Below are 72,089 nucleotides of genomic sequence, written 5' to 3'. Positions count from 1 at the left end.
CAGCCCCCCACCCTTATGGGTACAGGTTAAGGGGAAAATGTCTGAAATTGAAGTACATTTCTTGTTTTAATTTTTTTTTAAACAAATATGAAAATAGAAGAAGAAGCTTTTATCTTGTCACATAAACAATACAGCACAGTGAAATTATTCCTTCACATATCCCAAATTCGGGGGTTGGGGACAGAGCACAGGGTCAGCCATTACACAGCACCACTGGAGCAGAGAGGGTTAGGGGCCTTGCTCTCAAGGGCTCAACAGGGATTGAACCCCAATCCTCTGATCAACAACGGTCACTTCAAGAGTCTTCAAGAGTCATGTGATGAGAGAAAATGGTCTAGGACAGTGGTCCCCAACCCCCGGGCCGCGGACCGGTACCGGTCCGTGGACCAAATGGTACCAGGCCGCCCAAGGAACATTAAATTATTTCCATTTTATTTACTGTGGTGTATTTCTCTCGTGTTTGTGCGACTTTCCATGGACGAGAGGTTAACTGAGAGACGTCACCTAAAGCCGCACCAATACTGCACATGCGCAAAATATCATGATATCGGCCCGGGTTTAGGTGACGTCTGGAGCTGAGTGGCTGCGGCGTTGTAGCTTTGGTGGAGAGAGAAGGTGTGTATCGCTCTTCTCTCTGTTCACCGGTACTTTGTCATGTTTAACAGTGCTTGGTGTACGTGTATATTGTGTTTGCTCAAATTTAACCCACAAATTAGCAAAAATGAGCACGAAACAGACGTCGTTAGAAAGTTAGAAACTCTGCCGGTGTTCTGGATTAAAGTCGTGTCGGAATACCCTGAGATTGCCACCATAGCACTTAAATCCCTATTGCCATTTCCGACATGCTATCTGTGTGAAGCGGGGTTTTCTGCAGTGACGGCAACCGAACCAAAACAACAGAATAAACTGGACACAAGAAATACACTTCGGGTGTCATTGTCTCATATTACCCCAGATGGAACCGTCTCGTTGCAAAGAAACAAGCTCAGGGTTCTCATTGATTTAGCATTGTAGTGAGTTATAAAGGCATGTTTAAATACAATTAAATTAAAACTATTAATTTTAATTTAATTGTATAGCCGCCAACCCCCATCCCCAGCGGGCCGCGGTAAAATGATCAAACATTGACCGGTCCGCTTCGAAAAAAAGGTTAGGGACCACTGGTCTAGGACACGACTCGATTCCCTCCATCCAAACGAAATAAATAAACACGATGTCGAGGATTTTAAAGTGAGAACAGGCAACACCACCATCACTGGGGGTCGACATTATTACTTTAAAATCCTCTTCTGTTATTATGATTATATTAAAGGAGCCGAATGATGGCTGCAGGGTCGAGTTTATATCATTTTAAGGTTACAATAAGCTCTACAGTAATCCAGTGAACAGTCTGTAGAAGGCCGGTAATCTTAAGATTGTGTGCTCCACTGCAGAAGAACTGATACCGTATTGTCACGTTCTTCCTCTTTCTGAAAAAAGACTTGGTGGGGTATTGTTTTTTCTCACGTGTCCTCATTTATTCTGCTGTTTATTACAAGAAAGATGACCATATTCATCACAGCAGAGTCATAACGGCTCATTTTAATTCTGTGCTTTATGAGGTGTTTTGTCGATCAGTGAGTGAACCCCATGAGCTCCATAACAAATGTTTGGAGAATAAATATGATTTTATTTTCTACAAAAATACAATTCCATGTCCATCAATCTGACTCTCTCTCTCTTGCTCTCTCTCTGTCTCTCTCTCGCTGTCTCTCACGTGTAGGAGGGAGATGTGGAGTGTTTATCTCTCTCCTGTCCCGTCCTGTTGTGTAATCACTCGACCGTGCTGGAGGGGGAGTGTTGTCCTCGCTGCATTTTTGACCCCTGTATTGACGACACCCAGACCTCTGACCCCACGCAGACGTGTCGCGACCCCACCGGCATTGCGCGTCTCAGCGGTGCCATGTGGAGCGATCCCAGTGCACCATGCACCACCTGCAAATGCAAGGTATACACACACACTTCCTGCTTTACTACTCCAACACAAAATTTTTCACTAAGTGGTACACGTAGCCTCGTGCACTTTACAACATGCTTGTTTAAAGCATGTAAAAATTCACTCAGAATTTTAATGACTTCACCTGTCAGTGGCTTTACAAGCTCTGTATGGCTGATCGCTCTAACAAACATGCAGGATTGTACGTCTCGTTCAGGAGTTACGCCATTTTTTTACAGTAGCTTAGCAGCTAGGCTAACTTTTTTTTTTAATAAGCCACAAAAAAGCAAATACTAGGTCAATAACTATCTAACACTAGTAACAATAGTTCTGGTCAGGATAGCTGGCTCAACATAGCCATGTGGAAAAAAATACTAGAATTTATCCCAAAATGTACATCACTGATGAATGATAAGCATTTTTATCTGCTGGTGGTGGTGGTGGTGAATAACGTCTTACTCTGGACTCCTGCAGAACGGGAGAATCTGCTGCTCCGTCGATTTGGACTGCGTCCAGGACGATTAACCGCCTCAGTTTTTCATCTTTTTTTTCCCCCTCCACTCCTTGTGAACCAGACGGAGTTTCAGAAGTCTGTTTTAAAGCTCCTTTGGCACTGACATTCACACGGTGGACGACATCCTGGGTTTACAGCTTCATCTCAGCAGCATTTTACACAAAAAGACAAGTGCAACTGCAATACTGTACACATCACTGTATTCCACTAGCACCGGAAGCCGCTCCTGAGTATGAAGTAAAGCACATCTAAATGGAAACGTATACTGACTCTAAAAAAAATGTAGAATAACTTTTCTTCTTTTTCTCTATCACTCTTTTCTCCCATTAGTGTTGCCGTAATTTAGCACTCTGTTGTTGTTTTTATTGTTTCCATAATCCCTCCGTGTGTGTGTGTGTGTGTGTGTGTGTGTGTGTGTGTGTGTGTGTGTTTCACAAAGATCTTATGTACAAAGGAAGGAGTTTCTATACATACAGTAAATATATAAAGGTATATATGCCTGCTTGTAATGTGTCACAACACTGTACAACCTTTGTTTCCTCTTGGGTGGCACTTGAAAACCAATATTCCCTCCTCTTCCTCATTCACAAAGCTCCGCCCACATTTCTGTTTTCCCCCACTGATTGAGATTCTGAAGCACACGTCATTGTTGCTGAATATAAACAAGACTCTGACTTAAAAAAATATATTAACCAAGGAGAGACACATCCTCTCCATCTGTGTGTTTGTATATATATATATATATATATATATATATATGTGTGTGTGTGTGTGTATGCGTGTGTGTATGTGTGTTTGAGAGAGCCCTTTGGACCTAAACAAGCACCGGGCTATGAGGCATTTATGAGATTTGTAAAGTAGCTTGTAGATGATCTTATCTGAAATTTAAAGAAAAATATTATATTTAAAGAAAACAACATTCCCTGTGAGAGACATACTGGATGAGTTCTGAAGAGAGGAGGCAGAGGGAGGGGGCGTATTGGGGGTGGGGTAATTGGTGTGCTGTTAAATTATTTCCTTTTGTATTCCTCTATTTGTTTTCTGAAATCCTTATACAAGTGCCCAGCTACAGTAGTTAGTGATTTAGGTCTGTAGGTGATGATTAGCTGCTACAGGAGCATGTTCTCAGTGTAATACAGCCTTCTTGGTGATTTTTACCCCTTGGTATAACATTAGCTAATATTCTACATTTAATTCCTATTTCATGGAGCCCTTAACTCCATATACTGTCACCCACATAGCATGTGACCTTAGCATAAGCTGTTTCAGTGATCTGGAAAGAACTGAAATTTGTTTGTAGGCATTTTTTAGCCTGTTTGAGTAGGCTAGCTAAACATATTTATTGCGCTAGCTAGCTAGCTAATGACAAAGTAAATATTAAAGCTACCTGATTAGTGTTACACCAAAGCTGAATATTAACTAGCCAGCTAGATTTTTAGCTAGTAATCAGTGCAGTAGTTCCATGCATTGTCAGATGTGTGGAGAATAAACAAAACTTAAAAGCTCAATATCGGAATGTTCTGCTAGTCAGAAAGTCACTGAGTCAGTAGTTTAAAGGCCTCTAGTAAGAAAAACAACCCATCATGGACTGCAAGGTGCTCATTAACCCTAACAGTTCCGAGAACCATGATATAATTTTCATGATCAGGACTGAGGAACGCTGTGACCCATTTTACCCTTCGAGATTTAGAAAGTTTCTACTATTTAGCTCATTCGTTCGCTAGCAGACGGCTACGACAGAACAGATGTTTTGACACCTGCCTTGCAACTTCCATGTGTAACCCAGTGTCTATGCACACAAAAGCTCTGTAAAACACATGATGAACAAAAAACAAAGTGCAGTGATTTATTTAATGTTACCCATTTAGCACAAAACTAGCCGACTAGCTACAAGCTAGCATATAGCCTTCATTATAATGAAAGCTAGCTAATTTATAGGAAGCAAACAGAAGCTAGCTAGCATAATTTAAATTTTTACCATTTTAAATAAAAAAAAAAATGTGTGTGTGTGTGTGTGTGTGTGTGTGTGTGTGTGTGTACAATGTTCTCAGAAGACAACTGTGTGTGTATTTATTTTTGGTCGTCTTTTGTGTAATATATTTGTCCTGTATGACTCTCTGTAGCATCCCTCAGGCTTAAGAAAAGATGCTCTATTAAATCAACTGGATTATTTTATGGTTCAGTTTGTTTATATGTGTGTCCTCTTTTGTAAATATAGTAGAACGCTGTGGACTCTGTAAAGTAAAGAATCGGCATGTGGCTGTGGTCCTTCACTCTACTGTGTTTATTCCTCCTCTAGGGTGTTTCATTTTACAGTTTTGACATACAGATCAGAGGAAATCTTTACCATTAACTGGCACCGGATAACAGTTAGCATCCTGTACATAACGCTGGGCTAATGTGTATAAACTGGTGTGTGTTTGCTGAGGTGAAATATGCAAAGATGAGAGCAGTGGAGCTTTTTATCAACACACTGTTTGAAATGTCACATGCAGCTTCGGCTCATGATCTCAGTGAGCCTCTAGCTGAGAAATGTAATGCAGCTCCATCAAGAGCGAAAGTGTGGAAGAATTATTTTTACTTCTGGTCATCAGCAGCCATTTGATAGCAATGCAATTACCTTCTGGGTAAGTTTGGCTGCTCAAATCTGCAGTGACGCCAACACATTTGACTCGAGATGATCGATGATGATGATGGAGTAAGATGGCAGTGAAGATTCACCCAAGCATTATTATTATTATTATTATTATTATTATTATTATTATTATTATTATTATTAAAAACAAAGCAGAGGAATATGTGAAAGCTGAATGAACAAACTCAAAAACTGACTATTAAATAAAAAGATCCTTCTTCATACTATGAATCTGGCTTGAATAATATTTTTGCAGTGTATTTAGTGTATATTTAAGTGTATTATATTGGAAGTCTGTTACCCAATGTTTTTAATTGTTGAGACAGAAGTGTAGAGAGTTACAGTGAGAAGATGAAACCCAGCTAAAAACTGAGGACTGTTTGGTGAATTAAGGCATCACACACAAAGGATTGTGTATGTGTGTGTCTTATGATGGGTTACATGGAGGTTAAAAGAGGGCATGCCATCTAAAGGTAGTGTAAATACCCCCCACCCCACCCCACCCCTCTGTTATTGGTTTATTTGGCTTTTCTCTTTTGTAGAATTCCATGTCTCTAAACACTGCTCACAACAAGATGAAGTGAAATAGTCGTATTTTCTATGATTATATCTATATCTCCAAGCTGTAATCACACACACACACTAGCTGAGTTCTGCAGGTATTGATAGTTTTGTAAACTGATGACTCCTCTATCTCTAAACATCAGACTCGTATGAAAAATAAAGCTGAAATCAAATACAACTTGACAAGCACTTCTGACTGTGTGAAACTGTGGTGTTAAACTAATCCCCCATCAAACTGAAAGGCACTGACAGCTTTCTAACTGCTATTAAAGACAGAGTGTTTGACTTCTGATCTATTCTGATCTGTTAGTGCAAAACTGTATTAAATATCTGTGCTAGTCAGAAACACACCGTGCTCAGAAGAAAAAAGCAGCACAATCAACAATCAGCACTGCGTTCAGATCCAACTACAGCGACTCTAACAGAGTGCACGGCAGTGTGATCTCACTTTAATCTCATTAACATTCTACTAATTTACCTCCTTCTACACAGACACTTACTGCAGCATAATAAACTAATACAATATCATTCTGGTGAAATTATATGCAGAAAATTGTACTTAAAAGTACAGGGTTTCTCTCCTCTCTAATGCTCCGCCCACTCTAGTCACACTTCACCTTTCTCTCCTCTTTAATACTCCGCCCACTCTCCTCACACTTCACCTTTCTCTCCTCTCCCATGCTCCGCCCACTCTCCTCACACTTTGCTTTTCTCTCCTCTCTCATGCTCCGCCCACTCTGCTCACACTTTATCCTTCTCTCATGCTCCGCCCACTCTCCTCACACTTTATCCTTCTGTCTCATGCTCCGCCCACTCTCCTCACAGTTTATCCTTCTGTCTCATGCTCCGCCCACTCTCCTCACAGTTTATCCTTCTCTCTCATGCTCCGCCCACTCTCCTCACACTTTATTCTTCTCTCTCATGCTCCGCCCACTCTCCTCACACTTTATCCTTCTCTCTCATGCTCCGCCCACTCTCCTCACACTTTATCCTTCTCTCTCATGCTCCGCCCACTCTCCTCACACTTTATCCTTCTCTCTCATGCTCCACCCACTCTCCTCACACTTTATCCTTCTCTCTCATGCTCCGCCATATCTTCTCTCACTTCACCCTTCCTCTATTTATTTCTCCTCAAGGTTGACAAACATATTTGCTCTTTCTTTCAAATTCAAATTTTGATTCAATTTCACTGTACAAGACAATTTTTAATTCAGAACACTGTGGTCTGCTACCATCATTTCTACACAATACAAATTAGGTTTAATTAAGATTTGGCAAATTTGGCTTATCAGCTGGGCTACTTACACTGAAAAGACGATAATATTTCATTGCTTCTAAATCTCTTTTCTTATGTTTAAACCTCCTTTTCTCAGTCTAACACTTCATACTATATATTTAAAGCTCAGTTGTTCTTTGGGCTTTTCCCTGTTCAGGGTCATCACAGCAGATCATCTGGTCCACACATTTGACTTGGCACAGGTTTTTAATCCAGATGCCCTTCCCATTTAATCCAGGCTTGGAACCAGCACTGAGAGTTTGCTCTTCAGTGGCTGGGTTAATTCTCTGTCTTATCAGATCGGATCAGACCTACAAAGATCATCATACTGTACCCACGCATACCCAAACACTGTCTTGCTAGTTAGAGGCTAAATACAATTTAAAAAAATATGCTGTATTAAACTAAAATACCAAATTACTAATAACTTACTTGTATCTTCCAAAATACAATGTACTTCAAAGCCATAATACTTATATTACACTAAAACCACACACACCTGCGAGTTATACTGTGCATTTCCTCTCATTAGTACAGGATTAGCGTGCCGCAATTATCCAGTGAACTGTTATTCTGTTGTATTATTTATTTGTAATTCTTATTTAGTAACCAGAAACAAACGACAAACCAATCAAATAAATACAAAAAAAACAACGCTTACCGTGTATGCCACTTGATCTAAAACGTAAATTAGTAATTGCAGAGTAAAGCTCCTTATGGGAAATGTAGTCCTTTTGATCTCCTGGGTACTCTTCATTGTATTGATAAAGGGTGATGGAAACTTAATTTAAAATATTAGAAAGCTCATTATTATATTGGCTTTATGTATAGTGCTTAAAAGTTTAATAAAAACATGTGGTTGCTACTTTTAAAATGAGAAATATTAAATATAATATGTCAATACTAATGTTAAGGAACTATGCTAATTACACTAACAAATCTATTATATTGATAAACGGTATAGCATAATGTCCATTAGAGATACACATGTATTCAGAGTGTTTTTTAAGGTACAGAGTTTATAAGGGTAATCCCTGAATAAAGATATAATATGATGGATACACATAGCTACACTGGCTAACTAGCCATTGCTTAGATTATTTTAATACAGCTGATCACACAGAGATTAGGTGTGTGTAGATGATGGGGTCCATTATAAAAAACGTTATACCACACACATCAGCATCGGCTCCTAAGAATCCCGAGCAAAATTGAGCAAAAACGAGTCCCCACAAGGATATTGATCCCAGCGTCCTAACATGCCATGGTACTCGCAATGTATTAGAAACAAACACACACACACACAAATATTTCTGTGATGTGGTCATGTGTCCTTTTTTGATCTGATAAGATAAAGTGTAAAGAGTTTAATAAACCCCAGCTGAGGGTGGTGAGTAAAGAGTAATGAAGCATTATGTGAGTCAAAAAAGGAGATAGTGAGACACAGAGCAGACGCTGGGTGAAGGTGTCTGTCACATGCTGATAACATCCCTTTCGTCTTTTTATGAGGACAATGAGGCTCTAAAATGAATTTCACCTTCAGATAACAAATGGACAAACACACAAAGACACACACACTCACACACACAAACAAACAAAGCAACAGAAAACAAGCAAACAGTATTGATATGTTGAATATGTTGTTGTTGTTGTTGTTGTTGTCTTTTGGCTGTTGCCTGTACAGGGTCCACCACAGTGGATCATCTGGGCCACACCCTTGATTTGGCACAGGTTTTGTGCCGGATGTCCTTCCTGATGCAATCCTCCCATTTGGGACCGGTGCTGAGACTTAGCTCTTCAGTGGCTGGGTTAGCTCAAGGCTGCAACAATGAGCCAGTTGACTATTTAATGACAGTGAATAAATTTATACTGTACCTGATTAAAAACCAAACTGAATCAATAACATAATGGAGCAGACTTATACCACTGAAGTCTGTTTTCTGTTTTCAATTACAAAAAAAATGCCTCGGGTACTTTAGCATTTTGAGAAGAATCTCGTTTCCTTTTTCCCCTCAGAATTAGTGCAAAGTAGATACAGTGTCCATTTCTAAAAATGCTAAATTTATGCTATTGCTAAATGCTTGGCCATACTCAAATTGTTTCCAATGCTGATTCCAGTGCTTAGCCTTGCTCCATTGTTCCAACCTTAGAGTTGCTTGCTATGACATGAATCCAAGCCAACAAAAATCATGTTATCATGCTTTAGCTGTTTAACTTGTCCATTAATGACTGGAAAGTATAAATCCCAGGAGTTTGAAAAAAAGGGCCCTCAAGTGCTCAACTGTGTGCATGAAGGTCTAGATTTAATTAAGTCTGGCATTTGGATATTCAATCTATTCTTGTTTCAATATGGAGTCCTAAGGGATGTGATTGTGATGTCAGTAAGGCAAGCTACCATTAGGATTAAAATAAACAATCAGAGAGATAGCAGCAAATAGCTAAATAATCTGTTAAATATAGCCTTATATAGAAAGAACACAATGGTGCGCTCAGAAACACCAGCAGGACTCGAAGACCACAGAAAACAAGTGTAGTGAATTAAATAATCCTTTCCCTGGTTTCCTTTTCACCAGAGGTTGGGTATCTGTGTAAATGTCAAACCACCAGGAGAACATTTTACCAAAGTGAATCAGATGGTGTACCACAAGAGCGACCCTTCAGCTCCATTGTTCTCCTGATTTTGTTGTGCAAACACACCCATTACCTGTGAGGTCTGACACATTTACATTTGTTAGCTTAAACCAAGGCAGGCCGAACCTTTGTGTGCGACATGGAAACCTTCAGAAATGTCTGCCGTATTTATACAAAAGACACACATTTACAATATATGGATACACAAGTCTGTTTTATTTTAAAGTGTTTCAAACTTTACAGCGTTTGCAGACCCAGTGTCCATCGTCCCTGCGTTTGGTACAGGTGAATTTCTGATATGTTGCACAGGTAAACCTGCTGCAATTCCTGTTACAGCTCTCTTGCAACTGGCACTGCGTTGTCTGTACAGTCCCTGGCACAGCAACTGCAGCAGCTTCAGCAGCCTGCCTCTGTGCCAATATTTCCTTGTGCTGCATGAATCGGCAACGAAGTTCCTTAGCTAGAAGACTTAGAAACAATCTTTTTTTGCCTGTCCACCCTGTACATGCCATGTACAAAATGTAGGCATTCACCAACGCCAGGTCCAGCATATTGTAAAAAAACGCTACTGGCCACCTGCGTGTTGCTGCTCTTACGGAATACATCCGCGCCATTTGGTACAACACGTCTACACAACAACCCACAACCTTCTGATTGGTAATCCAACACCTTAACTACTAGGCTACCACCTCCCACAAATCCTCCAAAACAATGAAACCAGGTTCGAGTTGGACAAAAAGACCTGGCAAACAAACCAAACATTGCCTGGAACAGCGACCTTTGTACAAGAAAGACAAAGACCTACCTGTAGTTATCTGTAAACTTTTTTTTTGTATTTCGTCATTATTTATGTCTTTTGAGAGTCACCAACAGCTGTAACCGAATTTACTGCGCGTGTCAATACACCTGATTCTGATTCTCATTCTGTACATGAAAGAAACAGATTGAAAAGAGAGAAGTATGAAGTGATGTAAAGCATACCAGCACATCTTACAGTCTGACCTTGTACAGCTGCCTGTGGAACTGGATATCTTGTATTTAATGTTTTTTTATTGATGAGGTGACTGCTAACGAAAGCATCAGGACGAGTTCAGAAGTGTAGAGATCTATATTATCTGCTCAGATTCAGCCAAATGTTTCAAAACTCATTGGATGGCTGTACAGATGAATAATGACCTGAAGCATATTTCAATAAACAACCCAAGACCGTCATGTAATTCCTCCACTGTTCACCTGATTTGGATGTAAATATCCTCCAATTAAAGCTGAAAGTCTTCAGTTTGAGCTCATACTGTCAGGTATGACTGAGACTATTCCCTGCCTGAACACCAGAGGGACATTATGGCAGGCTTTGTATCTCTATGCCGTGTGACTTTGTTTTTGTTTTTTTGTAAGCTGTGTGTCGGCCCCGCCCTTATCCGTTCCTGCCTCTGCACACCTGTTCCTTGTGGTTCAATGACTGTCAGCCCTATTTATACCAGTTGCCTTGCATTTGCGTTTCGTGTTTCCGGTTTCCTAATGTTTCCAACTCTTTGGCATTTTCCCCCCTAAATAAACACCCTTTTACGTTATCCCTGCAATTGGTTCTGTATTTTTGTCCATGAAGACACCCCCTGTTTTCTGACACATACTCAGCTTGTGGTTTTATGTTATAAAAAGCATCCTAGTACTGACCCACTTCTGGGATGACTTTTAAAGTAGGTCATTTCAAGCTGAACAAAACCCGAGTGTTAAGTGGATTTTGGAGAAGACTGAGCATAAAAACTGGTGGAAAGCAGCAGCAGCAGCAACATGCAGTTTGACATTTTCTGACCTTTAGCTGCATTATCAGTGACTGCAGGATCAGCAGAGCCACAGCAGGACACAAACACAAAGTTGGCCTGGAATTGATTTGTAATAAAAACTGTTTTAACTGATATACTAGTCTGCGCCATATGACTGAGGAGGAGAAAACAATTTATTAATCAATTAATCACTTCATTAAACAAGAGCAAATCTAGCATGTGTTCATTTAAAGACAAGGGCCACATTGTGATGTCTAGACACCTGGTTCAGAGCTTCTCGGAAAACACCAGGTCTTGTGTGGTGTTGCCAGTACGCAGTGGTTAGAAAATACCAAAAGTGCTCCAAGGAAGAACAACCAGAGTACTGATGGCAGCATCATGGAGCCAAAACTCACTGATGTGTGTGGAGTAGAGGTCTTCATGGGTCCACTTAGGTCCGAAAACCTGAGGTCCGGCCCGAGCGGGTTCGGGTCTAAAAGTTTCACGTGTGCCACGGACACGGGTCGGGTATAATAATAGCGGCATCGAGTCTTGGGTAATTTAAAAAAATTTTAAAAAAGTTTTTACCGAACGGACCCGAGAAGACCCGAACTACTGTATCTCGTGTGTGTGCATCGACTGGAGTCCTTTCCCAACCTCTCCTCTGTTTGCCAAGACCGCTTGCGACATCGTGTTGCTGGCGGAAAGCTAATTTTCAATCAATTTTGAATCCACGTTGTATTGGTTACTTTTCTGTCTGACTGGTGCGTGCAGGGCTGCATCGGTGCGTGCAACATTCGGGTCCAGTCGGGATAAAAAAAATTGCCAACCGGTCGGGTCGGACTCGGGTCTAATTTTTTCGGGTTTGTCTCGGGTCGGGACTTTCTTTAAAAAAAAATTATGCACATCGGGTTTGGGTAAGAAGTAAACCGGGTCACTTCGGGTCGGGTACATTTCTTTAGACCTGAGAAGACCTCTAGTGTGGAGTGAAGTCTAGTCCATCTGGTCCGATCCCACAGAAGAGCTACTGCAGCACATACTGCTGAAAAAGTGAATGGTGGCTCCGATAGAAAGGGGTCACATCACACAACATCACAGCAGCGTGTCAGAATGACCATCATTTTAATTAATAGCTGGAGTAATACTAATGAATACATTAGGTTTAAGATGTATCCACAGATTTGTAGTGAACTTAAAACAACAAGTTTTCAAGTGTTTCAAAGCCTTTCAAGTGTTCCTCAAACATTCTTCTTCCATTTTTTCCCATGAGGGGTAACCACAGCGGAACATCTCTTTCCACCTAACTCTTTCCTTTGTATCCTCTGCTCTCACACCAATTAACTTAATGCCTTAACACATCCATATATCTATTCTTTAGCCTTCCTCTTGACCTCTTACCTGGCAGCTCCATCTCCAACATCCTTCTACCAATATAACCATCTCCTTCCTCTATGTCCAAACCATCCTAATCTAGTCTCTCTGACTTTGTCCCCAAAACAGACACCCTGAGCTGTCCCTCTGACATTACTGGCTGGTAGAGTTTGTTTTTTTATTATCCTCCTGCTTTATGTTCCAACCTGGAAATGATGCTGTTTCACTGGCAGCAGTGTATCAGAAAGCAGCTGCTTTTCTCACAGAAGTTGAACAATTAGCGTTATTAAATCTATGCTTTCACAAACAGTGCTTATCAGCTCCTGTAAGGTGATGAGAGTGTAATGGAAACATATGGAACATCAGCGGTGGGTCAGGTAGATCTGAAAAGAAGGAAATAGAAAAAAATGTTCCAGATCAATACAACCATCCAACACTGGAATAAAGAGACAGGAAATGATGACCTGCTGTGCTTTTCCCACACTGAGAGCCTGATTCAGACATATTCACTGAGATTGTCTCTGTACCACACACTCAACTCAGGCTACTATCATTGTATGTTTACTTGCACAATACTTAACAGATGCCCTTATCTGCAAACGACATTTATAAGACTGAGCAGGTTTAACGGTTTTGCTCACAGATCCAGCATTGACAGACAGTGCTGGGAATTGAGTTTGTGACCTTCTCATCAGTTAACCTTCTGATCAAGCTACCACTGTCCCGGTGCACAGATGTTTGCTGTTGGTTTGCTATGTTCTTCCTAGCATATGGCTGGGGCTTATATTTATTATTGCAATGTCTTACTTAATCTTAATGTTTTGTCAGTCAGCTGTATGGTCTGGTTTTTGTCAGCAGTCAGGTCTGTGCTGAACTCAGAGTTTTTGATGACCCATTAGTTCCTCAGGAGCTCTCGGTGGCACTATTATAAACTGCTATAGAAATGACATTATTTACATTTACACTATTTACTGGGTTCCCTTCTGAGCTTGGTTCCTCTGAAGATTTCTTCCTCATATCATCTCGGGGAGTTTTTCCTTGCTGCCATCCACCTCCAGCTTGCTCATTAGGGATATGGTAATATAGATATATAGTATTTTAAATATAAGTTCATATTTTTAAATTCATTTGAAACTTTAATGGTGCGTATATATACATTTATTTATATTTATCCTTATTTTTTCTTTTTCTTAGTATTACATATTTCTTTCTTTTTTCTCTCTCTCTCTCTCTCTTCTGTTTCCATAATTCTGTAAAGCTGCTTTGAGACAATGGGAATTGTTATACTGTAGAAAATCCAGTTAGTTCTTGCCACCAACAGAAAGTTTGACCATATTCCACCATTTTTTATGTATGTGACAATGACTACAGTTAAATATGCTATAAAAATAAAATTATACTAAATTAAATTGAATTTATTGGCCTTCCTTTAGTTACCTCATAATCTTGACCTGACCTGGATTGACAATAAAGCTTACCCTATAAAGCTATATAGCCTCACACCTCCAAATTTGGGGAGGAATTTCCATCTCTATTCCTTAGAGATCTCTCTATGCATTGAGTTTACATGTTTTCTCTGTGCTTCGGTTGATTCCTCAAGGTACACCGGTCTCCTCTCCCATTCCATAGTGTCCCTCACCTGAGGTCCCTGGGACTGGCTCTACATTCCCTGTGACCCTATGTCAGATACTCAGAACATAATATGGATGGATATCTGTCTGAAATTGTAAATAGACATTAGCAAGATGTTGTTTGATAGTTACTGTGCTTTTATTCATGAAACAAAACAATTTTTCGAAAACTATGGCTTTATGGTTATATAAAATTATGACTGCAGCTCAAGTCCCACTTACCCAACTGCTGTTTGCAAATTGTCCTTTTCCACAAACATCATAAACAATTGCAGTGCCAGCATCAAATAAATGAACCTTATTAGTGTTTTTATGGAGCTAGAGAACGGTGGTGGTAGCATTATGATAGACCACAGAAGTGTAGCCAGAGTGGAATTTGGGGAATCTGATGCTGAAGCACTGGTGGTAGATGTTTATACTGCCATTGCACAATTTATCAGGTGACAATGGCAAGAGCACAAGAGCACTGCATTGTTCTGCCTGCAACAATGCAGAAGAAAACATACCTTTATTTACTTTTCAAGAGCTCAGTAACTGAATGTGGATGCAGAGCCAATGGTAGGGAATTAGGGCAGCATGCATGCTACCTTCAGCAGTGGTAAGGTATTGTAAGTGCATGTTGAAGTCATGCAAGACGGTATTTTAACAGCCAGCCATTTCTAATCCATGTTTGAAATATATATTAAATATTTTTAATTACATTTCTGACATATGGGTTTTCCCTATCCAAGATATGAGCCTCAGGTTGCATGAGTGAAAATAGGGAGAATTACAAAGACGTCTGCTGAGTGGACAGCCTTTACTAGAACCTTAGGCAAAACCATGAAGAGTTTGGCAAGGAATTAAGCCCAGAGACCATTACACATGGAAAGCAAGCAACCATTACACATTCCCTCACTTTCTACTGCACTTTTTTACTAGTGCTGAAAAGACCTGGTGACCTGTGTTCCTGATATGATGTTTCACAGCTGAAGTAGGAATAAGCACACTAATTACTAAAGAGGAGATGCTCCTTTCTTAATTAGAGGTTCAAACAGCTGCTCCTTAGAGACGCTCAATCGTCAAACGCTATAATTAGAACAATAGGAAACCGAAGCATGGAATACAGGTAAAGAGAAATAAATCAGAAGCACAGAAACCCACTTTGAAAGGAACACATTTACTGGTGAGCGAGTCTTTATAAAGGACACAACCTTTCTCAATAATTCATGAGCCAGACAAAAACGGCTTAACAGGACAAATTAATGAGTGTGTGTTCAGCATGTTGCAATGTGCTGTATGGTAATCACATAGGGTCACCTGGGGTCATGTTCTAGAGAAAAACAGGGGAGATAAGAAGGTTGGTATTTACACTCACTGGTCATTTAATTAGATAGGTACAAAGCTGAACAGACAGGTACAAAACAGGAGGGATATAATTAGTGAAGCCAGACCAGGGTTCAAGTAAAGGATTCATTGGGTAAACTGCTGAAATAAACTGGATAATAAACCACATCACAGCAGATGTACACACACATACAGTAATATACTACGTACACAGCAGATTATTTCACCAGTACAGTTTGGGCAACTCCTGATAATGATCATGTTTATTTCAATTTATAATCTACAGGGTTTTCCAAGCAGCAGCTTCATTTAGGATATAATTTATACCTTATGGAAACAGCATCACTCCACTTTTGAAATAAGATTTATTATTTTATCAACGGAAACAATGCAACATGAGACAACAACAAAACAGACTGATGCAAAAATTTGTGCACTCCAAAGGAATTATCACACCGATATTTAGTAGAGGCTCCTTTTGCTAAAATAACGGTGTGTAGATGCGTCTTACAGCCAGATGTTTCCGGTTTAGTCAGGTTTGATGGCTAGCGAGCGTAAACCGCTTTCTTTAAATCAGTCCATAGATTTTTTATTATGTTTGTAATATAACTTTATCTGGTTTCTTGTCTTATAGGTAGCAGGAAGTCTTTGAAACTGTGATATTTGTTATATTCTTCTTCCTAATGACTTGGGAATGGGTCTTTTACAGAAAGGGAATAATATTGTCTCATTTGTTTTGGAACATCATCGACCGCTAGTTTTGGAGTAAAGGGTTTGGTATAGCAATGGTTGCATCAGGCTGGAGAGAGAACAAACAGAAAACACATTGGTTATGGGCTCAGCTGCAATGACAGTGCTTTACAATCAGTGTCTGCAAAATAGTCAATTAGATGAAGGTCAATTAAATTTATCAGCTGCAGTAGCTTGCAAAAGTATTCAACCCTCCAGGCATATTGTCTTAATAAGGACACAAATGGCTTTTAATTGGTCTTCACCTGTGAACTATTAAAAGAAATCCCATGCCACAACTCCCAGTTACTGAACAAAGACCACCTCCTTGAATTGTCATTGAAGAGACTGCTGAAGGCAAGGAGGGAAAATGAAGACTAAGAAGGATCCAGTTATGGTAAAGATACTGTATGGTAATAAAACTTCATAGCCTCGGAAATGTGCACAGAAACAAGGCAGAAACTGGTCCAAGTCAAGTCAAGACGCTTTTACTGTCATTTCAGCCATATGTAGCTGTTGCAGTACAGAGTGACATGAGACAACGTTTCTCCAGGACCTTGGTGTTATATAAAACAAAGACAGGGCTAAGGTCTTAGTAAGTAAGTCCTAGATACATAAAGTGCAAATGTGCAACCTGGTGCAAACAGTGCTGGATAAAACAGAAAAGACAGTGAAGACAAAAGAGACAAAAAATTACAAGACAATACACAAAAACGGTGCCGACCAGTGAACAGTGTTATAGCAGCCGGTCCCTGAGATAATGTAAAGAAATGTGCAAAACAGCAATGACTGAAATGTGAGACAGTGTGTGTAAAGGGCAAAAATGTGTGCAAAAACAGCATGTAAACAGGTTGATGGATGTATATTAAAAGTGTGTGTATTTGGTGTAGGTCTGTGCAATCCATACAGTTGATGTGCGTGTGTGTGTGTGTGTTGTGCTCAGAACAGTTCAGTTTCAGTTATTAACTGGTGAGGGAAGACACAGTAAGGCTAACAGTCAACAGGGTAAAGGGAGTAAAGGTGCACCAGTTAACTGTGTCTAGATCTCTAGAACTCCTTAAAAACATTTTATTCCAGATCCAAATTGATAGGAATGATGCAAACACTACAAAGCCAACACCAACCAATCAACCAGCCAATCAACACTATCTCTACAGTGACATATGGTGGTGGCAAAATCATGCTCTGGAGACAATGCTTTGGGAATCAGGTCAACATTAAGGGAAGACGGGATGGAGCACAATACAGGGGGGTATTACAATAGAATCAGTCTGATAAAAGACACTAATCCATGGGAGAAACGTCACCTTTCAGCAGGAATATGTCCCAAACACAACACAAAGAAGTGCAGGCTTTGGTTAAAAACAAATCCAGAATTAAATCTTACGAGACAACTAACAGCTGGTAGTTCAGCTGAAGATCATCATACCCAGTGCATTTAGATTTCAAGAGCATAAACATCTGGCTACAACTGTGTGTGTAAGTGTCATTTGTAATCCAGGCAAACATGATTTTGTCTCAATGCTTCTTCTATCAAGATGGAGAAAGGCTTCACATTGTACACCTCCTCACTTGCGTGCACACACACACACACACACACACACATACACACACACACATACACACACACAGAGCTTGAAAGATAAGAACATAACTCTTTTATACAGAACTCATATAAATACCCTACATACACAGTAGCAAAGATATCTAAAGGACATGCTGCAGTTTCATTCAACTGACGAACATAAACAATTGCGCTGGACATGGAAGGGTTGCAACACAGAAATACTTCAAGAGCAGTGAAAGAAAGTAGTCTATTTATTTGGAGCGGAATTATGGGATGCCACATTTGCAAAGAATTTGTGACTCTTTCTTCTTTATTTCTATGGTTGCGGTAATAAATTTGTTTTTTTTTAATACTTTAAGATGCTTCTCTTTGCTATGAATTGTGTCAACCAAGCCCAGCCCTTACCCCCACCCCCCAACAAACAGCTGCCCACTGCTTATGCACCACAACTGACTCCTACATTTGCCCTTACCTAGCTATGCTAAGCTAACAATAACAACAACAGCAATATCACTGACTACACACATTACACAAGGCTAATGGTGAAATTATGAACTAAATATCAGAATAAAATTCCAAAATTAACTTAACAGTTGTGACTAATAACAAGTCTTAGTCATCTTAGACATCTGTAGTTCAAAGCATCATTGTTCACTTCGTGTTTTCTGCTGTGCATCTTGTTCGAAGCTTTCTTCCAAATGTATTTTGCCCTGCTCAGCTCTGTGGTGTTCATCATTCAACACAGGAAACTTTTTTGCTTCTCAACAGATGAAGGGAGGAACAAAAAAAAAGCACAAACCATGTCATCGTGATCGATTTTTCCACTGATGAAGGGCAGAGAGAAAGGCTAACTCAAACACAAGGCTTCAAAGAGCGCTACTCCTCACATTGGGGGGGTGTGTGTGTGTGTGTGTGTGTGTGTGTGAGTGTGAGAGAGAGTAGTCTACTACTACTACAAAAAAATATAATAATAATAATGTGTAAGTGTTTGTTGCCTTTTTGGACTCCTTTATCATTTGTAATGTTGCTCCTATTTAAAACAGTTCGGCTCAAGCCCAGACATTTTTAGGGTCATGATTGAGGACCGTCCAGAGACATCAAAAATACCCTCGCTAATGTTTTTTTTTATTGGTTGTTGCGTTAAATATTACCCAGATAGTGTTATTTTCTGATTGGCTATTGTGGAGCCTCTTTTTGTGATTGACTGATAAGAACTGACTAAGGCTCGACTAAGAACTGAGACACGCTTGATTCCTGCCCGGTTCCATAGAGGCAGCGGTGTGGACTGATACATTTTGGGCGCTGCGGCATATTAAATATATGATAAATAGTCAAAGTTTTTCTGCATGAGAAATACTGTACAATGTGTGGCGGGAGAGCGTGAGAAAAGACCCAAATGCGTGACTGTCACTCTCAATGCCTGACACTTGAAAGCCCTGGGATTATATATAATTTTTAGTGTTATATGTATTATATTTTGGAGTATATTTCTTTAGTAGTAGCTAATGAAGTCACAGCAACTTAAAACTAAAGTCCTCAATGTTGCTGTCTTGGAAAAGCAGGACACTATGTTCAGAGACAGTGAAGGTCAGTGATGGAAACCTGAACATGTAAATGTTGAATTTGAAGCTAATCAGTTGAGGTCTTCATATATATACCTTTACTCAGCAGGATGAGGACGAACGTCTTTCTTTTCTTTTTTATATGAATAGCAATCTGTCTCTGTAAACACTTGTTGTAAGGATTTACAAATCTCAAACAAATCTAATGGTATGATCTACTGGGAGGAATCCGGCTCAAACATAAAAAAACATTAAACTTCATCTGAGTAACACCAGTTTTTTTAAAGGTTCAACTAGTGCTGTAATGTTGCCTCAATATTTGAAAGTTTTTGAAGTTTTATATAACACAGTTTGTCTGTGCTAAACCCAGGGGCCATATCTCTGATCTGACGCTAACACTACTAAACAAACTCAAATTTAGTGTAATGTATCTGATCAGTGATTTAAAAAGAAAGAAGAATAGGTCTTGTCTTTGTTCAGAGAATTAAATTGCAAGTCGAAAGATTTATTTATTTACAAATTTATACAAATTTATTCAAAATTATATTCCTGTCTTGTCCTAGTCTAAAATTTAGCGATCTAATTAAGAGTCTGAGAGAACTGACCATGTAGACCTTTGTATTGTCTTTAATTATTTCTCTTTCGTTAGTCTTCTTCTAGATGTATTAGGATAATTAGGATTAGGATTATCGCTAGCTGGTGATTACTAGTTTACACAGAGCAGAGTTTTATGACGACAGATAGTGAGGTGCACAGAAAAAAACAGGCGTGAAATATGAAACAGATGCAAAATTCCAGGCCTTTATAGGAACCTTTTCCCAGTATGATTGCCACTGGTGTTATCTCATTGCAAGATTTTATCAACATTATTAATAAGCATAATGAAACAATAAAGAACTGAAATTCTGCATTAATAACTAAATAGAAATATATAGATGGTACAATTAATGATCTCCCTCTCTCTCTCGCGCTCTCTCTCACACACACACACACACACACACACACACACAAGAGGATTCTTCATATGATTCACTCACAATTCACTTTTCTACTCAACTCACCCGGGATCATTTATAAGATTGTCAGATTTATAAGATAAATTGCGATCGATTCCTCACAGAAAGCTGTTAAGAGGCTTCAGAAAGCTTAAACATCTCTACACAAGAGATGACTGGACTAGTTTTAAATGTGCTTTTTCTGTCTTTATGAATCTCAAAGTTAGATTAAATGGAAAAACATACATTGTTGGAAAATTGTGTATTTTTGTGGGAAAAGAAAATGTCAAGGATAAACAAACGGGTGACTCAAAGAATTGAATGTTAATTATAATAAATAATACAGATGAGATTTATTCTTACAGCTTCATACAATCTTTTCAAACAGAATCATTTCATCATGTATCTAAAAAAAAAAAGAACTGTTACTTTGATGTCTTCTTTCTTTCCTCTTATTCCTGTTTTTCTTCATTCTTTTCTGATATACTAGTTTTTGCTACACATGCACTTGCTCTGTACCTGAAGCACATAATGAGTCCCAACCGCAAAGTGCTGTGTTTTGTGATAAACCGTGTGAGTCTTCGGGGAAGACGCACACAATAATCATGAATAAAATACAAGAATCCTGCTATTTCACCATCAGCAACAGGATGTATTTAATGCTAAAGCTATCCACGTGTTTTAAGGCAGATAAGCTATCAGACTGCTGTAGCCTGAGGATGAACATCCCAGGTTTAACCTCAGTAAAACTTTTCAGTATGGTGGAATAAACGAGTCTTATATCGTTTGTCTAACTAGAACTTCATCTAGTTTAAAAACTTTTCAGTAACCACTTTATCCTGGTCAGGATCGTGGTCTAGTCTGGAGTCTGATTCACACCCAGGAGCTATTTAGTCTAGCCAGTCTACTTACATGCATGTTTTTGGACTTTTTGAGGAAACTGGAAAACCTGAGGGGGACACAGTGGCTTAGTGGTTAGCACGGTTGCCTCATGCCTCCAGGGTTGGAGGTTCGATTGTAATGTTCTGAGTTTTGTATTCCAGCAAACTTTAGTGTCTTTTATTTTGAAAGAGATTTCATTTGAATGTATTTAATTATTTTTGTAATTTTATGTTTTTCTTATGAATCCATATAATTTTAATTTTTTTATATAGCACAAGGAAAGAAAACAATGTACTTTGTAAAAAGTTAGTTTACATTGGTGTGACGTCACTTAGAGGCGCTGTTACGTCTGACTCTCAGTTCTACATGTGACTGAAGAGAGTCAGGTTGGTTTTGTTGCATCTCTGTACAACGAGTAATACAAATATAAAAATAGTTAAAAATATTAGTTGATATTAAAGTTAGAAGTGTTAGAAAGATGGATTGAGTTTATATTTTTGATTTTCTATGAGAAGTTAGATGCATTTCAAGTTTTAGAAATGAACGGCCTTAATTTGTTTGTTTAATGTTGCCGCCCGCATGGAAATTTAGAGTGCGAGGTTTTTCCTTTTAATATTCGTTTTAAATTACAAAGTTTTGGTGGATTGTGTCTGTAGATATGTTATGTTGTTTATTTTACTTTAATTGGGTGTTTTGTAAATTTTATTTAAGTCGTGTATTTTGTATATTTAGCCAACTGAGACCCAGAATTTAAGTATGCAGTTACTGTGTTAATGGAGGACAGGGATTAATCTGTTTGTCTCACATCCTTCAGACAGACTGTTGGTGAGAGGATGTGTGTGTGATCCCGTGTCTTTTGTTTAATAAACTGCAGGTATGTAAACCACAAACCACTATACGATCACATAATTGAGTGAAATTGGCTAAATAAGTGATTGACTTTTGTGATTGACTTTTAAATAAGTGATTGAAGAGAATTGGCTGATAAGTGTGTTTCATGTATAATGTAAAGGAAAAGTGTACATGTTGAGTTAATTTTATTTTCTATAATTTTTATGTATATTTGTGTAAGAAATGTAAGAGACTATCAGATGGACTTTATTCAGGACTCTCAGTTCTACATGTGACTGAAGAGAGTCAGACAGACTGTTGGTGAGAGGATGTGTGTGTGATCCCGTGTCTTTTGTTTAATAAACTGCAGACGTGATTCACCAAAGAGCCTGGAGTTGGTGTGTCATTTGTGGTGCTGGGTGATTCCCACCTCCACCTTGTGTGTGTGGAGTTCGCATGTTCTCCCCGTGCCTCGGGGGTTTCCTCGGGGTACTCCGGTTTCCTCCCCCGGTCCAAAGACATGCATGGTAGGTTGATTAGCATCCCTGGAAAATTGTCCGTTGTGTGTGTGTGTGAGTGAATGAGTGTGTGTGTGCCCTGCGATGGGTTGGCACTCCGTCCAGGGTGTATCCTGCCTCGATGCCCGATGACGCCTGAGATAGGCTCCCCGTGACCCAAGAAGTTTGGATAAGCGGTAGAGAATGAATGAATGAATGAATGGAAAACCTGAAGCAAACTCAAACATGAGAAAAATATGAAACATCACACAAGCTCAGGATCAAACCCCTGGAGCAGTGATGTGGCAGTGATACCCACCAGCTTATAATATTTAAATGATTGATTTTAAAATTATTTTCTTTTATTTTGATGCATTATCTATACATTTACATAGTTATGTATAATTTAATTAGTACTTAAAACAGCGCTGGTTAAAGTGATAAATGACCTGCTCAGGGTTGCACTGAGAACAGACTTTAAATGTTAAGTCATTTCTCTACACACGAAGAAGTAAAGTTTGATGTTCTTCTTGGGTATGTTTTAGGACCAAAGCTTGTTGCTACTTCGGATTCATAATCATTGTAGCTGATGACACACAGTCAGATGTCTCAGCCAAACCGATAGATTTGAGTATTAAAAATACTAGAAACTGGATGTTGAATTACATGCTCATTCAGCATCATACAGCACGTGTGGATCAGTGAGGGGTAAAATCCTTGCTCAAGTGCCAATCAGTGGGTTCTTAGTAGCACTGGAATTGAACTGTGAACTGGTTTGAATTCACAATCTGCTGATTGGTAGCCCAGAGCTTTAACCATTAAGCCACCACTACTCCCAAAAAACCTCCTGTTCTTCAGACATCTGGAGATTTCTAAGACGAGTCTTTCTACAGACATGTAACCTGTCTGATTATGTCGCATCTCAGTGGACTCATAATGTACAGCAGAGAAAGATGTTGGTGTGATTCTTAAGACTGGTTTCTAATTTCAAACTCAAGCAGATAACTAATTAGTCATTGTTGTATGTTTAAAGAGCTTTTCTCTTAAGAATAGATCCAGATTTTGTTGTTCTTGAGGATACAGGAGTTTGAATAAGCTGTTATATATCATATACAGTAATCCCTCGCCACTTCGCGGTTCAAGTTTTGCGGTTCAATTGTCGCGGCCTCAGTGCATTGGTGATTTTTTAAAGATTATTCATCGAAAAATAAAAATAAAAACGGATTCCAAGGATGCCAGACAAAGAGAGAAACTCTCTGAGGCTTTGTACATACCCACGTGCACTCAGACAAGGCACGTGATTGGCTCCCGGCGTGAGATCTGAGCTGATTGGCTGCGATCATCGCATCCTCTCCCAGCTTCTTCCCTTCTTGTACTGTATCTCGCCACTCTCGTTCACGCTGTCAACTGTCTCGCGTATTGTGTTTTCGTTAAGCTCTTACAATGCTACTGTCATTGGTGAGTGTAGAACACCATAATACGTATCGTATGAGAGAGAGAGAGAGAGAGAATGTATGGTTTTATAATTAAAAAGATTAGTAAAATAAAGTAAAATATATGTGAGTGAGTGAATGTATAATATTAAAGTTTTAGAATTAAATAGATTTAAGTAAAATATATATATATAAAGTATAAATGTACATATTTTAAACATTCTGGTACCCACACACGCATATATACGGAAATTCCTGGGGGGAAACTCCTACTTTGCAGATTTTCACCTATCGCGATGGGTTCCGGTCACCATTAACCGCGATAAATGAGGGATCACTGTTTAATGATCTATTGCACAGAAGCCTCATAACACAGACTTTTAACTCACTTTTTTTGCAGATGAGTTCTAGGTGATTACTCACTTCCCTTGATCTCATTTACATTCATGTAACAATAATTTCATGATTGCTTTTCAATCATTTCTCTCCATCTCTGCTGCGTTGCTGTATATTTCACCCCATGATGGCTTGAATATAGAGTGTTGTGTGAGTGAGGAATGTGTGGTTCAGGTTATAAATAAAGTAAATGGGTGAGATTTAATTTTCTACCCGATCGGCTCGAAATTGAAAAGTGGCTTTATTTAGTCATGCTTTGGTATACATGCATTTTTATGGTGACATTTTATCTGCATCTGATGTAATGTGACTGTGACAGCTGATGAATACTCCTCCCATTAGCAGCATTATCTATAACAATATTTAATCATTTTAATAGCTTTTTAATAGCTTCACTTCTGCACTGATGATCTGGTTGATGAACTCAGTCAACATATTATATATACTTCCTATGGTGTGACTTTGTTAGACAGCTAAACGTAACTTAAAGGATCAGCCTCTTATTGTGATTAGAAAACTTTTAGCTTGCAAACTCAACTAAATGGATATTTCTCTGTGTTACTGGTGTGCTTTGGCTAGTAACTAAGCCACAATAAAGATCTTGTGACAAGAAAACCTTTAAACTGAGAGTGTTAAGTGTTGAAAATCTCTTCATTTTATAACCCCACCTTAGCATGCTGATCATTACTGTGCTAAGTGAAGATAGACATACTGTAGGTATACAGCTGTACTGCTGTAAAATCTAAAATGGTGGCTTGGGGTAACAGGACAACATTGCTGTATGTAGTGAACAAAGAACATATGGCGGATTCCTGCTGTGACCCATCAGTGCCAAGCAAGGTGACATTGGATGTGTGTGTGTGTGTGTGTGTGTGTGTGTGTGTTTGTGTGTAGCATCAATCAATACCAAGGTGTCCAGAGAGCAATCCCGTGAGACCTAAAAACCAGGACATCTCTGCAGTGTTGTCTCCAACTCTACATTATAATGAGAACTCTCTCCACTTCCTTCCATCCATCCATCCATCCATCCAGAGGTTTTCATGCACTATCCATCCATCCATTTCTGAACACAGGATCATGGAGCATTGGAGTCTATCTCAGAGGAGTCAGGACAGAAGGTCCCCATAGACCCAACCGATCACAGGACATGAACACATTATTTACTGTCCAGTGTCACCCTGTCCAGGATGAGGTTCCCTACTTCCTCTCAAGGTTTCTTCCTCATATAATCTCAGGGAGTTTTACCTGTCACCGTCGCCTCCGGCTTGCTCATTAGGGATAGATGTTAGGGATAAATAGTAACTTAATTTTAAACTTTACATTTTTTTTATTCAGTTTCTACACTTCTGTAAAGCTGCTTTGAGACAATGTGAATAGTTCAAATCACTATGAAAATAAATTGAATTGAACACACACACACACACACACACACACACATCTATTCACACACTACAGACAGCATAGAGATACCACTCAGCCTGTAGCACATGCCTTTGGACCGAGGAGGAAACTAAAGAACCCAGAGGCGCATGGAGAACTTGCAAACATTTTATCCTCCTATGAAATCTCTCAAAAAAATAGCAAAACGAGTAGTCATCTTTTCCCCAATTAAAATGACAGATGAGCCAAATGACATGTGAACCTACCATAGGTTGACAACTGACAACCTGGAAGCCCCTCCCACTTCCCCTCGATCTCACCTTGTAATCTCTCGCCTCAATATTCCTCCTTAAATGTGTTTTAATGTGGCGTCCTCACTTTCTGTCAAGGTTAATGGAGAATGCGTTGAGTACATTAATATCAAATAAAACCTAGAACTGTTCACGTGCTTGACACTGTTGATTTAACATTAATACCATTAATACTCAGCTTACATTAATAATTTTGCTAGTTAATTATGGGGTCTCTCAAGGATCTTGGACCCCTGCTCTTCTCGATATACATGCTTCAATTAGGGAACATTATTAGAAGACATGGGATTAATTTCCACTGTTATGTTGATGACACACAGTTATATATCTCATCAAAACCATATGAAATAGCTGAATTAGTCCATAATTAACTCAGTGCCTTAGAGAGATAAAAGATTGGATGAGCTGAAATTTTCTGTTATTAAACTCCGATTAGACAGAAATACTACTTATAGGTCCAAAAACCAGTACACAGAAACACTCACAAGTTAACTTTCATTTAAAGAGATGTACTGTTACTAGTAGCTCAACAGTGAAAGACCTCGGTGTTATATTAGACAGCAACTTGTCTTTTGAAAATCATATCACCCATACTACAAAAACAGCCTTCTTCCACCTTAGAAATATTGCCAAGCTGAGAAACATCCTGTCTGTCTCTGATGCTGAGAAGCTAGTTCATGCCTTCATGACCTCTAGACTGGACTATTGTAATGCATTACTAGGTGGTTGTCCTGCATCTTTAATAAATAAGTTACAGTTAGTCCAAAATGCAGCTGCCAGAGTTCTCACTAGGACAAGAAAGTATGATCATATAACCCCAATTTTATCATCTCTACACTGGCTACCTGTTAAGTTTAGAATTGATTACAAACTGCTGCTACTTACGTACAAGGCTCTTAATGGTTTAGCTCCCATGTATCTAACTAGTCTTCTAACACGCTCTCTGAGATCACTTCACGCTCTCTGAGATCACAAAACTCAGGACTTCTGGTAGTTCCAAGAATATCTAAGTCTACTAAAGTTGGTAGAGTGTTTCCTAACTCCAAACTTTGGAATAGTCTTCCTGATAGTGTTCGGGGCTCAGACACACTTACCCAGTTTAAATGTAGATTAAAAACTCATCTCTTTAGTCAGGCGTACACATAATACATCCCATAATACTGTGCTCTATTATAACAGACTTGCAAATATTATGAACTCCAGATATGTTAATCCCTCTCCAGTGCTTCTCTCTTTCTACCCATCCCAAGGCATCCAGAAACTGTACCAACTCAGATCATCTTCCGTGCGATGAAGATTTTGGACCACTGAGATGAGGCCGACTCTGAGAATCCTGAGGCATCCAGCTCCAGTTGGACTCTGCAATACTAAAAAGATGTGAACTCTATGAGGTCTTTTGCACCTATACAACATCTGTTTGACTGTATATTTATAATCACACCCTCCAGTGTCACCCAGATGAGGATGAGGTTCCCCTTAGAGTCCGGTTCCTCTCAAGGTTTCTTCCTTTACCATCTAAGGGAGTTTTTCCTTGCCACAGTCAGCTGAGTCACCTCAGACTTGCTCATTGGGGATAAATACATACACATTGTGAACTAAATCTATCTAATATTAATCTTGAATTTTGCATTCTATTAAGCTTTATATTATTCTTTATATTAACCTTTTGTTCTAAGTTTATGTTCTGTAAAGCTGCTTTGAGACAATGTCAATTATAAAAAGTGCTACACAAATAAACTTGAATTGAATTGAATAATACAGACGAATAGAGAAGGGAAATACAAGTGTATATAAAAGCCCCAGAGCAGTGCTAAGACATTGTTTTATTTCTGTTTTCACCTTTGATGTAAGAGCAAGTTTGAAGGTTATACACTAAAGGGAAGGCTTGAACATTCACCTCATTAATGTTAATGGGAAGGTCTGGAAGCATGGCACCTAATGACTGCATTAAACCTGATATATGTAGTGAGGCCCTAGGTGGAGTTCAAAACATGTGTCAGACTCAAGAAACGGCAGAACACTTTACTCTCAAATTCTTTTTGAACATCAGAACATCAGAACATCAGTAGACACACCTGAGGCATAACCTGAGCCAGAGCATGCTGATGAGCAAGTGATGAGCAGCAACACGGAGTTACGGATCAGTAAGGGCTAATGTACAAGGACTTCACTGTGCTTATTTTAGATGTTTGACATGATCAGCAAAATGTGTTCTAATAACCTCTCATTAAATGTCACATGTTGGGAGTTTGCAAAGCATGAAGGAATGATTTATGATTTATTAGGAACGATTATAAATCATAATAAACAATAAGAGTGGGATTATAAATCATTATAAACACTGAGAGTGTGATTATAAATCATTATACACAATGAGAGTGGGATTATAAATCATTATAAACACTGAGTGTGAGATTATAATCATTATAAACCATGAGAGTGGGATTATAAATCATAAACACTGAGTGTGAGATTATAATCATTATAAACCCTGAGAGTGGGATTATAAATGATTATAAACACAGAGTGAAATTATAATCATTATAAACACTGAGTGTGAGATTATAATCATTATAAACCCTGAGAGTGGGATTATAAATCATTATAAACACAGAGTGAAATTATAATCATTATAAACACTGAGAGCGGGATTATAAATCATTATAAACACTGAGGACGGGATTATAAATCATTATAAACACAGAATGAAATTAAAATCATTATAAACACAGAGAGCGGAATTATAAATCATTATAAACACTGAGTGGGATTATAAATTATTATAAACACTGAGAGTGAGATTATAATCATTATAAACACTGAGAGTTAAATTATAAATCATTATAAACACTGAGAGTGGGATTATAAATCATTATAAACACCGAGAGTGAAATTCTAATCATTATAAACACAGAGAGCGGGATTATAAATCATTATAAACACTGAGAGTGGGATTATAAATCATTATAAACACTGAGAGTGGGATTCTCTAGTTGAAGTAGGAAGACAAAAATCAAGAACTGTACTAGAGGGATGAATGACATTGATGAATAATGAACAATTTCACCTCTTCTGGTGTGTTGGTAGATGTTGATGCTAAAACTCCAAGATTACTTGTGAGTGTGTAGGAAAGTGATAGTGTGTTATCATCCTGGAAGAGACAGAAACTCCCATCAGGATAGAAATTATTTTTTTTTTTACCTTTAATGGGTTTATCATACTCAATCCACGTATGTAAAATAGCTCTCAGAGCATAAGGCAGTGTTCCGGCTTTAATTTGACACACCTACAGAAGCACAACCTGTTTCGGTTTATCACCAAACATCAGATTAGCTGGTTGTGATTGCTGCTTTTGGCTTGCACATTCCTGTTCCCCATTATACACTGAGTCCAATATAAAATGCAAAGAAAGCACATCCCCAGGTTTATCGCTGTGCTGGCAGACTGACAGAACAGCTTGAGAAATTGAAAGCTACACAATAAGTGAGTGTCAGCCCTCGCTCTGGGTGGTCAGCAGAAATGATGAACACAGGAAATGGGAAAGAGCAGAGAAGGACAAATGGCTCTTTCACTCTTCAGGAAACATCTGACAACCTATTCTATAAGTTAAAGTGGAAATACAGGCACTTCGTACTGATTTATTTGTTTCTATGTGGATGTTTTCAGATGTCTGGATGTAGATGTGTGACAGTAGATTTTTCTCATTGTTGTGACAATACAGTAGGTGATGTTTCATTCTCCTTTTAGCACTAAACTGTTCCTTTTTTTGATCAAAACATATTTTCTAATGCGGACCCAAACATATAAACACTCTAGCTAAACGACTTACAGTCTACAGAACAACAACTCGGTGATTTGCACTTATTAACAATGTCACCCGTTATCTGACACAAGCCCCTCCTTGTCTGACACACTCCTTCAGACTCAGCAGAAGATTATCAGTTTCTTTGTGTTACAATATAAAGTATATTTATCAGTGAACACACGAGACTGTTATGTCCAAACATGTATCGTCTTAAACAGTGCAGAAGTGTGTTCACTGAGGCACAGCAAATGAAGACCGTCTCCAGATCCGCCTGTTATTTATTTGCATTGAAACGATCAAACTCTACTTTAATTATGTGAAGTAAACACTCAGCTTTTCAGTAATCTCTCAACAACCAGCATAAACGTTTCAAACACATACGTGATGCACATCAGATCTAAAGCACAACACACATACACACATAAACCCTGTCCTTACAGCCAGACAGTAGTGTCTCTTTTACAGACCAGCACAGTACACACCACTCTGAAGTGTGAACGGCTTCCTTAACCCCTAAACATGCCCCTATCCTCTTAACACTATCTCCTTATCCCTAACACTAACCCCTATCCCCTTAATCCTATCCCCAACCATAAGTCTATTCCCTTAACGCTAACCCCTGTCCTCTTAGCGAAACTCTAATCCTAACGCCATTCCGTTCAGATATCTAAACTAATTCCTGTAACATGGCATTTGTCAGATTATACAATACGAATATGTGCTGCAGCGAATACAGTTAAGTGACAGTTATTTTAGATTTTAGTCTAATTATAACACTCCTGTTAATGATTTTATTATATACAGGTTCATTATGACATGTTCATTTTGACTATTTGGCAAACGTCTATCCTTTATCCTTTTTTTAAACCTAGACACTTGATTTAAGGTACACCATTAGCTTGGTGCTAGCAAAATGTTAAAAATACCACAGCTGGCAAAACAAAGCCTTATAAAATAACCTGTTCACACACACACATACGCACTTACGCACACACACACACACACACACACACACACACACACTTGCTCGTTTGCTAGTCATTCTGAAGAGAGGAGGAGGGGATCTTGGGGAAAGGGGGTGAAAAATCAGGTCACAATAGACGACAGCTAACAAAAAAGAAGAGCCATTTGTAGCAGTGACATGCAACAATCTGCTGACATTATGGGAGAAGAGTAGAAGCAGAAAGAGGAAGAAAGGAAGAGCGAGTGTGACAAGGCAGATAATAAACCTCAGCTCTTTGCGCCACACTGAATCACAGCATTATTCACGATGACTTCACTGTCAATTGTTACAGGAGAGCACAGTCATTATAAACTATGCTACTGTATTCTGTCTCTAAAGTAACTTATGCAGCAATGTAAGCCACGCCCACTAAATACTAACTGCTTTAAGATAAAATAATAATAATGATGTAATCAAGGGAAATTAAACCCCAGCAAGGTCGATCCACCACATGCTGATCTCCAACACACCCAAGATCACACATCTCTGAGGAAGTTCTGGACAACCAACTGACCTCCTCACCTCAGATTTATATCCTGACTCAACACCCAAGGCAGGTGTACCCCAAAACACCATCTAATAAAGAATTCAGCTGCTTGACTTGTTTACAGCCCACACCTCCCCGCTGCGACATTTCCTTTACTGGGTTCCTGTGATCACCTAGCACAACTCAGTTGGACCCACCAGATATCAAAGAACAAGCAAGACATGCCTTATGGCTTGTCTCTGTCTTTGCACCTGTGGGGTGGAATGAACTTCAGGTCCACCCCCCTGAGCATCCAACCCTTGCGACTATTCCAGACTTCAGCTGCATGACTTGTTTTCATCTTCCTAAAGGTCTTCTACACCACCCCCCTGCCACACGTCCTTTACTGGCTTCCGAGCATGACTTGATTGGACCCACCAGACCTCAAGAAGGAAGACATGCCTCATGGCTCGTGTCTGCCTTGGGACCCGTGGGGTGGAATGAAATTCAGGTCTACCCCCCCTGAGAATCCAACCCTTACTATTAATCCAGAATTCAGCTCCATGACTTGCTTTCATCTTTCCTAAGGTCTCCTTCACCACCCCACTGCTATACTGCCTTTACTGGCTTCCTAGCTTGACTGGATTGGACCCACCAGACCTCAAAACAGAAGACATGTCTCATGGGTCTCCTCTGCCCCGGCACCCAGAAAGTGAAACAAACCTCCCCTTGCTGAGTCAGAAGCTTCTATCCAACTGAAGTCTTAACTCTTCAACCAGCACATAATTTTACACTTCTGGGGTTTATTTTAAAACTGATATTGTGTGTTTGTTTTTCCTGCTGCATGAACCTCCACAACAGGGTCTTACTTTAGTCCCTGACCAAATCAACTCATACTGGTTTGGTGCTATGTGAAGGATCACAAAAAGTCTTCCTGCTTTTTTTGTAATGAGCTCCCATGAGGTTTCGTCAGCTGAACATCACTACCAGTGTTAGCTGCAGAGGAGATAACTAGCAGTACATATATTTCTAAGAAAGTGGTTCATCTAAACCATCTTAACCTCCACTTCCTCTCCCACACCAACCTAATTGTTAGATGGAAAAACTGATGGATTACTCACTCTCACTCATTTTCTACCGCTTTATCCGAACTACCTCGGGTCACGGGAAGCCTGTGCCTATCTCAGGCGTCAGCGGGCATCGAGGCAGGATACACCCTGGACGGAGTGCCAACCCATCACAGGGCACACAAACTCTCATTCACTCACACACACACACTATGGACAATTTTCCAGAGATGCCAATTAACCTACCATGCATGTCTTTGGACCGGGGGAGGAAACCAAAGTACCCGGAGGAAACCCCCGAGGCACGGGGAGAACATGCAAACTCCGCACACACAAGGCGAATCGAACCCCGACCCTGGAGGTGTGAGGCGAATGTGCTAACCACTAAGCCACCGTGTCCCCTACTGATGGATTAATAGAAAATAAATCAGCTCCAATATTTCGGACTACTGACTCAGTAGGATGGTTGAGTTTGTGTAGATAATTTGAGGCAGTCCAGTCTTGGTTGAGTAAATCTTAGGAAAGGATGCAAACTATTTTCAACCTTGATGTGTCCATGTCTATTTAGCAATCCAGCTATGATGGCCATAAACCACAAACTGCCCATAGCCAATGTGACTTCTTCCAATTAGCAGATAATTATCTCTATCATGTTAGGTGCCATTAGGTGAGTGTTTTCTGAACTCATTCAAAGTATAAGACTCCTATCCCACTTACCCCTCCCCCCCCCCATCTTCCATATACCCCCCCCCCCCACCCCCATCTTCCATACCCCACCCCCATGGTATTTTTTGCTTACTTTAATCATACGAGTTACAGTCTTTTTTACTGCAGGGAAAGGTGTAGTACAGAAAATAGCAGCAAAATTGTGGAAAACGCTTGAACCTTTCTTTAAAGCAACAGTCCAGCACATCGGAAGCCTTCGCATTTTTGCAAAATGACGATAACGACAGTATTTGAAAATCCTGAAAAATACTTTCAGCATTATCCATTTATTTTCCATTTGTTTGACGTGTACGTATTAGAAGTTAGAGGAGATTTTCTGTGGAAAACTTTAGGTGGGAGCAAGTGGGATGGAAGTGGAAGGGAAAATGCTGCTAAAGCATTGACGCTTTTAAATGAATCTGTTCGAATAAAGAGGTGACAGGGACAAGGACACCGAGCAGCATTTCTACACACATCTTCTCTGCTTCAGTCACTATAACAGCAGCATCATTTCAGCTGCAAAATAGCAGAACATTCTTACTCACATGCACATTAGAGGATGATCCCCGTTCCTCCACATTAGTCAAGAAATCCCACAGACACTCGATGTGACTGACATCTAAGGACTCTGGAATTCGGAGACAACACATTGAACTCTTTGTCTTGTTTCTCAAAACGTTCCTGAACAATTTTGGCCAAACATCAAAGCTGAATTTTTATCCCTTTGTTCCATTGATTGAAATTGAAATTGAAATTGAAAAACCTTTATTGCCCCGAAGGGAATTTGTTTTGCACTCAAGGAAACCACATTAACATCCAACAACAATACAAACATAGAAGACACAAAAAATCAAAACATAAACAACACAAACACAACAATGATAGTGACATACAATAATCATTCCAATATCTAAAAATTAAAAATTAAAAAATTTCTTTAAAAAAATCTATGTACCTGTGTCTAATCTGTTCAGTAACTGAATGCTCCTTGGTACACATGATGTAATAGCACGTTTAGTTTTTGTTGGTGGCATTCGAAATCTACATCCAGATGGGAGTAAGGAGAACTCTAGGAAAAGTGGGATGGATCATCCAGTATCCTCAATGCCAGATTGAGGGTACATAATCTGTAGGTGAGAGAATCTCCTATAGGTTTATCTTAGACAAAATAGATGTCATGAGAAATCAAACTGAGTGTGAAACTGTGAAATACTTCACTCTCCATTAATCCAAGTCAAACCTGCTACAGCTCTTCTGAATTCCTGTGTTTTCAGGGGTGTAGATGTTGATGTGATTTATTCCTCATTGTTAGTCATTTCATTTCATTCATATTCAGCACTGCAGCGATGACTCTCTGAGATCCTGTAATAACTCATCCCCCACGTTTACCACTTCATGTGCTCGATGAAGTCAAAGCTCCACAGAGACCTGTGATTGGTTTCTTTTTTTCATTATCGATGGATTAAAAGTCGGGTTTTTTTTGTGCTGATGATATTGTGAAAGTCAATTCAGATGTTTAATTAAACGTGTTTTAGAAAGACGAGTATGTTTTTGCTTCCATGATGTTCAGCAAAATTGATCATATTATCAGATATTCATTATATTCCTTATACCTGTATATCAATTTCACATATTTATGGTCCACATTGTGATAATAACACAGTTGTGTTGACTGGTGTCTATATTTAAACACACGTCTCTCCTGAGGCATCACTGTACATTGGTGGATATGCCAGCGACCTGCTTACACCTGCTAACCTTGAACCAATCAGGAGGCCACGATGGTGTTGGTGTTTGTAAATCTGATGAATAAAGCCTGTAGATATATGGAGTCAAAAGGCTTGCAAAGGAAACGTAATTCTATGATTGGGTTAATACTCATTAAGTTTTGGGGCTAATCTAATTAGTTCTGTTTTACACACACACACACACACACACACACACACACACACACACACACACACACACACACACACACACACACCACACCGGAAGTTCAGTAATAATGTTAACAATAACAATAGCTGCCAGTCGTGATTAGGAGGCAGAGAACTTAATGAGCATCTGTTCTAAAGCATGGAGCAAATATAATATACTGACTAGACATTGCCTCATTTCCTGTTTGCAAAGACACCTTCGATGCTATGGCTAGTGTTAGCAGAGCTGGAGCTACAGACAAGCTAATGCTTAGTCCATAAATATATCAAATTTCTCAGTGAGAAATATTCAAAAACCTGAAAGAGGTAACATCACAACCCACATCTTACTCACATGTGGATGTTTGTGCTAGTTTCATCTTTGTCATATTGAACTTTTTAAAAAGAACAGAAGCCATCTCATTAACATAATATGATGTCCACACAGCAGGCTTATGCTGCATTCATGAGAGACAGTGTTAAAGTTTAAAGGTCATTTTATACCCGAGGAAAAAAACAGCTTGTCTCAGAGTGGCCGATATTTCTGTCCTACTACAGTGATATTGAAATGTTCCTGGAACATTATGAACATAATGCTAGCTAGCTAGCTGATGTTAAAATAAAATCACTGCTTTAACTAACATTGATTATCAGTTTAAAAATAGAGTTAATGAGGTATCACTTTCAGTGGTTATGTTACATTACATTTACTTAAAACATGCTATAGGCAAGTTAATATATATATATATATATATATATATATATATATATATATAAATAAATAAAATATTATATAATAATGTAGATATTCTGCATTAAAAAGGCATTAGCAAGCCCTGAGAAAGCAATTTATTCTGTGGCTAATGGAACACAGCTGAGACGAAGGCGCCCTCTGCTGGTGGACACGCACCATGCCATGAAATACTCCAAAAAGGAAATGAGAGGTAATTAATGAGAGGAGGGGAATTAAAACTACAACACAGGGTAAGTTTGTAAAGAGGACTGGGGGAGAACTGAGAAGCTGGTAATGTTCCATGCGGTGTAGGTCATGTGGTGGAGAAAGAAACAAGGCTACAAGATGTAGCACTAACTAGCTCCTCTGCCACTAAGTGAATAACTGTAAAACAACAGGGTCTACTGGTGTGAGTTTAGTTTGAGTGGTGAGTGGATTGAAAAAAATAAAAATAATTCATCTTGGTTAGACAAAAGAAGGGAAAAAAATCCATTTATTTAGAGCAAATATAAAAGTCAACACTTAGAGACAGGAGCCAAGAGACAAACAATTACAAACATGTACAGGTAAAAACACGAATAAGTAAATACAGAGACATGTGTAAGACAAAACACGTGCGAGTATCAGTGCATGCTGGCTTTAAGCTTCTCCAGCCTTGCTTTGAATTCGTTGAGGTCTCTAGGAGGACTGCGAGGCTTGACGTTTTCGCTGCCCTGCTGTTCCCGAGACTCGCGCAATTTAGACAGCTGAGAGAGCAGCATGTCCATGGAGGAGGGGGCGGCCGGTTTAGAGCTCACTGCAGGGCGGCTTGACTGGTCCTCGTTCACCTGAGAGAAAGAGGGACACGTGAGAAGGTTGAAATATTATTTAGTCAGAAAGAACTATTAACTGTCAGTGTGTGTGGTGTGCTTGCTTTGATGCATGTATAAAGCAAGATGGCGGACAAAGGGGGGAAAAAACAATAAATAAATAAATAAAAACAGGTGGAGAGAGCGGCCTGATCGTTCGACACAATGGAACAGCTTTCCTTAAATCACATCTCCTCCTGTCAGATTCCCTACCTGTCTCATCAGACCAAATCTCTCCTTGTATTTTATACAGGAGCCAAAATTATTAGAAAATTGCTTTTGTTTAAAAATCAGCTGAATCCTGCACTGTAAGTGAAAACCTTTTTTATTGAACAATTAAACCATAAAAGTCTTCTTTTTGGTAAAAAAGACTCTTGTTTTGATCTGTAGAATTTGTTCACCCAGTGGTTATGGGGAGAAAAAAAAATAAAAAATCTAATCTGTGAAATAATACCCCAATCCTAGTTTGTTGGCATGCAGTTGTGGCTTTATCTTTATACATACGTGGTTTCTAAAAAGCTGCTTCTCCGGGTCTGGGAATATTGTCTATTCTGTTTATTGTCAATATTGTTATTCATCAAGGAACATTGTGGTTATTAATGGATCATCCAAACTATACAGTAACATCCAAACTCCACACTGAAAACTGGATTGGTGAGGAAACACAAAGCATGGCCGTCCCAGTCCGTGCACCTAAACCTTAAACATTCCTTCCACCTTTATAAAAAGAGGGCCAATAATTCTGGAGTCATCATTATTGTTATAATATTGTTGAGAAAACCAGAGAATGGCTGAAAATGCCTTTACTGAGGCGTGTTCTGGTTTTAATGGGACAGATCAACAGCTGGAACATGTTTCTAATAAAATGTCAGCAGTACACAGCAGTACCTGTAAGACTTTCTTTTTTTTTAACCTTTTGCTACTTAGACATTCAGCAAAAATCTAATAACTTGGAGTGAAGTGAAGGGAAAAAAGAAGGGGAAAAAAAATAAAGCACCTTTGTGTTGCCTTGAAGACCAAAGATCTGCTTCAGAGCTCGGAGTTTTTCCTGATACTGAGTGACATCTAGAGGTTCAGCGCTGGTGCCCGATGCTGCTGCCAGTTTGGTGACAGTCTGAGTATCTGTTTATTTACATAAACACACACAAGCAAAGTGAAATGAAGTGAAGTAACGAGAGCTGTGATTACATGGTCTTTGTATGATTAAGGCATGTTTAAATACAATTAAAAGTATTAATTTTAATTTAATTGTATAGCCGCCACCCCCCGCAGCCCACGGTAAAATGATCAAACATTGACCAGTCCATGGCGAAAAAAAAGGTTGGGGACCACTGCATTAAAAGATTCAATAAACCAACCTGCAGACGCCTTGACCTTCAGTGTACTGACGGTTTCTTTGCTCTGGGACAGGAAAAGGGAGAGAGAGAAAAGAACATAAACGTTACATCCTTTGCAGTTTTAAATAAATAAATAAATACATTTTTTGGTTTCCAAAATAAGTCTCACTATTTTAGCAATCCTGCATGATTTAAACTGATATAGCGTTCCATAGACTGGGATTATACTGCACTGGTGCAACAGAAGACATGAATCTGTTCATTTACCGCTTGAGTCGGTGAGGAGACGGAGTCCATCATCGCTCTCTTCAGATGAGCTTCCACTTCTGACTCACTGCTGTTCTCAATCAGAGTCAGATGATTCATAATCTGTCGAATCAGAAGTTATATAAAAAAATATAATACATATACATATATATATATATATATATATATATATATATATATATACATATATATACACACACATCCACCCACATATATATATATATATATATATATACACATATATATATATATATATATATATATATATATATATATATATATATATATATATATATATATTCAGAACCATTATTCTAAACCCAAGATCTAAAGCTCTTCTAAAGAGGCAGGAAGTGCTGTACCTTGGGACCGGAGAGTCTGCAGAGTGTGTGGAGCAGCGTTTTGACGGTGCGATGTGCCATATTGTTAGGATTCTGTTTGAGCAGCTCTTTGGGAAAAGCCTTCATGAAGTTGTGGATGTCTAGAAGAATTCGGTCCAGGTAAAGAAACTCCATCTTCTCTGGGAGGAACTTCATCATACGCCAGTGACACTGCAAGGGACAAAACATGAAACGGATCAAACGTTGTTCTGATGAGCCGCTGAAGTTATTCTCTTACAAGGTCGCAGATGTAGTCAATCACACAGGACATGTTCTGTTGCTTCTTCAGGTTTATACTAAAGCTACATGGTTAGCGAATGTGGCTAATATCTTCTTAGTAACAACATGCACTGTGTTTTATTAAGCATAGGAAGAAGATATGAAGCTATACTTAACATAAAGGAGCTTTATTATAAAGTGTTTATTATCCACATTATACGAGCTGGTCCCTTGTACGGAATGATGGAATAGTGTATAACGATCCCAAGCTGTCAGATTCCCCATGTCTGCTCCACAGTTACATCATACGGCTACATGGTGCAACTGTTCCATCATACAGGGTCTTAAAATAACATTTAAAGAGGCAACTCTCAATCAGCCAAAAGGCATGTGAGCTGTACAAGACTCGCAGATTCATGGCCATTCAATGTCCAAGACCAACAGGATTTGCAGAATTGGTCAGAACTAGAAAGGAGCTCACTTTATTTCTTATTAATGCAGCTGACCAACAGATTTACTGCATCTGGGCAACTTTGTGGATTCAAACATCCAGCAGAAAAAAATGCAATCATCGAAATACTTAAACAAAAGGAGTTTTAATTTAGTACAGACTTCTACAGCCGACCGATTACTGACAATATGGCAGGTCTGGGCACCAAATTAAATATTAGGGAAAAATTAAGGACTAATTTAGTGACCCAGCTGACAGTGTTACCTTCATGACCATTTCAGAAAACCCAGGGCATGCAGACGAGTTGCTGGCCTCCTGTAATAACATCAATAAAGCACTAGAGAGAAGAAGAGCAAGAAAGGGAGAAGAAGAAAAAAAGTGTCACCGATAGGCCAGGGTTGTTTTTTCTTTTTCACAAAGATAAAGATTAAACCCTTTGTAGCTTAATATTGTACTGTAATTAGTTCTAGCAACAGAATAGCAGTCCATGGCAGTACCTGAGTGTGTTGGTGGGATCAGCAGTCTTGAATAAGATCGTGAGCAGGATGTAAATAGAGCGGATGGGCTCTGGAGATTCTCCGGAGTTCTGCTGATGCCGACGGTCCAGCGTGAGTGAGAGCAGAGCCTGAATCAGATTCTTTAACACACCCGGAGAGGCTTCCTGAATGAGTCTGCCTGCCAACACCAGCTACACACAAATCCAGAGGAAATTACTGCAGGTCTACTGAGGAGTTGAAATGCATTACACTGTTCACAATAACCTCATGGAACTAATTTAAAAAGACAAATTTTTCACTTTTAAACCTTCAGGAAAAATTGAGACATGTGAAGCATAAGATTATTAAGACAAGAGTGAAGCATAAGATCCTCACCGAGCTCAGAGAGCTGATGACAGTGGCGTAGACTTTCTCCATGTGCTGCGTTCCGTCGCTCCCCATGAACCTGCTGGACTGCAAGCCGAGCTGCATCAGCACCGCCACGATGAACTCGTCCACGTGACCAGACATCAGCTTCCATTCGTTCTCCTTCTGCAAAATCTCCTTTATCTGAGATTCAGACAGGAAAATGAAAGGAACAGCTCTATAACTTCAAGTAGTACATCAGCTATAGACAATTTTATGTCTCTGGACTTTGAGTGATGTCGTTTTTTTTAGCGGGAGACATGGAACAAACATCTCGAGTCCTCGGTATACATTGGCATGGCTGAGGTACTGAAGACAGGATTACAGACACATTACTATACCTTAGACAGACCCTGCATGCTGGTCTTCACATCAGAGCTAGCGACCTGGGAAATGACCAGACTAATGCTGGCTGCAGACTCTTCAATCCTGCTGGAGACAGACGGCAACCTGTCGAGTAAGGATATCGTAAGTAAAGTAGATTTATAAAAGTAATCATGTTGCACCAATAATGCTAATAATCTTCGTGTTGTAGTGCATGGAGACATGTTTCTAAATTAAACATCGTCTGTTTTTTTTTGTTTTTATATGCGGTGTTGAAACTGCACGTGTGGGTTTGTGAGACGGCCCAGAATGTGTCGGTTGTAGAACACCAACACTGGTTTTGCAAGCTAAAGTTAGTGTGGACGCAGCAGCAGCACAGCTACACTCATTAGCACAGGCAGAAAAAACCCTGCTAGTGAACGGAAAGAGGAAAACGGGGTGGTGTGTGTCGGGAGAGATCAGGCCTGAACGTCATCAGCTCATAGGCCACCTTTTTACTTTTCTCCTCTTTAACTCTTAATTGGGGGGGAGAAAAAAAAACAAATGAAAGGATTAACATGGTTTTATTCCTGTCGTAGCCATTTATAAGTCCTACTTGAACTTGAACTCCGGCACTTCCAGAGGTGACGATTCGGCCGTATCCACCACCACAAGGTCGGGCATGATCTTTTCGGGCAGATCCACGATGAAATTGGGGTCGAGTTGAAACTGGCGTGGTACGGCGGGGCTCTGCTGCTCAACCACTGCATTCTGACGTCGGATCTCACTGCGGAACAGAAATCGGATGGTGTTTATAAAGATGGTACACCCCAGGCATACGTACATGGCTGAATAGGAAGCCACATCAGGATAAATAGGAGAGGGAGAAAATAAAAAAGCAATAATTAGTAGTCTCAGTAACGTGCTCGTGTGTGCGCGTCTATACATGTATATAAAAACAGACACCATGAATAAGACCGAGGCCCAGTTTGTGGAGATTCCGACCACTGAAGGATCTACTCATCATAAGCAAACTACAGTTAATCTGAGCACAGCACAATGACCGGCCTACCTCAGCTTAGATGGTGCTGCTGCTTCAGAGTTTGCTTTGCGTAGCAGGCTCGCGTTAGCCGTCCCAGAGGTTTTCTCCTCTGGCTGAAGTTTATTAACAGTAGCAGTGGGGGCTGAGGGCTTCTTAGCAGAGCGCTTGATTCTCTCTTCCAGCATGCTCATGTCTTTTTCTGACAACTACAGAAGATTAAAGCATTAACTTTAATGAAATGCTCAATGATGATAATAATTATAATACTACACATACACACAAATAAATAAAACTAAGTGTCCCGACCTGGCCGATGAGTTTGTACACTTGCTCGCCGCAGACGTTATAAGCTGCCACAACCGTGTTCAGAGCAGCGTTACGGACAGACGTGTCTCGATCGCCGATGTGGCCAGCAATTTCACGCAGAGATTTCGCCGCCGTCTGCTGGAAGACGGACATTCCACACAGTCCAACAAGACAGCAGAGCTCCTCCAGACACTCTGCAGGTCAAGTCAGTGTGAATGACAACAGGATTAACCTCGGTTTCTGATTGTAAACATATATACTCGATACATTTCTTCTATTGCCTTATTTTTATTCTGTTCTTTTTCACTTGTATTGGCTAGTTTTATACTGGACAGTCGTACAAAGCGTTTCACTTGTCCTACTGTGTATTATTGTGTAACTGACAAATAAAATTTGAAATTGTAAAACATCAAATTAATTCTAAAAGATTCATTTCACAGGATTTACGTGTGGTCGAAAATTTCCCATTAGATAAATTCAAGCAGTGTTTACGGTTTAAATAAATGAAACCCCGCCTCTCACTTTTCATCCATTCGCAGCTGTTTTGAGGAAATGAACGACTCCAGAACCGTAACAGTGCAGCGCAGGACTACGCTAAAATGAAACCCACACAGAGAAGAGAGCGAAGACTCACTTACCGGCTCTCTGTTTGGAGTTTTTGGACTTGGTGCCATCCATGAGGAAAGGGAAGACTCTGCTAGCTGGGTAAACTTTGCGCAGAAGGCTAAAGATGTTACGCACGTCTTTACGCACCACGTCCTTGGGCTCGCCCATCTGAAATAGAGAGTCGGGATTCAGAAGACGTTTTCCCAGACCTGCAGTTCATAGACTACAAATGTGACAGCTCATAAAAAAAAAAATTGTCTCGCATGAATATTAATTTAACTCAGAAATCAAAAACTAGAAGCTAAGACTTTACTCTAGTTGCACCGCTCATTACGAACATAAATCTCATTCACCTTAAAGGAAAGGAAATGCAACAGTAATTAATCTGTACGAAGATATGACTAATGATTAAAATCATTTTGCATACAGAGTGATGGTGAAGAATTGGTGGTTCATTAGTTTTAGCTTTAAGTGATGGTAACAAAAGCATTTCTACCTTAAGGATGAAGTACGGTATGAACAACGTAGCTTCGTGCTCGGTGAGATGGTAGTCCTGGTTACTGAGAGTGATGAAGAGGAGCTTGAGGTACTCCAGAGCCTTCATCAGCACGCTAGTGTTCGTATCGAAGAAGCGCAGCGTGAACCACTTCAGGATCAGATCCAGACAGCTGACTGTGGACTCGGTCTCAGCCTCTAGGTGCTAAAGAAACAGCACATTATAGCAGCTACACTTCATATAAAAATGCAGATGACGATTAACAGCGTGCACCACTGACTGGGACTCACCTCCATCATGGTGCTGATTGCCTTAATGTGTTTCTGGAAATCCACGTGAAAGAGGTCTTCCATCAACCATTTAGCTACACATGAACCCATCTGATTCTTCAACTGATCAACAAACTCCTCACGCGGGGTTAAAAAGTTCCACTTTAACACCTGTATACACACACACACACACGAACGTACACGTGAACGTCGAGGTGCTCTCGGTGCAGCTGAATCTCTTCTCTATTTACAGTATTTTCCACGCTATAAGACGCACCTAAAAGCCTTAAATTTTCTTAAAAATCGGCCGTGCGCCTAATAATCCGGTGCGTCTCGTGGGTGCACCGAGTTCCAAAAATCTGTAAAAAATGTTGTACTTTGGTAAGCGCTCCACTTGATTGACTGTCAGACCGTTTCCCGCTGATACAGGGACGTAATACATACACTACGTAGCGATAAACCAATCAGAGAACATTACGTAATACGTACAGTACGTACGCTTACCTCCACCACGCCTCCGGTAGGTATACTACCGGTATGTTGCAAAACATTTGTTTCTTCCTAACCATTATGCGCTCCACACTCCAGTCCAGTAGGTGGCGGTAAATGCACCCGGAGCAGTGGGCAGCCATTAATGCTGCGGCGCCCGGGGAGCAGTTGGGGGGTTCAGTGCCTTTATCAAGGGCACCTCAGTCGTGGCCGGCCCGAGACTCGAACCCACAACCTTAGGATTACGAGTCAGACTATCTAACCTTTAGGCCACGACTTGCTTAAGTTGGTTTGCCATCCGTACGAGGCACAATTACAAACTACAGACCATCAGTTACACAGTTGTAAATGGGAATAGAGCAGCTGAAAGTATTCAACATCAATGTATCTATGGTTCGGAAGGTGAGGAAGCAAGAAAATGTACTGCGCCAAGTTAAGAAGACACAGTAGATGAGGACTTTGATGGATTTGTGGGAGAAGATTGATTAAAAAATAATGTGTGTGTGTGTGTGTGTGTGTGTGTGTGTTGTTAAATAGTAGATTAAAGTTCAACTAAACTCACTGTTTTGCTTCTGTTACCTTTTTTTGTAGACCGTATGTTTTAGCATGCGCCTTATAATACGGTGTGCCTTATGTATGGGTTAAGTACAGAGATAGACCCTGTAATTGAGACCGCGCCTTATAATCTGGTGCGCTTTATAGTGCGAAAAATACTGTATTTATACTTCTTAAACATCATGATGCCAGCTAATGCATGCCAAGTGCACACACACAGCCAAAGAGTCATCTAAAATGATAACACAGACCTTTTGACTTTTCTCTTCCTTGATCCGTTGCTCTTTCCCGTTGGGAACAAGGATGAAGATGGGACCGTTTCGATCCTCCTCAACTTTGCCAGCTGGTTTCTTCACGACAGTCTGGAAACACAAAACAAGCCCAAGTGAAGCATTTCCTCCGTTTCAGAGCCTGTTTATACTTAAAATAAAAATAAAAAACACTTAGATGTGTGGAGCCAAAATGAAAAGGAGGGTTTAAGATTTGAAATGTAACTTGTCTTGCAAGTGATTTTCTTCTAGATTAATTTTACTAAGCCTTCTGCTACCTAATTACTATTACTACTAACCACATGCTCTTCTCTTTATCATGTGAAAGGTGTGAACTCACTTTAGTTTTTGCTGCAGCTGCTGGTTTGGTCTTTTTGGGTTCTGCTGGTGGAGGTTCGCTCACTGGAACGGTTTTGTCTGGAACTGGACACAAAATGTACCGATTTCACTGAGCAGCATGAATTACAGAAAGGACTTGGGCTCAGACTGACGACATCGATGTGGTTTATGTGAGGAATAACCAGTAGTCTGGAATTCTATCTATAGCTAGTGATGCAGAGGGAATATTGCATCTTTGGTGACTTTTGTTGCAGTTGTATTACAAACATCACTTTTCACTACACTCACTGTTCCACTAGCCAAACTTTCCCCCGTGCAACACGTTACACACCTCCAAACCGGATTATACGTGAACGGAAACGTATTTATTTTTGTTCACGGCATTGTGTGCTTTACATGTAAACGGAGTTGCTGTTTGTTCTGGTTAGAATATATTTGGGTGTGTTTGTAAGTCAGGGCTAAATAGGATCTGCCTTTTTGAGCAGAATCAGGCAGGCAGAAATATTGGAACTAGTATTACAGCTGAAACAAGTGCGAAAGTCAAAGCTTGTATGCATGCAGATGGAAGAGCCACCAACCTGGAGGAGCTGCAGCGGGTTTCACATTGCTGGTAGCAGCAGGTGGGGCTTTACTTGGCGCTACAGGTTTGGCAGGCATAGCAGATCGAGCTTTTTCCAACAAGCCAACCAGCTGGTCTTTAGATGCCGGCTACAGAAGACAAACATTATAAAAATCTCGATTTATAAAAACAACTTTATATAACTGGCTTATAATAATTCATGACATTAATCCATACACACCTTCAGCTTAGCAGCAGCTTTGTTCATTTTGTCATAACCCAAGTGCATCATGAACACAGGAAGTGCATCTTGGGCTTTTTTCCTCACGTCTGCGTTACGATCTTCCAAGCAGGAGTAGAGATGCGGAACGCACAGTACAAAATCCGAGGGAACGGAGCGCAAGGCGGGCAATTTTTCAGCCAGCCAACCTAATAGCTAGATAAATACATGAAAGAAAGAAAGATCAACGCGACGACACACCGATTAGACTTCACAACTAAGAAGCTGCACTCAGACACTAATTACACACATTCAGTTCTGGTTTATTTGTATAGTGCTTCAATAGACATTGTTTACAACGTGGCTTTAAATAATGAATAAACGCAAGTCACTGTGATGAAGCCTCAATCTCAGCACAGTTATGGAAAAACAGGACTTAGAAGCTGAACTTTTTGAGCATCTCTCTCTCTCTATTGCCCCTTTTCCACCGAGGCAGTTTGAGTGCTTGTTCAGAGCCTAATTTATAACCAGTTCTTTATTTTTCGACAGCCAAAGCACCGGCTCTGAAACAGGAAAAGTGGTTCTTAAGTAGCACCGAAACATTTCTGGTCTAGACTTAAGAACCGCTTGTGTCCGGGGCTGTGGGCGGGGCTACTGTGACCAACAAGACAAAAGAGAACGTCGTTAGCACCATTTTTAAATTAGAATTCTCAGCGTTTGGATGCCAATATATGTTCACAAAGCCATGAGCATTAACAGTAAAGCAACACCCGCCATTGCTGATGTGTTTGCCGCTGCTGCACTAACGTTGCTGTATAACGTTGTATACAGTGACGCAAGACTCGGCTCCATGATGGTTCTCTAGCCCATGGAAAGGCAAACCGGTTCTTAGAAGGTTTGCCAGTGGAACCAACTTGGAACCAGCACCAGGTTCTTTCTGGTGTAAAGGGGGTAAGTGTGTGTGCGCTAGTTAACATTATTAACTAGTGTTGCTGACTTTACCAGACTATGAGATTTATTGTTTGTAGATGAAACAGGTTGTGTGTTCAGAGTTAATCAGCGGTCAGCACTGAACATTTGTGAGGTGTGGGCTGGTGTGTGTGTGTGGTCAGCCAGTTTAAAATGATCCCAAAAGCACTTAGCCAAACAGACTTCTGAGTAAATAAATCAAACACTAACCTCTTGTCTGAGGAATGGATTTTCCTTCTTCAGCTCCTCGGCCATGTCTTCCCCCTCCAGCCACTCCTTCATTCCGGTTTGCTCTACCCATGCATTCAGCGTAGCCAAACCTGCTGCACGCACAGCATTCTGGGAAGGACACACGATTGTAATTAAATTCTAGACTAATACATACTGAAATACTAGTATTAGAGACTAGTATTAGCCAGTAAGATTGTTCACGTTGTCAGGTCAGAAGTGCACTGTGGTACACAAACAGTTAAATCTCCATCAGTAACCACTGAGAACTTCAGTATGTGTGTAGTTCACCTTGCTGTCGGTGAGCACAGTGATGATGGAGAAGCCGAGGCCTTTTACATGCTGTTTTAAGGCAGGACCCATTGCTGTGGCCATCTGTTGTAGGATGGAGAGAGTCTGCTGGACCTATATTTAAAATAAAAATCATTCTGATTCATCAGTATAAATGACATTTTGCTAAAAACACACACCGTGCTTTACCTTGTTAATACTCGTGCGCATTTAAAACAGGAAATGAACCTCACCAGGATTTTATTGGAGTCTGTAAGGCGAGCCTTAAGTGCCACAGGAAGTTCCCCGATGTTCGGTTTGATAAATTTAGCCTCTGAAATCACAGCGGTAACTTCCTCCAGGCCTTCTTTCCTCATCTTCCAGTTCTTGTCACCGATTTTTGACACCATGTCGGAGGTGATTTTGTCACTGCAAATTAAAATTGACAATAAAAAAAAAGTTAATAATCTTCAATACACCAGTCTTAAATGCAAATTTTAGCATCATATTTTCTGTCAAAATGGTTACAGCAGGAAGTAGAAGAGCAAAGTTTCCTAGAACAGCATGAAGGCACTTCATAAGGGCTAAAAAGTCAAGAGAAGGAGAGGAGGTTTCACCTGATGTCAGTTCGAGGCAGAAGATCAACAACATCTGCACCTCCGTCATGTTCTTCCTCTTTATCACCTTCCTCCTCGCCTTCTACCCCGTTCGTTTTTGACAATCCTCTCGTAGGAGGAGGAGGAGTTTGGCCCTTCATCTGGTAACAAAAGAAGGAAGGATAAAACCGTAAACGTATTAAGCTGCTATCCTAGAACTTGATTAAATCTATGGATTAAACCCTCAAAGACCCTTCAAACCTTTTCGAACTCGGCATCAATCTGTGAAAGCAGTGCAGCTTTCTCATCCTCGAAAAACACGCGCAGAGGAGCCCCTATGTACAGGTACATCACAGCCAGGAGAGAGATGGCAGCAGTTCGCACAGCCTAATGAGGACAACACACACAAACTGGACTAGTTTCATCTGCACATTTGACTACATATGAATATTAGAGAACTCTTGCATTTATTTAACGAGTAAAACGTAAAAATATTTAGAAGAACAAACACTTACTGGATTGGTCGCAGCCAAGGCAGTCTTCACATTATTAATAAAAGCCTTTACATTTATGCTGGAAAACAACGTTATAGTTAAAACACAATGACTTGCAGTCAAAAAGCACAGATTCAAACAAGGTGTCCAGACGTTGCATTTGACCTACCCTGCAAACCCAAAGTCTTTTATAGCAGCAGAAAGCCAGTTCAGAGCTTCAGCTTGGTTTTTAGGATTCTTCTGACCAAAGGCCATGGAGACAACCTGAAAATTTATAAACAATTTGTCTGATCTTCAAGCTGACAACACGCGGACCACCCTGTCACAGACAGACACCCACCCCCACACACACACCCCGACACATACAGTACCTGTTCTGCAGTCCACGGAAGAGTGCAGGCCTCAGCGATGGAGGTCAGAGCCTCTCTAGCTCTCACACCACACTTCACATCTCCAGCTTTTTCCACCACAGCCTCCAGCACAGCCAGCGATGATGTTCTGGAGAAAAACGAGCCTCTCTGAGCGACGGCAGAAACGACCTGCAGCTTCAGCTGCATCACCTAGAAACAGAAATATTTTAAAAAGCACATTACAACAAATACCTAAACAACTTCACTGCTCCACTCAACACAGCAGAAAACGAACGGAAAAAGAAAAAAATTAGATTTGTTCAAGCTAATTGCAGACCTGCCAACCTTGGAAAAATTTTTGAGTAGCCACTTACTGCAGCGACACAGCGCAAGGTGAGGCTCATTTGCTGGTCAGTGTTGATTAAGTTCACAAGCTCACTCATCAGAACTTTACTATATTTTCCCTATATAAATACTAGCAAATAAAGTAAAACTTGATCTGTGCGTAAAACTTAAACTTGAGGCACAACACCGGACACTTGGGCACATGCCCCGGTAAAGGAGTCTAACGACGCCTGTGGTTCGGCAGGCTTAATAAAATGGATGAAATTCACAATTCTGGCCATTTACCTTTGAAACGTTAAGTCCTCACTTGTAAAAAAAACATTCACTGTAAGAAGAATTGAAGACGGACAGAGACAGATGAAAACCACATTTGTTTTGACAGCTCTCCGCTTGTAGCGTTGAAGAGTTTTAAACTGGCGCTATGATTGGTCGAATTATTATTTTCCCAGGTTGCTGCCCAATGCGGTTACACACATAGGCGCATTGCCTGGTGCGCAAATGCACAGACAGTTGTACTCAAAGGCATCAATTTTTTACAATGCGTATTTTGAAGTGACAAATCGTTGCAGCGTACTTTGATGTCTGAATGCGTATCTGCTACACAAAATGCATAAAGGTTGGCAGGTCTGTAATTGCCTTCAGATTTTGATAATTTCCCAAAACTCTTTGTAATAGCCAAGCCGTTTAAAATAAATAGTTTGTTTTCCCCCTCACTCCAATTACATCCAATAAACATCTCTTAAAGTCAGCTGTGAAGAAAACAGAGCTGGTTTACCTGGAAGTTCGTCTCTTTCCAGCCGGGTTTCTTGGTCAGCATCCGGACGAGAGCCTGACAGGGCATCTCTTCACGGTCCATGAGCTCTATGGCCTGGAAAACACACAAATCTGGACTTCATTTCAGAAGCTTGAATGACTCAAAGACTCAGATGTCAACATGGGACTGAATAAGAAGTCCAGTTGAGGTTTGAGCCTGCATCAGACTGGGTTAGATCGGATCCAAGTGTAGATGCTAAAAACCATAACTGTACCCAACATCCTTACACGTACGCTCTTACCTTAAGAAACTCCTCCATGGCCGCCACCCTCTCCTTCCAGTTTGCGCTGTCCAGCATCTGCATACAGGATGCTGGGAGAACTTTAGAGGCTTTCTCCTCACACACCTCGAGCTGAGCAAAAAACAAACATCAGTTCATAAAGGCTTCATGCAACCAGGCCATGTGGAGAAAATAAAATAAATAAATAAATCATAAATAAACATTTACTGAGAGCTCAGCTTCAGGCACATCTTTGCTCTCAGGTTTCTTAGCTTTAACAGCAGCTGTTCCTTTGGGTGCGGATGGTTTAGCCTTCTTGCTGGGAGCAGACGTCTGAATCACACACACACAAAAATAAAAATGCATTCAATAAGACCTACAGGTCCTAAAGTGCAGCACAGCCTCCAAGACCAGAAAATTTGACAGGTTCTTTAAGACTCGTCGCTTTGTCTTGACGTTATTTTCCGACCAGCTTTGATTCCAAGCAGTATTTTTACTTTATTGAAAAGTGTTTGAGGATGAAACCTCTCATTACCTTAGCAGCACTGGCTGTTGGCGTCTTCTTAGCAGGAGCAGATGCTTTAGCTGGAGCTGCTGATGGCTGGGCTTTTGGAGCACTTTGCTCCTTCATCTGCCCTCCAGCTCTCTTTCCTCCGGGCATTTCCACTTTCTCAGCACACTCCTTAATCTACGGGGAAAAAAAATGTAAATAAAAAAAAAGTTTGCAAACACGGAAGATGTTAAATAAACCATCGTGTTAGTAATTAAAGAAACGTTTGGGCGTACCTTGTCAACTTTGATTTTATCCACGTCAGCCAGGAAAGGGTTAACTGCCCTCTCACCTACCACCTTGAGCACCGTGCCCAAAGCCTCGAAGGCTGCGTCACGAACCTCGGGTGCAGAATCGTTCACTTGCTACAGGAATGAGGAAAAAGGTCATGTTTCATACATCACTTCCTGTTGGTTACTTAAAATATTGACAGATCCACGGTTTAATTCTAGGCTGAAAGCTGTTTAACTCCATCTACATGCACACCATGCAAAATGGCTGAGCTCTAGTTTATATAATGAATCGTCTATATGTGAGGGACAGAGACGCAGAGAGAAAAAGAGAGATTTATATAATGGTGGCAAACCCTGAGGTTTAGAGCTTAATAATAGTCATCGGTTCATGCAACAGGCATTAAAGTGTAGATTCAGGGCTACAGTGAAAGCGGCCAAAAGGCCTGGGTGGAGTTTCACCTTCAGCAACGCAACACAGAAGGGTTTGAGGAGGTTTTTGGGCAGCGTGGTGGGAGTGCAGTGGCGAAAACTTCGGGCGAGGAACAGCGAAGCCTGCTGCTTGATTGATGGGTTTTTGTTGTCCATTACAGCCAAAACGTCCTCGCTCACTTTCTCAAGTGTCGTCTGGAAAAGTTAAAGCAGCTTTAAAAAAAATGGTGCAGGTTTTCACAGCATAGCTATGAAAGTGTATTAATATGAAAACAATGTTACTTTCAGATCACATACAAAATATAAATATAACACTAATACTGGTAGATATCATGAGAGGGTTTGTGAATACTCACAGAAAGATACACTGCATCTATTGCTTCTTGCAGTGCCTGAACCACCTGAGCTTTCTTCTCCTTGAACTTCTCCAGAATGGTTGGCACCAACTAAACACACAAAAACAGAAGATGGGAGGAGAGTAAAAAGAGAGAGAGAGAAGAAAAAAAGACAAAAGTAGTGAACTCGGTCTATACACAAACACTTACATGACCAGCGTAGGGGCCAAACTTCTTCCGGAGGCCAGCGGAGAGTCCGGCGACACATTTAGCGGCGAGCGTCACCAACATGACGTTTGTGTCCTTCCCGATGACCTGGAAGAAAACCCATCGATTGCTTGTCACAGAAATGGTACTTAAGGAAATTATATAACTAACAATATATATAAAAACAGCAGAGGTCTCACTAAGGATACATGAATATAAAAGTCACATGAAGCTGATTAACATTCTTTAAAAGAGAGAGACAGTGTGGTTAGGATCATAGGATCAACAGAGATGTTTATAAACTCAGTGTTAAACCTGTCCAAAAAGCACGACGGCTTTAAGAAATCCAGAGTTCCAACAAGCATCTGATCACCTCGGATGATCCTTGTGCTGTGATATTTTTAGCCATTTTTGTTTCTTTACCTTGTTGAGAGCTTTGACCACGTCTCCGTATTCCCCGCTCTCCAGTTTAGGGTTTTTGGTCAAAGTTTCTAGGGCATCCAAAGCCTCCTTCCTCTCCTGCCATTTCTTTGCCTCCTATAAAAATAAATATTAAAAAATAAATCAATAAAAAATTCTAAAAATCACATCTTAAAGTTTAACATACATAAAATAAAACAATACAGAAAGACTAGAGAATAAAAAACTAAGCTTTTTTTTTTTAAAAAAAATTAGGGGACCCTTAGGTTTTCAAAAAAAATAAAAAAATTATAAAAATTTTTTTTTAAAAATAATTCAAAAACATGCTGATTAAAAGGACTCAGAAGGATGAAGAGCTTCTCCTTACAATCTTCTCGTAGAAGTCTTTGGGTAATTTTGAGAGGATTTCCACTGCCTCCAGGAGCTCATAGGCATCGACAGCAGGAGCTGCTTCCTCTACGTCACCTGTGAGACCAGAGAAGTCACTCAAAAGGCTTTCACCCCACATTCAATTCTTTCATTATTGCCAAATTCATGTAGGGCAGAATTGTAGCAGATGTCCTGCAGATACAAAGGACACTAAAGTACCGTCTCCTTCCTCGTCTCCGTCGCTCTGCTGCTGTTGCTCGAACTTGGCTCGAAGGTCCTGCTGTGACCGCAGGAACCGACTCTGTCGAGGTGCCGATGCCTTCGCCCACTCCTCCTCCAGCTCTTTCAGCTGTCACACACACACAATAAGTGTCAAAAATATACAGTAAATCAGTTGATGTATATAATGTAGTACAGCCTTCTGTGAGAGGAAGTCTGTTTCGTACCAGAACAGAGTTAATGCTCTGAAGCGGAGGACGCAGAGCGTCTCGGATCCACCTGTACACCTCAACAGCGAGCAGTTTGGCCTCGTCTCGAATCGCTTTCTCTCTGGATTCGAAGAGCTTGGGCAGCACCTTCACAACTGGCTTCAGGTTGATGATCTTTGCTCCAAATTCACTGCAAGAAAGAAAAAAGAAAAAAAAAAAAAAAAAGGTCACTTTCCAAATAACTACAGAAAAAGTAAGTGTTGTCTGGAATTAAACCACATCATGTGCGCTGCGTCTGCATCATGAACAAAGACTTAGCTTAAATAACAATTTGTTTTACGAGAAAATTAAATGGTGGACGTTTTTAAATGAAACTCAACCTACATTAGCAGATTTCTTACTAACTTTTCATAGAAATTCAGTTTAAACCTAAATTCCTGCTTCACTGCTGACCATTTTATTAGGAAGCAAATTAAAGGGAAGGAACACGTGTTCACAGCATCAGACTATGTGCACACTACTGTTTACTGATGAACTGATAAAGATCATCGTAAAGCTCTGTGTGGTCTTTAAACCCTTAGATTTGTCACTTCCATTATGACCATTTGTGTCATCTACATCCATGGTGACTAAACACCAAGAGCTCTGATGTTACTGATTTAAAAGAGAAATTTGAAACAAAGTACTTTGCTTTAAGCGAGTTTAGTTCCACATGTAAGTCATAAACATACATGTGATGTCCAGTTCGATGCCAGCTTGACTTGTATAGAGTTTAAGAGACATTGCCACAAAGCTGCATTACAGCTAAGTTAAGTAATATAAAACGTCCCAGGAAAGATCCAAAACCTCATTGTTCCCAAATTTAGATCCAGCAGGTCAGGAAGTAAAACCCCCAATACAGTCCTGTCACTTCCTATGCACTTAACACCAAACAACTACAATATATATTAGAGCCCTTACCGATCCAAACGGCATTACTTCTGGCTTCATCACTCACCTCAGTCCTCGTCTCAACACTTCCACACAGGCGAGTGCGATTTTTGGGTTTTTGTTATCGAGGCCTTTGAGAAGTTCTTCCTGAACTGCGTCTCCTTTCTCGATCTCGATGTACATCAGGCAGATGTCTGAGCCGAGCTCTTTAGCTCGTGCTTTAGGCTGATTAAAGACTTTACACACAACACCGGACACAACCTCACCGACAGTCCTGCATGATGAAAACACACACAGATTACTCTAGGCTTTTACAAAAGTCACCACACTTTGGTCTCAGACACATGTAGAGTTGCAATGTCTGCATTTTCACCAGCTCTGATGTTAGTTCCTTCTGGTCCATCAGCTCAGTGAACAAAAGAGCAGTGAGACCCGGTGTATTAGCATTCACACCAACAATGAGTTGTACATTTAATTTAGATTTATTTACATTTATATCTTTAATTCTAGATAAGATTCTTCAATAGGAGAAGAGTAAAACAAACACAGATGAAGATTATGGATCGTGTTTCATTACCTAGATGCTACATGTGCATTTTCAACATAAGCTAGAGCTGCTTCTAGTCCTTTAAGTTGTGCCACTGCGTTCGAGTCGGTCACAAACTTCTTGATCAGTGCTTGGTATTTGCTCCATTCTGAACTCTTCTCATCTGTAATCCTCTGAAACTGTTGTAGAGCCTCTGTGTAGCCGCTTAACCTCGCTTTCCATACCTGGGTTAAAACAAATCAAGTTTAACAGAAAAAATTGCACAACATTACTCCAGTCTGTGGTGTGTGTTTCGAGCACAGACTCAACCCGATCTTTCACGAAATCTCTGAACACGTACCTTATGTTCACATTTCTGGTCTGTAGGAAGCTTCATCCACTCGCTGTCGTCTCCCATGATGCTCTGCGTTTAGTAAGAAAGCCTTTAGGCTCTGTGAATAACAAATTATAACCTTTATGGTGTAGCAGCAGTTGGATCATCTACATTTAGAGATGGCTTTTCTTAAATCAAGAGAAAAATACTTGCTGGTCTGTTTTTAGGGTCTGTTACAATGAGAAAACCTCAATCACTCATTTATTTACTGCAGTTTGATGCAGTGTAGAAGAAGAAAAAGTAAATAAGGACGTGGATCTGCACAGTTGTATTACTTTACAGCTTTGGTATTTATCTCTCTTAGAGATTAATTAAAGGGATAAAAACAAACCATGTTTTTGTTTTTTTTTTACTTTAAACCAGAGGCTCAAGGGCCTGACAGGTCACATCACTGTCTGATAGTCAGACAAAGGAGCAGGACAAGACTCTAGGCAAGCTTCAGGTCATGTCTATTACTGCTGCAGTGTACAAACACATCCAGGAATAAGCAGTTTAATGAGGTATTAATTACAATCTAAAGCAGTGTACATGTTACTCATCTGTACACCCTGTCTGCACATGCGCACTAACGACCTGCTCACGAGCCCAGGATTCAAAACAGAATAACAACCAAATTAATAACGACGAAACATCTTCTACTGACAGGAAGAAGAGGGAAAATAGCTAATTTACCTTAAAACCGATCCGTCACACGGGAATAAAGCAAAGGTTTTGAAGCGCAACGCGTTTAAGTGTCGTGAATACCGTGATTAGTTTAGCTTCAACACCGTACAGTTGAGCAGCGCGAGATACGTTTAAAGTTTGTGACTAAAAGAAAGCCTCGATTCGGATTGGCCGGTTCGTGTGCGCGGCGCTTCTGATTGGTCAGATCACGTGCTTTGAAAGAGGGAATTGATAGGTCAGTTCAAACGCGACCCAGGATCACGTGGCACACTGATCACGATTTTATTTCAAGTTTATTGTTAGTGACGATTACACGTTTTATTTTACACGTCAGTTATCGTTCTAATGAAAATACGTTCAGGCTCTCAAGTTTTAAAGACCGTCAAGAGCGACATATTTAAATTAAACAAAACATATTAAATTATACAATGTAGTGCTGGTGGTTAGTAGGCTTATTTTTCTGAGATTTAATTTATGCTGAATTCATTATTTTATAAAATGTCATAAAACCGGGGCCCCATGGCACCATCTCAGGGCCCCCAGTTTGAGAACCACTGGCCCTAGACTACTTGTTCTGAGCAGGTGTTGTCAGTGAACAGGCTGTAAAACTGTTCGCTAAGTTACAGACACATGAAAAACTGATGCTGATTATCTGGGAAACTTTCTGTAACAGCAGTGAACATGCCATTGTTTGTGTCAAACAAGATGTGAATTTGTTGTAACATTAAAACAGGAGATCATGACTTACTCTGTGCTCAAAGTGATGCTCACAGCTCCAGTGCTTTTCTCTGTGGGTGAACAAGGATGATGCTGAACAATTCCAGGATTTGCTTTTTTTTCATTGGTCGTTGCATTAAATCTTGCCCAGATACAATAGTGCTATTTTCTGATTGGCTATTGTGTAGCCTCTTTTCGATTGGCTGATAAGTAACTCCAGGGGAGACGCGCTTGATTCCTGCCCGGTTCCATAGAGACAGCGGTGCGGACAGATACATTTTGGGCGCTGCGGCATATTAAATATATGATAAATAGTAAGTTTTCCTGCGTGAGAAATACAGTGTGTGGCGGGAGAGCGTGAGAAAAGACCCAAATGAGTGACTGTCAGTCTCAATGCCTGACACTTGACAGCCCTGTCTATATGTGTGTATATATATAGACTCTCTGACAGAAGTCTTGTGGCCTATCCAAGTTGTAGGAACAACAAAAAATAACTTCTACTTGATCATTTGGAATCAGAAGTGGCTTATATAAAAAAGGCCTCTAGATTACATTTATTTTACCAAAATAAAATCTCATCATGCCTTGATTTTTAATTATTTAATTAAGACAGAACGGTCAGACTTTGCTTAGACAAAAGTCTTGTCACTTAATAGAAATAATGTACTGTACAGAACATAAAGTCATGATGCAGTGGAAAAAGAATTAATATTGTGTATGACTCCCATGAGCTTGGAGAACTGCATCCATACATCTCGGCAATGACTCAAATAACTTATTAATAAAGTCATCTGGAATGGCAAAGCATTCTTGCAGGACTTCCAGAGCTCATCAAGATTCTTTGGTTTCATTTTCAATGCCTCCTCCTTCATATTGCCCCAGACATGCTCAATAATGTTCATGTCTGATGACTGGGCTGGCTAATCCTGGTGCACCTTGACCTCCTTTGCTTTCAGGAACTTTGCTGTGGAGGCTGAAGTATGAGAAGGAGCACCATCCTGCTGAAGAAATTGCCCTCTCCTGTGGTATGTAATGGGCAGCAAGAATGTCTTGATACCTCAGGCTGTTGATGTTGCCATCCACTCTGCAGGTCTCTCACACGCCCCATACTGAATGTAACCCCAAACCATGATTTTTCCTCCACCCAACTTGACTGCTTTCTGTGTGAATCTTGGGTCCATGCAGGTTCCAATAGATCTTCTGCAAAATTTGTGATGATTGGGATGCAGTTCAGTGGAAAAATCAACCTTCTGCCACTTTTCCACAGTCCATCCTTCCTGCAAGCTGTGGGCCTTGGCAAATGTAACACGATTTTTTAGTTGTCTTTTACTTCATTTTTTTTTTTTTTTCAAATCCTTTTCTCTTCCTCTCCACTTGACGTTTAGATACATTAAAGATGTAGCAGGAGACAGGAGACTTGGTCTTCAGGCTCTTGATGATCAGCACTTTAGTCTGTGGAAAAATCTTTGCCATGTTGTCAGAGGTCAGGATGCATTTTAAATAAAGGTTGGGTGTGCTGGGGTTCTTCTTCTACACACCTGGGAATGTGTTCATTACAGTATTTCTCACAGGTGACGCTCTAATCTGTGATCGGTCAAATCCTTTAAAGATGTGACAAGACGTTTGTCTAAGCAAAGTCTGAAATTTCTGTCCTAATTAAATAATTAAAAATCAAGGCATGATAAGATTTTATTTTGGTAAAATAAGCGTAATCTAGAGGCCTTTGCCTTTCACATAAGCCTCTTCTGATTCCAAATGATCAACTAGAAGTTATTATTTGTTGTTCCTACGACTTGGATAGGCAACAAGACTTTTGTTAGGGAGTGTAAATGTATATATATTACATGCTGTACATATGTTACATATTTATCTGCACTTGCCTATTTGCTCAATTGCTACTCTTTGCACTTCTGGTAGATGACAAACTATACTGTGCAATCAATCAATCAATCAATCAATCAATCAATCAATCAATCAATCAATCAATGACTGACTGACTGACTGACATCTATCTAGAATATGAAAGGAAAGTCTCTACAATAACAATAAAGACACATGGACCCCTGACCATCGTACCCATATTTGCTTGTTGAGCTCATTCCAGATTTATTTCCCTTTTCCTGTTATGAGTGCCACACTTCAGGAAGGTTTTCCACATGATGTTGTGGGGATTAGTGTTCATTCATGTTCTCGTTTTTGCACAAACTGTCCAACATTTCATCCGTTTTTGCACATATTATACAATATCTCAGCCATTCTGCACATACTGTACTATACAATATTTCAGTAATTTGCTGTTTTTTGCACAATTCTATATATTATCCCAAGGACCTGCTGCTAAGAAACTGTTCATTCTAATGTTACAGCATGAAATATTGTTTGAACATTCAGCATTCACATACAGTATTTACATACGGTATTTACACTGGTCGGTCGGCGCTGTTTCTGTTTACTGTTTATTGTCTTTTGTGTATTGTCTTGTAACTTTGTGTCTGGGCTGTCTTTTGTCCTGCACTGTCTTGTCCTGCACTGTTTGCACCAGGCTGCACATTGTGTGGCTAAGACTACTTACTTGTCATTAGCCCTGTCTTTGTTTTATGTAGCACCATAATCCTGGTGAAACGTTGTCTCATTTTGCTGTGTACTGCAACAGCTATATATGGTTGAAATGACAATAAAAGCTTCTTGACTTGACTCTTGACTCATTCAGCTACAAGAGAATTAATGAGACCAGGCACTGATGTTGGGATGTTTTGGGAGACTCCAGTTCAAGTTCATCCCCAAGGTGTTCAGTGTTATCTTCTAATGGCAAATGCATTTGAACATTTAGTTATTAGCGGTTCATTTTGTGCCTTTTATGCTGTGTTTCTCTGTATAAATCAAGGGTCAGTGGTCCCAAGGAGGATTTACTAAAATCTTCCTTGCATAAAATTTCTCTTCTCAGTGTTTTAGGGAATCAGAAAGCCAGCTTAAATACCATGGAAGAAACCTGGGAAGCCATCCAGTCTAGCTTCCATCCAGCTTATGGCAAAGCTCCCAGTCCGGACGGGTTCCCTGTCGACAAACTGTAGAAACATTTCTAAGCTCAATGTAATATTAATATCTATAATAAACAATTTCTTGAGACAGTGAGACAGTTCAGTTGCAGAATCCTGCAGCAGCTGTTTTATTAGTCTGTTTTTGGAAAAAAAAAGAAGAAAAAGATAAAGACCTGGTAAGCTTCCTATTATTAAACTTCCTATTCTTCCTATTACCCAGTTAGTTTGTTTAATACACATTTTAAGATTTGGGCCAAAGTTTCAGCTCAGCAGCTTTAAAAGGTTTTGCTTTGTATTTTCAATCCGGTTGAGTGTAATAAGGGGATGTGATATCTCTTGTTGCTGAAAAAGTGTTGGACAGGGTAAAAGAGCCTTGTTTTGCTTGCATTTCTGGAAAATATAGTGCTAGGGCTATTTTTTTTTTATCAGTCTGGGCAAACTCTTTTTTTTCAAACCCATGGCTGTAGTCAGTTCTATCCATCATTTAACCAAAACAGAGTCCCAGAAAACCTGGAGTCAATCCCAGAGGACTCAGAGCACAAGGTGGGAGACGTATAACCCATCGTACACACACATTCATTCACACACTCCAGGCAAATTTAAAGACAATGACTGTGGACTGGGGGAGTAAACCGGAGTAACCCCGCTGAAGCACAGGGGAACATAAAAAATCCTGCACACACAAGTCAGGGGCAGGAATCACAGCCCAACACTAGAGACGTAAGAATAACCCGTAAGCCACAGGGTCCTGTAGACAATAGCAGTGGTTTGTTTATTAATAAATATGCAGAGGTTGCCAACTTTCACCACTTTTCTTTATGTTAGTTACAAAACTTGAGTGTAATTGGTATTCAGATTGATCTCTGCAGTCCTCGCAGTAACAGATAATCATATAATACAGCAGTGGCGGTTCTAGGACCTTTCTGTAACAGGAGCCATTCAGGGGCCAAGTACAGGGTACATTCACTCTCTCACTCATTTTCTACCACTTATCCGAACTTCTCGGGTCACGGGGAGCCTGTGCCTATCTCAGGCATCATCGGGCATCAAGGCAGGATACACCCTGGACAGAGCACCAACCCATTGCAGGGCACACACACACTCTCATTCACTCATACACTACGAACAATTTTCCAGAGATGCCAATCAACCTACCATGCACGTCTTTGGACCGAGGGAGGAAACCAGAGTACCCGGAGGAAACCCCCGAGGCACGAGGAGAACATGCAAACTCCACACACACAAGGTGGAGGCGGGAATCGAACCCCGACCCTGGAGGTGTGAGGCAAACGTGCTAACCACTAAGCCACCGTGCCCCCCTCAGGGTACATTCAAGCACACAAAATAATTTATTCAGTACGGTGCAAATACATTTCGGCAGTCATTCCTTTTTCAAAAGCTTGATTGCCGCCAATTGTTTGGGGGGTGGAATTGCATTTGTGATCGTTGTGAAAAACTCTCCGGTTGCTCTTCTCGTCGATGATTGATGGAATGGGGACCAATCAGATTTCAGCAGGGGCCAGGGCCCCTGTGGCCCCGCCTCTAGAACAGCCAGTCATTTTTCCTCAGCTTTAGCATTTTTTCATGGGCTCCTCTGAGATCTGCCTCTTATTCCAAATCTTTACTTATCCATTTTTTGTCTGATCAACTTTAATGTTAAAGAGAATGAGAACGTTTCTCTAGGGCTGAATTCCTTGCTCGTGTCTGCCATGTTTACGTAACTGCAGGTTCTTTTTAAGGTTAGATCTTCCATTTACAAGGTTCATCTAGAATCCGAAAAAGACCCGGATTAAAAACGTCTGTTTTATTAAAAGCATGAACGATGTGTGGAGCTTCGTTACCTCATCTCCAGTAATATTACTCATCTGTGCAAATTAAACACGTGCAGTTGGTCTTTTAACAGGTCCAATTTTAACTTCAGAATGAAACGTACTGTTTAAATGGGTTTGTTATTAGACACACACACAAAAAAACAACAACAACAACAACAACAACAGCAGCAGCGTACGCCATTTCTTTTCAGATGCAAACGCAGTTTTATATTAAAAGATAGCAAAGAACTAAATCACGGTCACACAACACAGCTTGTTAGTATCGCAAAGCAGAAAATTCATATACAGACTTTTCATATTTACACCCAACAAAAACAAAAGGAATTATAAATATCTCTTAATTAACTTTACAACAGTTTCATGTGTACGGAGTTATTTGAGACATAAAGAGCACGGCGTTAAATAAATGGCACGACTCCAAAAGAAAAGGAGAAAATGGTTCATTAAAGTCATCTCCAGTGAGTGAAAAGTAAGAGACTGTTCAGGGAACTGGCAATGAAATGCTTTTCTTTTCTTTCACAAAGTCAGGAGGAGAAACTCGCCGGTTTCTTTCTTCTCTGCGTGCAGAAGCAGCCGTTTCCAAGTCCGTGTTTGGAGACGGATCTCAAATTCTCTGCTTTTCTACAGCTCAGGAATCAAACTCGTCCTGGAACCGGGTGGAGAAGTTCAGTTTAGACTTAAAACGTAGACGTAGAAGTTTTGGTTCCAAAAAAACGTCCTTCGGCTACCGCGTGGAGTTCAAAAGTATTGTAATAAATCTGCTGGAACACAGCAAGAGCTGTTTAACCAAATGATTCAGATTGATGATGATTCGAAGCAAAATGTTGAAGAGCTGTGAGTTCAGTGACATGATGTCCACTCCTGCCTGTTACACTGTACTGCTCCTTTAAAAGAAATCACTTCAAACTAAATAAATAGTAATTATTAGCTGTTAAAACAGTTAATCCCATTTCTAAGATATTATTATTCTTATTATTGATGCAGGTAAAGCTGCACACAGAGAAGAGAATGAAACATCAAAACGAAGCCGACTTTCTATCTGACTTTGTGTTAATAAATTAGAAAAATGTTCACAATCCTTTAAAACGCAATTTAAAAAAAAAACTCCCTTTGTACAAAAAAGAGGAACTATACAATAATGATAAGATATTTTAACATGTACAAATGCGTCTGCAGGTTCAGTCCTGTACAGCTGTTTGTGTGGAGCTCGGTTTGAAATGTGTCGCTAAAACAGAACGAGAGGCAGATTTAAGGAGAAGAGAAAAGAAGCAGAGAGCCGAAGCTGAAGTAGCTGCCGGGGTCCATCACTTCCTCTGTCCAGCCGCGTGTGTGTGTGTGTGTGTCAGTCAGTGGGGCATGTGCCAAAATTAAAATACTCTCTCTCACATACGCGCACACACACTCGTACAATCTCACAGGCGCACAGACACACACATTATAGATTCTAGATAATGAAGCGCACATTATAGATATAGTGACTTGGCGCACACAGACACGTCTGCCGACAGACAGGAACTTTATTGATCCTGCCGGAAGACATTTTGTTGTTTACTTGTTTCTTGCTCACCTGAGTAAACCCTGCTGGGGAGAGCGGTGTCAGTCGTCTAGGGAGAAATACTGTAAGGAATATTACAGTGTACTGAAATAACACCCGTTACTGGCACATGCCCTCTGTGTGTGTGTGTGTGTGTGTGTGTGTGTGTGTGTGGGGTAGCAGCAAATCAGCATTGTGCTGAAACTTGAGAACTGAACTTCAATGCATCACTGATCTATAGAATACTGTGTGTGTTTGTGTCAGTCCATTCATTGAAAAATAAAAAGTGTTGTGGTGCACTGTGTGCTCCAAACACAACTCCAGAAACATAAATATGCAGTGAAGAAAACATCATCATCATAGAGCATGTTCACTTCATTCGTACAGCTTTGGGTGTGTGTGTGTGTGTGTGTGTGTGTGTGTGTGTAATACAGTATTTTGTACTAGTGCTAAACTGAAATGAAATGACTAAAAAAATAATCCTCACACAATACTTAAAATGGTTGTGCATCTTGATGATTTAGTTTAGATCAAATCCTCCATGGATTTTTGACCTCCAGCTTGGACAAAATGGATCCGCTAGTCGTCTGGCTCTGAGCCCACGGGACTATTTCAATTTATTTCTGTGCTGGTCTCATGATATTAGCTGGTTTTACACACTGTAATTAAACCCAATATTTTTGGCCACGTCTCTATTTCAAACAGAAATTGTTTAAATTATTGGAACCTCTCGCGCAGCCAGATTGAATGAACACAGTGATGCATGCTAGCTGCAGGATCGCACTGATGTGATGGTTTTGTGTGGCTGCTTCATGATCTCAGGAAATAACCTTTGGGTTTTTCAAATCAGATGAGGACAAAAAGAAATGGTACTCATGGATTGTGCGTGTGTGTGTGTGTGTGTGTGAGAGAGAGAATCAATTCTGACTGAGCTGTTCCTCTGTTTTAACAGTCAGTCAAGTACATTAAAAAAAAAAAAAAAGTAAAACATTCAAACTCGGAGACAGATGACGAGCAAAAGGAAGCAACGTATTCATCATGAGGCGGTTTGTGTTCGTCTCTCTCTCACTCAGGAGGTTCAGAAAGCACCAGGACGGCGCTCGGTACTTGGGCGCAGTCGTTCGTCCGAGTCCCGTGAGGCCTTTAGCAGTTTTAGCACTTTAAGAACTAACGATAATATTTAGATAAATAAAATTGGTAAAGGTAAGATGAGTGACGGGAGGTCGCAGCAACCGTTAAAAGAAAAAGCACGTCACTTTTTACACAAAAAATCTGTCTTTGTTTACAAAAAAAACACAAATAGTTCTCAGTATACTGTTATATCCATATCTCTTAAATTGTCTGTGTTGCTCTTTTGCATTGTTCGTATTTCTCTGTACTAGTCAGCATTGTCCGTCCACTGAAGATACTTTATGGTGGGCCTGTGTGTGTGTGTGTGTGTGTGTGTGTGTGTGTGTGTGTGTGTGTGTGTGTGTGTGTGTGTGTGTGTGGGTGTGTGGGTGTGTGTGGGTGTGTGGGTGTGTGGGCTTTACACTTCGCTCTCAGTTGAGGGTTTGCGATTTGGGACCCAGCCTGTGTCAGGGAGAGTGCTGTGGCGTTTGGGCGTGGTTACGGGGGCAGTGTTCAGACTCGAGCATTCTGATTGGTCGCCTTGAAGCAGCTGTTCAGTCTCTGTGTCGTCCAAAGAGGCGGAGCTTGCCTGGAGGGAGGCGGAGCTTGCCTGTAAAGATACGGTGTCGGTGCGCATGCAGGTTTTAAACGTGCCTCCGCGACACACTTTTAGCTGCTTCAGATCCTCCCAGTAAAGCTCCTCCCCTGAGAGAAGACACACCCCCTCCACGATACGGATCTTCTCATTGGTGTAACTGCCCTCCTGCCAACACACATACACACACACACACACACAACCTTATATTTAAGTAAAGCTGGTTAGTTTGAGAAATGAAGCCGTATTTTCATTAGATTATTTGAACATTTCTACACACAGTGTTTACACTCAGCTGCTCAGTGACGTTAAATCTGTAGTGAGATGTTTAATTAGTAACATTCAGAAAACTCATACATCTGTGTTTATAAACTCATTTACACAATGTTAAATATCATTAAAACACACTCACACACACACTCACACACACACACACACACACACACACGCACACGCGCGCACGGCACACAGACACACACACACGCACATGGCACACAGACACACACACAGACGCACACAAAAACACAGACGCACACAAACACACAGACGCGCACACACAGATGCCCACAAACACACAGACGCGCACAAACACACAGATGCCCACAAACACACAGACGCGCACAAACACACAGACGCGCACAAACACACAGACGCGCACAAACACACAGACGCGCACAAACACACAGACGCGCACAAACACACAGACGCGCACAAACACACAGACGCGCACAAACAAACAGACGCCCACAAACACACAGACGCGCACAAACACACAGACGCGCACAAACACACAGACGCGCACAAACACACAGACGCGCACAAACACACAGACGCGCACAAACACACAGACGCGCACAAACACACAGACGCCCACAAACACACAGACGCGCACAAACACACAGACGCCCACAAACACACAGACGCGCACAAACACACAGACGCGCACAAACACACAGACGCCAACAAACACACAGACGCCAACAAACACACAGACGCACACAAACACACAGACGCGCACAAACAAACAGACGCCCACAAACACACAGACGCGCACAAACACACAGACGCGCACAAACACACAGACGCGCACAACACACCAGACGCGCACAACAAACACACAGAACGCGCACAACAAACAGACGCGCACAACACACAGACGCGCACAAACAAACAGACGCCCACAAACACACAGACCCCACAAAACCAGACGCCCACAAACACACAGACGCGCACAAACACACAGACGCGCACAAAACACAGACGCGCACCAAACACACAGACGCGCACAAACACACAGACGCGCACAAACAAACCACACAGACGCGCACAAACAATGCCCACAAACACACAGATCGCCCACAAACACACAGACGCCACAAACACACAGACGCACACAAAACACACAGAAGCACACAAACACACAGACGCCCACAAACACACAGACGCCACAAAACACACCGACGCGCACACAACACTACAGAGCGCCACAAACACACAGACGCGCACAAACACACAGATCGCCACAAACACACAGACGCGCAACAAACACACAGACGCACACAAACACACAGACGCACACAAACACACAGACGCACACCAAACACACAGACGCGCCACAAACACACGACGCACACAAACAACAGACGCCCACCAAACACACAGACGCACACAAACACACAGACGCCCCACAAACACACAGACGGCACAAACACACAGATGCCCCACAAACACACAGACGCCCACAAACACACAGACGCGCACAAACACACAGACGCGCACAAACACACAGACGCGCACAAACACACAGACGCGCACAAACACACAGACGCGCACAAACACACAGACGCGCACAAACACACAGACGCGCACAAAAACACAGACGCGCACAAACAAACAGACGCCCACAAACACACAGACGCGCACAAACACACAGACGCACACAAACACACAGACGCCAACAAACACACAGACGCCCACAAACACACAGACGCGCACAAACAAACAGACGCCCACAAACACACAGACGCCCGCAAACACACAGACGCGCACAAACACACAGACGCGCACAAACACACAGACGCACACAAACACACAGACGCACACAAACACACAGACGCACACAAACACACAGACGCACACAAACACACAGACGCACACAGACACACAGACGCACACAGACAAACAGACGCCCACAAACACACAGACGCCCACAAACACACAGACGCACACAAACACACAGACGCACACAAACAAACAGACGCACACAAACACACAGACGCGCACAAACACACAGACGCGCACAAACACACAGACGCGCACAAACACACAGACGCGCACAAACACACAGACGCCCACAAACAAACAGACGCGCACACACAGATGCCCACAAACACACAGACGCACACAAACACACAGACGCGCACAAACACACAGACGCACACAAACACACAGACGCGCACAAACACACAGACGCGCACAAACACACAGACGCGCACAAACACACAGACGCCCACAAACAAACAGACGCGCACACACAGATGCCCACAAACACACAGACGCACACAAACACACAGACGCGCACAAACACACAGACGCGCACAAACAAACAGACGCCCACAAACACACAGACGCACACAAACAAACAGACGCACACAAACACACAGACGCACACAAACACACAGACGCACACAAACACACAGACGCACACAGACAAACAGACGCCCACAAACACACAGACGCACACAAACAAACAGACGCCCACAAACAAACAGACGCACACAAACACACAGACGCACACAAACACACAGACGCGCACAAACACACAGACGCACACAAACACACAGACGCACACAAACAAACAGACGCCCACAAACACACAGACGCACACAAACACACAGACGCACACAAACACACAGACGCACACAAACACACAGACGCACACAAACACACAGACGCGCACAAACACACAGACGCACACAAACACACAGACGCACACAAACACACAGACGCACACAAACACACAGACGCGCACAAACACACAGACGCACACAAACACACAGACGCGCACAAACACACAGACGCGCACAAACACACAGACGCCCACAAACAAACAGACGCGCACACACAGATGCCCACAAACACACAGACGCACACAAACACACAGACGCGCACAAACACACAGACGCACACAAACACACAGACGCGCACAAACACACAGACGCGCACAAACACACAGACGCGCACAAACACACAGACGCCCACAAACACACAGACGCGCACACACAGATGCCCACAAACACACAGACGCACACAAACACACAGACGCGCACAAACACACAGACGCGCACAAACAAACAGACGCCCACAAACACACAGACGCACACAAACAAACAGACGCACACAAACACACAGACGCACACAAACACACAGACGCACACAAACACACAGACGCACACAGACAAACAGACGCCCACAAACACACAGACGCACACAAACAAACAGACGCCCACAAACAAACAGACGCACACAAACACACAGACGCACACAAACACACAGACGCGCACAAACACACAGACGCACACAAACACACAGACGCACACAAACAAACAGACGCCCACAAACACACAGACGCACACAAACACACAGACGCACACAAACACACAGACGCACACAAACAAACAGACGCGCGCACACAGATGCCCACAAACACACAGACGCGCACAAACAAACAGACGCGCACAAACACACAGACGCACACAAACACACAGACGCACACAAACACACAGACGCACACAAACAAACAGACGCGCGCACACAGATGCCCACAAACACACAGACGCGCACAAACACACAGATGCCCACAAACACACAGACGCGCACAAACACACAGACGCGCACAAACACACAGACGCGCACAAACACACAGACGCGCACAAACACACAGACGCGCACAAACACACAGACGCCCACAAACACACAGACGCGCACAAACACACAGACGCGCACAAACACACAGACGCGCACAAACACACAGACGCGCACAAACACACAGACGCGCACAAACACACAGACGCGCACAAACACACAGACGCACACAAACACACAGACGCACACAAACACACAGACGCACACAAACAAACAGACGCACACAAACACACAGACGCACACAAACACACAGACGCACACAAACACACAGACGCACACAAACACACAGACGCACACAAACACACAGACGCACACAAACACACAGACGCACACAAACACACAGACGCACACAAACACACAGTTGCCCACAAACACACACACACAGATGCCCACAAACAGACAGACGTGCACAAACACACACAGACGTGCACAAACACACACACACAGATGCGCACAAACACACACAGACGCGCACAAACACACACACACAGATGCGCACAAACACACACACACACAAGCGCACAAACACACAGATGCCCACAAACAGACAGACGCGCACAAACACACACAGATGCGCACAAACACACACACACAGACGCACACAAACACACACAGACGCGCACAAACACACACAGACGCGCACAAACACACACAGACGCGCACAAACACACACAGACGCGCACAAACACACACAGACGCGCACAAACACACACAGACGCGCACAAACACACACAGACGCGCACAAACACACACAGACGCGCACAAACACACACAGACGCGCACAAACACACACACAAGCGCACAGCCCCACACACAAGCGCACAGCCCCACACACACACACACACACACAATTTTGAGCTAGAACTGAACTCTGGTTTCAACAAGATGTCTGTTTCATCCCAACACCAGCCTGTCATGCTGTTTAACTACCTTCATTTGCCGCCATTTCGGAGAAAGGCAAAGAGTGAATTAGAAGATGAAGGGAGAGAGGGAGTTGTATGGGTGAGAAAGCTGTAGTGAAGAAAGAGTGAAGGAAAGAAGAACAGATTAACTGACGAGCGTAAAGTTTACAGCACTAACAAACGTTATATTTATTAAAACAACAGTAAAACAATAACAGACACTGTTAACGTTCACAATCCAGTTTGTATAAAGAATTCATACAAATATAAAAGGTAAAAGCTGAAAAAAGCAAAGCTACGGATTGCAGTACTGATATTATGTGAACTTAAAGCTGCAGTGTGTATGATGAGCGAGTTACTGAACAGAGACGTGCAGACGGAACGCAGTGATGCTCCTGAGCTGCTGAGAGCCGCTTTGACGACCTCAGAGCATTTTAACTCACAAAATCTCTACGTCTACATCATACACACGACTGCGTACTCCAGCACCAAAGCAGCCTGACTACACGGTGACGGGGGTGTGAGCCAGCAGCCAATCAGAAGAGAGACGGCGCGAGAGGGGTGGAGTCGAAACAATGCGAACGGAGGTGAGAAAGTGGTCGAGCTGCTAGCGACCGAGTGTTTAATGTGAAACAGAAAGGAAAGAAGCAACAAATCGAACCTCTTTTTTATATCGTAGCTGGTTGTATATCGGTGGTTTCTGCACGGTCTCTATTTTCACTTCCTGTGTTGACGTCCTGTAGGAGGGATTACTGTACGTCAGGTTGCTCACTCCGGGATCGGCAAACTTGGATTTTTTGTGCCTGAGGATAAAAAGTTATCAATCAGACAAAAAAAAAACAAAACAAAAAAAAAAAGAGAATTGTGAGTATCATCTCATGCGCAGGTGTGTGACGAGTCCAGGAATTATAGCTATATCGGTGAACCGACGCACCTGTAAATGATGAAGACGGCGATGAGGATGAGGATGGCCAGCACCGTCAGCGCTCCCCCGATCACATAGCTGATGTGAAGGCCTTCACCTGTTTCAGCGATAAAGACAAACGTGTTTATCCTTCTGCATGGAGCAGCCAGTTAAACACTGTATACTAGGTAAACAGATCTCGTACCGTGAGGCGCGGACACTACGTTGGTCTGAATGCAGTCGACCACGACGCCGCTTTTCTCTGTACAGCTGGAGGAAAATATCGTGTGTGTGTGTGCGTGTGTGTGTGTGTTAGTAAACTGGAACAGCAAAAAAATCCTTCATAGTGAGTATTTAAGACTGTGAGCTTTAGTGCTGTAGTACACTCACTTCTGTGCAGGTCGACCCTGCGGAGGTTTGACTGTTGGCTGTTTTACGCGTTTGTTAGGAGCTTGAGTGCCGGCGGTCACTTTGTTCGGCCCGACGGGAACGTAACCGGCAACTGTAAGAGACGGAAACGGTGCAATAAAAACTTTTAACACGTTACTGTGTTACACTTCTGTATATCTCTGCTTCTTATGATTAGTACTATATAGTGTGTGTGTGTGTGTGTGTGTGCGTGTGCGTGTGCGTGTGAGAAACTCACTGGTGGAGCACGGCCGCTCGTCCGGCTCGTCTGGACACGCGCACACAAACCCGTTGGACTTGGCGAAGCAGAGGTGCGTACAGCCACCGTTATTCACTCCGCAGTGATTAGTGCCTAACAGAAGAGGGCGAGAGCGAGAGCACACGCTGCTCAGTCACACACTACACACCACAGAGGTTTTCAAATCTGACCAGTGGCACCGATCTGCTGCCTACGAGGCGAATTAGACCCGTGACTGATCCCCAGTCTGATTCGGTGACTGACTCGCTGAACGAATAGCAGAACTTTTGGTAAAAAAGGAGAAGAAGATGGAGCACGAAGACAAGATTAAGTGATTAAGGACATGAATCTATGCGTTATATATTTCAGGGGTCCGAAATAAGAACTGCATTCAGAACAACAGCTGATAGCACTGAACACAGCACACATTTTAATCCTACTCCGGATTTTTACTGAGTCGACTGTAAATGATTCATATATAATTGGTCTTAACTTGTGGCTCCTTCATTTCAAGGACTCACAAAAAAATGTTGTAATCAAATCAAAACAACTTGCTCTTCGATGTGCTCTTACCAGACTGCCGGTTTGGTGTCACCACTATTATGTCCATTAACCCCTCTACATTAGCGAGCACCGTCTCCTTGTTGCGGCCCGTGTGTTTGTCCACTCGCTGGATTGATTTGGTTTGCCAGTCTGTCCAGTAGATCCAGCGGTCTTGCTGCGAGATGCGGGAGAAAGGGATTAGAGGAGAGGAAACCGGCTTCAGCTGGGCACAGAGGAGAGAGGAAGATGGAGGGAAAAGGAGAGAGCAAAGAGGATGGGGAGGAAAAAGGAGGGTCAGAGATGGATGGGTGTGAAGGAGACGGTGATGTTAGGGGTGAGAAATGAGAAGAATGAGTGGAGGATTTGAGGGAGTAAGTGGAAGACTGGTGAGGAACGAGTAAGTGATTGAGTGAGTGGGAGGGAGGTGAAGATGATGAAGAAGAAGGTTACCTGAGTGAGAGCAAACGGGTGTGATACAGGAGTGACCAGGACTTGGCGCAGTTTGCCGCTCAGGTCGGAACTTTCTATGCGGTCCAGATGTGCGTCCACCCAGAAGATCCTACATACACACGCACACACACACACACGCACACACAGTAAGATGTGCCACAAACTCAATGGAGGACTCAATGACCAACTGACTCGCTGATTCACTGACTCGCTGCCTCACTCAGATGCTCTACTGAATGCAGAACGGGAACAGATAAGGTACAGTTTGTTTCCACTCACACTTCTCAGCTGAATAAAAACATA

The 72,089-nt window shown here is 41.2% G+C and overlaps 3 protein-coding genes and 1 long non-coding RNA gene across 11 annotated transcripts in view; 2 read left to right on the top strand and 2 right to left on the bottom strand.

Annotated features, from left to right (window-relative positions):
• The window catches only part of LOC113646190 (protein kinase C-binding protein NELL1), a 183,209-nt gene extending 177,959 nt beyond the window's left edge, over positions 1-5,250 (top strand). For all 3 annotated transcript variants that reach the window (XM_047802902.1, XM_047802903.1, XM_027152256.2), the window contains 2 exons: positions 1,763-1,987; positions 2,450-5,250. In XM_047802902.1, the coding sequence (XP_047658858.1) occupies positions 1,763-1,987; positions 2,450-2,500 (276 nt within the window). In that variant the 3' untranslated portion in view covers positions 2,501-5,250. The remainder of the gene's footprint in view (positions 1-1,762; positions 1,988-2,449) is intronic.
• A 16,435-nt stretch (positions 5,251-21,685) lies between these two features.
• LOC125139368 lies at positions 21,686-26,400 on the top strand. Its single transcript, XR_007138425.1, has 2 exons — positions 21,686-22,779; positions 25,473-26,400. It is a non-coding gene; the product is annotated as an uncharacterized LOC125139368 (long non-coding RNA).
• Positions 26,401-36,439: 10,039 nt separating this feature from the next.
• Positions 36,440-55,758, bottom strand: LOC113646192 (cytoskeleton-associated protein 5-A-like). 2 transcript variants are annotated; one of them, XM_047802895.1, is made up of 43 exons: positions 55,601-55,758; positions 54,896-54,986; positions 54,586-54,779; positions 54,076-54,282; positions 53,097-53,268; positions 52,870-52,999; positions 52,649-52,746; positions 52,285-52,398; positions 51,865-51,969; positions 51,676-51,765; positions 51,350-51,514; positions 50,894-51,022; positions 50,643-50,795; positions 50,336-50,440; positions 50,129-50,239; positions 49,849-49,941; positions 48,750-48,938; positions 48,548-48,642; positions 48,400-48,457; positions 48,146-48,271; positions 47,906-48,045; positions 47,543-47,717; positions 47,310-47,423; positions 47,001-47,129; positions 45,843-46,037; positions 45,621-45,750; positions 45,044-45,126; positions 44,686-44,796; positions 43,412-43,561; positions 43,122-43,325; positions 42,658-42,793; positions 42,020-42,213; positions 41,744-41,919; positions 41,288-41,458; positions 40,710-40,818; positions 40,339-40,512; positions 39,964-40,154; positions 39,731-39,803; positions 38,779-38,967; positions 38,417-38,518; positions 38,171-38,213; positions 37,810-37,934; positions 36,440-36,791 (listed from the first exon to the last, which is right to left on the bottom strand). In XM_047802895.1, the coding sequence occupies exons 2-43, from the start codon at positions 54,950-54,952 to the stop codon at positions 36,588-36,590; spliced, it is 5,709 nt and encodes a 1,902-aa protein (XP_047658851.1). In that variant the 5' UTR covers positions 54,953-54,986; positions 55,601-55,758; the 3' UTR covers positions 36,440-36,587. The 2 variants fall into 2 exon arrangements, with proteins under 2 accessions (XP_047658851.1, XP_047658856.1); XM_047802900.1 differs by lacking the exons at positions 45,843-46,037; positions 47,001-47,129; positions 47,310-47,423.
• A 7,542-nt stretch (positions 55,759-63,300) lies between these two features.
• Positions 63,301-72,089, bottom strand: part of lrp4 (low density lipoprotein receptor-related protein 4) — a 79,025-nt gene continuing 70,236 nt past the window's right edge. For 3 of the 5 annotated variants that reach the window (XM_027152175.2, XM_027152176.2, XM_047802886.1), the window contains 8 exons: positions 71,787-71,895; positions 71,367-71,559; positions 70,794-70,907; positions 70,538-70,649; positions 70,353-70,417; positions 70,178-70,265; positions 69,905-70,046; positions 63,301-64,585 (listed from right to left, as the gene is read on the bottom strand). In XM_027152175.2, the coding sequence (XP_027007976.2) occupies positions 64,241-64,585; positions 69,905-70,046; positions 70,178-70,265; positions 70,353-70,417; positions 70,538-70,649; positions 70,794-70,907; positions 71,367-71,559; positions 71,787-71,895 (1,168 nt within the window). In that variant the 3' untranslated portion in view covers positions 63,301-64,240. Of the gene's footprint in view, positions 64,586-69,271; positions 69,353-69,904; positions 70,047-70,177; positions 70,266-70,352; positions 70,418-70,537; positions 70,650-70,793; positions 70,908-71,366; positions 71,560-71,786; positions 71,896-72,089 lie in introns of all 5 variants that reach the window. The other 2 variants (XM_027152178.2, XM_027152177.2) reach the window with 2 other exon arrangements.

This window comes from Tachysurus fulvidraco, chromosome 2 (assembly GCF_022655615.1).
Source record: "Tachysurus fulvidraco isolate hzauxx_2018 chromosome 2, HZAU_PFXX_2.0, whole genome shotgun sequence".
In the NCBI taxonomy this organism is placed as follows: Eukaryota; Metazoa; Chordata; class Actinopteri; order Siluriformes; family Bagridae; genus Tachysurus; species Tachysurus fulvidraco.
The sequence above is the reverse complement of the archived record's forward strand: the minus strand, read 5'-3'. Positions and strand labels throughout refer to the sequence as shown.

What these genes read in the sequence shown, in the direction of transcription:
- LOC113646192 (XM_047802895.1), bottom strand. Translation starts at nt 54,952, where the DNA reads ATGGGAGACGACAGCGAGTGGATGAAGCTTCCTACAGACCAGAAATGT. An exon ending in GTGTTGAGACGAGGACTGAG is followed by an intron (nt 53,269 to 54,075) that starts GTGAGTGATGAA and finishes TCTTTCTTGCAG; the next exon opens with TGAATTTGGAGCAAAGATCA. An exon ending in CCATGGAGGAGTTTCTTAAG is followed by an intron (nt 49,942 to 50,128) that starts GTAAGAGCGTAC and finishes TGTGTTTTCCAG; the next exon opens with GCCATAGAGCTCATGGACCG.